Source organism: Alosa pseudoharengus, unplaced genomic scaffold (genome assembly GCF_046254945.1).
Source record: "Alosa pseudoharengus isolate Yale_2024_CS ecotype anadromous, Long Island Sound unplaced genomic scaffold, YU_APseudo_1.1 YU_APseudo_1.1_scf_20, whole genome shotgun sequence".
In the NCBI taxonomy this organism is placed as follows: Eukaryota; Metazoa; Chordata; class Actinopteri; order Clupeiformes; family Clupeidae; genus Alosa; species Alosa pseudoharengus.
The window spans coordinates 17439178-17511266 of record NW_027468664.1 but is presented as its reverse complement, the minus strand read 5'-3'; the positions used below and the strand labels follow the sequence as shown (position 1 = coordinate 17511266).

General features: G+C 40.3%; 4 protein-coding genes across 4 annotated transcripts in view; 1 reads left to right on the top strand and 3 right to left on the bottom strand.

Moving 5' to 3' along the window:
• The window catches only part of cdc123 (cell division cycle 123 homolog (S. cerevisiae)), an 8694-nt gene extending 2324 nt beyond the window's left edge, over positions 1–6370 (bottom strand). Inside the window, exons 1-8 of the mRNA XM_076296734.1 lie at positions 6275–6370; positions 5806–5877; positions 5647–5707; positions 5508–5540; positions 5199–5294; positions 4406–4512; positions 3219–3270; positions 1–39 (exon numbers count right to left, since the gene is read on the bottom strand). The exon at positions 1–39 is cut by the window's left edge and continues 37 nt beyond it. Coding sequence (XP_076152849.1) covers positions 1–39; positions 3219–3270; positions 4406–4512; positions 5199–5294; positions 5508–5540; positions 5647–5707; positions 5806–5877; positions 6275–6348 — 534 coding nt within the window. The 5' untranslated portion in view covers positions 6349–6370. The remainder of the gene's footprint in view (positions 40–3218; positions 3271–4405; positions 4513–5198; positions 5295–5507; positions 5541–5646; positions 5708–5805; positions 5878–6274) is intronic.
• Positions 6371–14958: 8588 nt separating this feature from the next.
• On the bottom strand, positions 14959–15962 carry timm22 (translocase of inner mitochondrial membrane 22 homolog (yeast)). The gene has a single exon (XM_076297366.1). The coding sequence runs from the start codon at positions 15933–15935 to the stop codon at positions 15330–15332; it is 606 nt and encodes a 201-aa protein (XP_076153481.1). The 5' UTR covers positions 15936–15962; the 3' UTR covers positions 14959–15329.
• A 35031-nt stretch (positions 15963–50993) lies between these two features.
• On the bottom strand, positions 50994–66865 carry LOC143136180 (TRPM8 channel-associated factor homolog). Its single transcript, XM_076296732.1, has 9 exons — positions 66783–66865; positions 58539–59247; positions 57124–57732; positions 56035–57032; positions 55509–55603; positions 54942–55155; positions 53502–53741; positions 52993–53324; positions 50994–51825 (listed from the first exon to the last, which is right to left on the bottom strand). Exons 2-9 carry the CDS (start codon positions 59141–59143, stop codon positions 51583–51585), a joined length of 3336 nt encoding a protein of 1111 aa, XP_076152847.1. The 5' UTR covers positions 59144–59247; positions 66783–66865; the 3' UTR covers positions 50994–51582.
• A 5206-nt stretch (positions 66866–72071) lies between these two features.
• The window catches only part of LOC143136645 (tetraspanin-8-like), a 6177-nt gene continuing 6159 nt past the window's right edge, over positions 72072–72089 (top strand). Inside the window, exon 1 of the mRNA XM_076297364.1 lies at positions 72072–72089. This exon is cut by the window's right edge and continues 297 nt beyond it. The gene's annotated coding sequence lies outside the window, so the exon portion shown is untranslated.

Genomic DNA, 72089 nt, shown 5'->3' with positions numbered 1-72089 from the left:
TCCCCCTGGGATCAATTCACTCCATTTCCTCAAGACCAGCTGAGAGAGAAGAGGAAAGGAGGTATAAATATATAATATGTAATATACTACATACAGCGGGGAAAATAAGTATTGAACACGTCAATATTTTTTTCAGTAAGTATACTTCTAGTGAGGCTATTCCAGGGATGGGCAAACTACGGCCCGCGGGCCGGATCCGGCCCGCCAAGCACTTTCATCCGGCCCGCCGAGCATTTCATTTAGGCTAGTTATCAGGCTGCTCGCTATTTTTTTCCTGCGATAGACGTTGGTTAGCTTTACTGCAAACTGCTTTTCACTCTCCTTAGATAACGTTTACAATGTCAATGTCAAAACATCATGTTAAATAGAGATAACATCATGTTAAACTAATTTAACTCTTAGTTATCTCCTTTGCAGCAGATCTAACGTGAACATATGCAATCCATTTAATTGGGAAAGCGTCTGCACTCACGAGAGGGAGAGAGAGCCGCAGGTTCCAGCTGGCTTGTGATTGTTGATAATTGATATCTCCTCCTTATAAGAAAGTTTTAAAAGGAAATCATGAAGGCAACAGTAGTTCCCACTACTGACCATTTAAAAACTGTGAGAGGGCCCAGCCGTAGGTACAGCACTAGCCATAGTGGAGCAGGCAGAAGATCGATCATTGAGAAATAAACGTGAATTAAAGCGACTGTCTTAAAGCGATAGTGTACAATTTATACATTTGTTTAACAGCATAAAATTAGCAGTATTTTTAAAACAAATTAGCACTATTTTAAAACAAATACTTTTCATACTAAATTATAGGCTATAAAAAATGTATTTTTTTAGGCGTGTGTCGTCGGGGGGAGGGGGGGGGTTGTGTGGCCCACCGGCCAATTTTCAAAACCCAATGTGGCCCTTGAGCCAAAAAGTTTGCCCACCCCTGGGCTATTCGCATGAAATCTTCACCGGACATTAGTATTAACTTAGGTAATCCACACATATATAAAAATCCAAACATTAATGTCTAAAAGTAGAGTTATGAGTAAAAAAGTGGAATGGCACAGGGAAAAAGTATTGAACACGCTAAGAAAAAGCAGTACACAAAGGCAAGAAATGGCAAGGAACAAACTGGAATCTATAAGTAGTTAGAGAAATTATCCCTCCTATCTGTGCAAATTGATATAAGCTGGGTTAATACATACTGGTGGGCTATAAAAAGGTTTTTTCTTACCAAGGTGTCAAACAAGAAGCATTTCATAATGGGTAAAAGCAAAGAGCTCTCCCAAGACCTTTGCAACCTTATTGTTGCAAAACATATCAATGGAACTGGTTACAGATGCACATCAAAACTTCCGAAGCATCCAGCAAGCAGTATTGGAGCCATTATCTGCATGTGGAAGGAACATCACTGCATCATCACTGGCCATGCACAGGATCTCCTTGCAAGATTTCTGACCAGGAAGTCAGAAGGATAGTCAGAAGAGTAGCCCAAGAGCCAAAGACCACTCGGAGAAAGCTCCAAAAAGACTTGGTGCAGTTGTTACAGAGAAAATCATAGGTAATGCACTCCACCGCCATGGCCTCTATGCACACTCATCCCACATGACTCTATTGCTGAAGAAAAACATGTCAAAGCTCGTTGAAAGTTTGCTACACAACATTTGGACAATCCTATGAAATACTGAGAGAATGTATTCTGGTCAGGCGAGAGCAAAATTGAACTTTTTGGATGTCATACTACACACCATATTTGGAGGAGAAATGGCACTGTGCATCACTCTAAAAATACCCTACCAACAGTGAGGTTTGGAGGTGGTGGCATCATGGTATGGGCTGTTTTTCATCTCACGGTACTAGCAGACTTCATACAGTTGAAGGAATGATGAATTGAGTCATTTTGTTCCGGGAGAATCTTGACCATCCACCAAGATGATGAGGATGAGACATGGCTAGACCTTCCAGCAGGACAATGATCCAAACCATTCAGCAAAGGAAACTCTCAATTGGTTTCAGAGAAAGGAAATCAAGGCCCTGACTTCAATCCAATTGAACAGTTTTGGAAGTAAACTAAAGATCAGGATTCACAACAGGGACCCCTGGAATCTTCAATATTAAAGGACTATCTGTTGAAAAGAATGGGCCAAAATCACACCAGAATACTGTAACTGGTTAGTTTCGTCATACAGGAAATGCCTTGAAGCTGTCATTACGAATAAAGGCTTTTCCACAAAGTATTTAAGACATTTCAGCAGGCGTGTTCAATACTTTTTTCCTGTGTCATTCCACTTTATTACACATAACTCTACCTATGGACTTTAATGTTTGGATTTTTTTATATGGGTGGATTATCTGAGTTAATACTAGTGTCTGGTGAAAATTTCATGCAAGTAGCCTCATTGGAAGTATACTTACTGAAAAAAATGTTGACGTGTTCAATACTTATTTTCCCCGCTGTATATTATATGTATTTAATGGAAACATGGGTGAGATAAGTGCATGTATGTAGAGAGACGTCTTTGTTACTTAAAGGAGAAATCCGGCGATTTTTCACATAGACTTCCGGTTCTCGAGGTCTCTGAGTAATGTCAGTACGGAAAAAAAACAAAACAACTGGTTTTACCTAGCTTGAGTTGCTGCAGCCAACAGCTAAAGCAGCCAGGCAGTTACAGCGCTACACTGTGGGTAGTACCAAAGTCCTTTTAGGCAAGTCCCTCCACTCGGCGGCCATATTACAACGCTTTTTGGGCTCTCATCGGGCATCCTATTCGTCAAAAATGCGCGTGCGCAAGGCTTCACGACACCAACCTTGCTCCAGCGGCGAGTTCACAAGACATGATTGGCACGATGTCTTCACATCACACCACATGATTGGCTCAATGTATTCACATGTCGATTTGCCGAAGAAGGGGTGGGATATGTGTAGACAACGGCCATATTGGCGTTACAAACTAACCCCATGCACTTCTATGGAGGATTTTTTGAGTGCTGTCTCCTCATTAGAAAGTCTCTGGTAGTACTAGTACTAGTGCAACGCTGTAGCTGCCTGGCTGCTTTAGCTGTTGGAACGATCTAGTTTTTTTTTTTTTTTAACAAACAGCACTCGGTGACCTCGTGAAAATTTGCTGGAGTTCTCCTTTAAATGTCTGGATAATATGTGAATACAGCAAGCATATAGTGTGTCTGTGTAATTATTATACATAATAACATCACTGTACAGAAGGCATGTACTTCACCTCATAGCTGATGGTTGGATCTGGGGAATCTTGATCACTACAGTGGATGAATCTGCGGGGGGCAAAATTAAGTAAATTACAGCAATGTGTTGACACCCACCTACACTGTAACACACACACACACACCTACACTGTAACACACACACACACACACACTCCACAGAGCATAACCTGATTAAAGTGTCATGGGTCTAAAGCTAGTTCAGTCTTCAGGGAGCCTTGAAATTTCCCTGGGGATTTCAATCTCTCCTACATTAATGCGCCAATGTGAGTTTCTGTCCCAAGAGCTCTTGTTTCTGCTGTGCCAGCAAACAAATAGCTGGCTTGATGACAGATCCGTGATGGAGAGAAAGAGTTGGGGGTTGAAATAAAAATGATGACCTACACCATTCTTGGGGTTGTATTCTGGAATGCAACCAGTTTCCATACATGATTATGGATGTTGGTTGCATTCCAAAATATAACATTTCAACTGATATCCTTCCTCCTTGTGGACTCAAGGACAAGCACAGTATTCTGACCAATGACAATACACAGAGAACCCATCACATGCACATTTCCATTAAACATATAATATCTGTGACATAGAAAGCATACAGTAACAGAAGTCACTGACTGGTATTTTGTCTGGTGATTTTCACAATCTGGTATTAATTTTCATGAAGGATCCTGCTCTAGGGTAAAAACAACTTCAAAGGCTGACAGAAGTAACAAAAATAGATCGAGTGTGGTGTGTGTTTATGTGTGTGTCTTTGTGTGTGTTAAAATATGAATCTTAATCAAGCTATTTGAACTAATGCACTTACCAAATCACAAAGGGGACAATTGATTGTGCAGCTAGTGACTATGAGCCAACAGTCAATATTGTCACATATATGGAGGTACTGTGCTCTGCATGCTAATTAATCAGATGTGGCCCATCTAAAAGCTGTATTAGGAAGGATTTTTTGTTTTCATTCCTGGATTAGTAGACAGAGCAGCTCATATCTCGATGTTAACTCAATTGGTAATTGGTAATCAACATGTTTACATGACATTATATAGTGATTTTGAACCGAAGCCTGAATTATATCAGAAATCAAATTACAATTGCAATATCTGTCAGAAAAATTGCAATTAGATATTTTCCCCAAATCCTTTAGCCCCAGTGTGTCCCATCTTTTAAATGCATTTAGTAAATGCCTTACGGTTGTGTGAGGTCGTGCGTGACAAAATCGGAGCTCTTGAACAGAAGGAATATGTCACTGAGGCTCTGGCATTGCAGGGAACTGTTCAGAGCGATCCAGTTAGCATCCTGTAGAGAACAGAGATGAAGAGGATGTTGTCAGTGGTCACCCTGTGCTTGGTTGTTAACCACTGTAATCACTCTGATGAAGGTCTGACTGACCGAGAAGTAAGCAGTATTACACTTTTCTTTCTTTATGTTACTTTGAACCACTGTAGATACTCACTGTAGTTAAAGTAACACAATGCGGGCATTCCCTTTTTTGTCAATTTTTAACAAAGTGGGTACCATTTACCGCTAATGGGTAACCAATTTGATTAAAACTGATGAGTAATGCTCCTTCACACCACAACCACATTACATAGAGCAATACCAGACGCACATCAACAATGTCAGAGACTCCTGTTATTCTAAGATAAAAATAACTATATTGTGTTGCTTTTACCACTGTAGTTGCTGTACATCCAGAATGGATATGCTTTTTAAATCTATATTCTGTAGCTCAACTGAAAGATCCTGGGTTCAAATCAAATTCAATCAAACATGTACCCTACTGTCAAATGCTAGTTGCTTTGCATAAAAAATGCAACGTGAATTAATGTAAATATATTTTCCTTTTCTGATCCTCAGTTTCACACAGTTATGGCTATATCGTAGTATGAATATATTTTGTATACTTTGGTATGAATTCCTTATTGTAATGCCTATATTTGTATATGTGCCGACACGCATGTGTAGCCTTTATCTGAACTTACACGTGGTGCACTCCAGTTGAGTTTAGGGAACACGCACCCACCAAGTGAATTTATTGCTTCAAGCACTTTAGCATTGAAATCTGGGAACTCTGGGGCCTGTGGGATGAAATTAAAACAAAAATCACTAAATGTTGACTTCAAAATAGTGATTAACCAGTACAGTCAATACCCATACCCAATAGGAATGTGTTTCATTCAGAAATAAGATTAACTAAACACCTAAAATGCATCCTACACCTTTTTAACAGCAACATGTCTATAGAGGCACAAGATAAATAAAAACAATGAATAAATAAGAAAGAGCCTTACTTTAACAGTCTCTGTTGTTTCGTCGTCTGACCACTGCAAAAAGACAAACAAAAAAGTTTAGAAGATGGAACCACTGTATGACATTTTTTGGTACATTTTTGAGCATCACAAGACCATGATAATCAAGCCAACATAATACCTGAACATCATCTCCTTCAGAGTCACTAGTGTTGTTATGAGTTTGCGGAGTGTTGCTGGCACTAGAAATAGGGAGGGATGACATTGGTTAGGACAGATGTTCTTACCTTAAACTGTAGAAAACTACAGTTCATTAACTCTGATAGCGCTGTCTGCTTACCTTTCTGGTACTACAAGTGTTCCATCATCTAGCAAATAATCAATTACATTCTGAGGCAGAGGAAGAATCAAACTGCAAGCAAAATAACAAATCCATTGATACGGATGATTAATACTGTGAAAACCATGGCCTTTCAACTACCACTGTACCAACAGCACAGCATTCAAAATAGTATGTTTTCCCTGATAGTAGGGTAAGGTCGCGTGTGCAGTAACGGTGTAACATTTAACTGAAGTTGAAATTGGCTAAATATTACAAGGTTGCAGTAGTAAATGGATACAATGAGACTATCAAGGCCAATGTTATGATAACAAACGAGTGAACTCAACTGACCAACGTTAGCTTGCTGCGTGTTATCCACAGAACCGCATGATCAGTAATATATTTTTTGCCATTAAATTACCATCAAACAGACGAGATTCAATAAAATGTCAGAAAAGGAATAAGAGGACGGTACACACGACCTTACCTCTTTATTGTAAATTTCTTAAATATCGGATACCAGACCGAAAACTGACAGTTGACAACTTGCTCCTTCTTCATAATGTACAACAAACACGCAAGGATGAGCTTCCGGGTCAATATATTTGGTAAACTTTCAAAACAAGAGTCCTCCCAGCAGACACGAAGTCTCAATAATAAAAATGTTATCAATTATAAAACAATAGCGCAATTACTTTAATGATATAAACGGCAAGATACTGCTTAAATAAATGATATGATATATTTAGAAGTTTTTTTTTTGTTGAGATTTTGACCGTAGCCTAATATCTTGGTATTGTATTTGACCTGGCTATATGTTACATCATTCTTGCAATCAAGCTGTCTGGATCAACATGAACCGACATGAACTGATAAAATAGTTTGCTTACCCTAAAGGTTAGCTAAGGGAAGTGCTTCTAATGTAAATTGAAGATGCCAGAGCACATGCCAGGAGTATTTAAAATATTTGATTTAACATTCAAAAGATTTCATTTGACATTTAAGATCCTGTATTATTCAACATTTTGAATGTACTGTTATTCTGGGGGGTATTCCAAGTACGTGGTTTAGTGATAAACCTGGGTAACTTAACTCAGAGTAAGTGGTAAACCTCCAACAACAAGAGCCCTATGGTATTGTTTTGTTAGTCAAGTCAAGTCAAGTTTATTTATATAGCGCATTTCATACACAGAGGTCATTCAATGTGCTTTACATAAACAAAACCAAACAATAATAACAAATAAAGATCATAATAAAAAGAAAACATAAAACAAGGTAAAATCATTTAAAAATAAAGAATAATTAGTAAGCAAAACAAAGGCAAAAGTAGTAAAAAAAAAGTAATAAAAGACAAAGTAGAATAATTATCAAGGCAGATTCAGAATTTGTAACTCGGTTGTTAGGAGAATGAAGCCATACAGCTCTTCTATTAGGAGGTTTACCACCTACTCTGAGTTAACTAACCCAGGTTTGTCACTAAACCTCGTACTTGGAATACCCCCCTGGGCATCTACTTGAGCATGGGCCCTTACAGTGGTACTAAATGGTTTGGGAACCAGTTAGGTCTACAGATTCCTGCAAATATGCATTTATATTACCTAAAATGTAATCAGATCTGAATTGAGAAAGAGAAGGAGATGTAATTTATTCCCCAAAATAGTGTACTAATGTTTATTATTATTATTATTATTATTATTATTTACCAAATGTTCCTAAATGATATTAGCCTAGTGTGAAACCGTATGTGAGTCTTTAATTCCAGTAACTGATGGGAACGTTGTAACAATAATGACTAGGCCTACTAAACATGTCCATGATGATCAGTTATGCACAACAGTTGGGATTAAATCTGGTTTATAACACATTTACATCCATAAATGCTGGTGCTCCAGTAGCCTACTTAAATGTTAGTCTGGAAAAATCCAAAGTCATTCACAAAGTGAATAGAGTCTCTATTGGGAAACGTTTGCAACACTCAGTGGTGGAGGAAGTACTGAAACTCAGTACTTAAGTAAAAGTACAAATACACAGAGAAATATTTACTTTAGTAAAAGTAAAAGTACCACAATGACAACCCTACTTAAGTAAAAGTAAAAAGTACCTGCTTTTAAATGTACTTTAAGTATTAAAAGTAAAAGTATTTGCATAATGATTTATTCTCTTAATATCTATATTCTAAAACGAAAAATCAGTATGGGCTGTGGCATTTTAATTAAGCTAGTTTTAGGTTATACTCGACTAGATAGTTTTAAGCTAATGCAATTGTGCTTACCATCTGTGACCCAGTTTACATTCTGACCTACAATTCTAGAGATGGTAATTCTGGTTATCTAACTAGGGTGATCTGCTGAGTAATATCATTCAGCAAAACACGAGAGCCTGAAGGTTAACGGGGTAGACAAGGGAAACGTCGGGTGGATCGTAATGCAAATTATGCTGATTGAACAGAAAAGTTGCTGAGAAAGGTGTCTTTATGATTAGGTTCAGTTTCACTTGCGCAGACGCATAGACATTGAATGAGCGTTCACATTACTACCCCCCAATTGTAGGCTATGCATCTTTATTTGATCACACACAATTAAGGAATATTTCCTAATCTGGAAAATGTTACGTTTTTTCCGGCCACCGGTTCATTAATAGTCTACCATTCATTTGTGCCGCAAATGATCAGACGTGTGACAGAAGCATGGGCATATCATGTAACTTTGCTGATCCGCGGATAGCAATCTCATCGGAGAGGAGGCCCTAACGCTGCAGATAACAGACAGAGAAAGGCACAGAACACAGTTGCATGTACAGTGTAGCCATGGGTCTGGTGAATATAGCCTGCAGATGGGATGGCTACAAGCTCACGCTTTGACTGGTCTAGACTAGAAGCTTATGTTTCTAAGAATGCACGTAGCGCTCCAGAATCTTTGGTAGCAACCCCGCCCCCTGGTAAAACAAACGTGTTTGTCAGAGAGAAAAAAAAAACTGATCATAAAATGTATCGTAAAAAGGAACGATGGTGTTGTAGAAATGTAGCGGAGTAAAAGTACAGATAATTGCTGTAAAATGTAACGAAGTAAAAGTCAAAAGTATGCACTATAAATTTTACTTAAGTAAAGTACAAATACGTGGAAAATTTACTTAAGTACAGTAACGAAGTATTTGTACTTCGTTACATTCCACCACTGGCAACACTTGCATCGCCACGGGCACTAACTCTGAAATCATTGGTCCAGCCTTACCAATGATCGCCTAAACTTTACAAACTGACAATAAACAGCATCAACAGTCAGGAAACAATGTATATGGCCCAACCTTTGTTGTAAATGCATTTCTGCATTTTTACTGCATTTTCTGACGTTTGCAGGTGTTGCTTGAATGTGTTTTTTGAATGATGGTCCTTTAATGGGGATATGTGTTGTTCTCATTCAAAAATGATCAGGAAATAGTACAGAATGTGAGGAAATAACTGTTTTGATGTAATGTCAAAAATGCCTATGCTCTGTGCTTAGGATATACTGAATATTATGATGTGTAGGATGGGAACCTAGTATAATAATACACATATGATGGTCATACTAAAATAAAATAAGTTTCACTATACACTGTGGCGACAACAACCAGTTTAAATACAGACTGAAGTTATGTAGACTCCTGACATGCAGCCGTCCTACCACATGCTCGCTGGACCCTATACCTACGAGCCTACTTCAGTCCATCAGCCCGACCATCGCACCAGCTATCACACACGTGATCAATGCATCGCTAACCTCCGGCACATTTCCAACAGCGTTCAAAACGGCCCGGGTAACACCGTTACTTAAGAAAGCTTCTCTCAACCCTGCTCAAGTCGAGAACTACCGCCCTGTCTCACTCCTGCCTTTCTTATCCAAAGGCATTGAACGAGCAGTCTCCAAACAGGTCTCTGACTTCCTTTCACAGAACAACCTTCTGGATCCAAATCAGTCTGGGTTCAAAAGCGGCCACTCTACCGAAACGGCTCTGCTGTCTGTAACAGAAGCCTTAAAAGAAGCCAGGGCGACCGCTCGGTCATCAGTACTCATTCTGCTTGACTTATCGGCTGCCTTTGACACGGTTAATCACCGCATCCTTCTCTCTATACTCGCTAACATGGGAATCTCCGGTTCTGCTCTCTCCTGGTTTGAATCCTACCTCACAGGACGCTCGTTTAACGTATCATGGCTTGGTCAGCTATCTGCACCTCACCATCTCACCACAGGGGTCCCCCAGGGCTCAGTACTGGGCCCCCTTCTCTTTGCTATCTACACCACCTCCTTGGGACAGATTATCCGTTCGCATGGCTTCTCATACCACTGCTATGCAGACGACACACAGCTCTATCTGTCCTTTCCACCTGATGACCCCTTGGTTTCAGCACGGATCTCGGATTGCCTCTCAGACATAGCTACATGGATGAAGGCACACCACCTCCAGCTGAACCTCTCAAAGACTGAACTGCTGGTCCTCCCAGCTAAACCTACCATACACCACGACATCAACATCAAATTTGACTCTCTGTCTGTTTCACCTACCAGGACTGCAAGAAATCTAGGAGTTGTTCTCGACAACCAACTAAACTTCTCAGATCATGTTGCCTCAGTCGCCCGGTCATGCCGTTTCGCACTCTACAATATACGGAAAATCAGGACTTACTTAACTCAAGATGCCACCCAACTTCTGGTTCAGGCAATAGTCATCTCACGACTCGACTACTGCAACGCCCTCCTGACAGGTCTCCCAGCCTGCGCAGTGAAACCACTTCAGATGATCCAGAACGCGGCAGCGCGCCTGGTCTACAACCAACCCAAGAGGGCACATGTTACCCCGCTACTCATCCAGCTACATTGGCTACCTATGGCGGCCCGCATCAAATTCAAGGCTCTAACGCTTGCCTACAAAGTAGTCTCCGGTTCTGCTCCCACCTACTTGAATGCCTTCATACAGACATACGCTACCTCCAGACCGCTGCGCTCCTCAGACGAACGACGTCTAGCTCTACCTCCGGTACGCTCAGGCCAATCAAAACTTTTCTCATCTGTTGTTCCTCGCTGGTGGAACACACTGCCAGTTCCTACAAGGGCAGGGACATCCCTCTCCATTTTCAAAAAACTCCTGAAGACCCAGCTCTTTAGAGAACATCTCCTCTCATAGCAACACTTACAACAAGTCTTGCTGATCCTAGCACTCACCAGCCGTCTTAAACTGACACGTAACTGTTAAAAACAGCACTCACTGATGCACTTATTCTTACTGTACTCTAATGTTTTTTTAAATTGTCCTAATATTGTTGAGAATTGCTCTAAACTTAAACTGTTTACCATGTTGTTAGTCGCTTTGGCTAAAAATGCGTCAGCCAAATGTAATGTAATGTAATGTAGTATGGGTAACTGGATGTGAGAATGTCCACATTATCAAGATAGATCATGAACATTCCATTGAATGATGTACAGTATAGTAACAACATGGGTCTGCATAACTAAGCATTCATTAAATCACCCAACATAAAGCAACACAATATGTAGTGATGACAATGGCTTCAAACTCATTTTGATAACAGGCAGAATCGCATGCTCAGAATATCTGATACTGCGTAGTAGCTTTCAAACAATTATCAACAAATTAGGTACCCCATCGGCACTAAATGGGTACCTATGTTGGAAATTGTCAAAACAGGGAACAGACATTGTTACATTAAACCTACATTGTGTAACTTTAAGCATTAAAAGTTGCAAAAGCTGAAAAGGCAACATCATGATGTAATGGAACATGACAAAGTGAAAACTGGAATTGTTCACTCTGTTTTGTTGTTTGAAATTGGTTTATTTCCATTATTTTCTGGTAATTCGATGTGGTTATTTTGGTTTTTGTTACCTCACAGTATGGCAGGACAGCTGAAGCTATTAAGAAGAGGGTTAAGAAAATACAAACTGCATGAATTAAGGGCAGAATTGGGGAACTGAAGCAATCCAAACTGGACAGAACCACCACCAATGCAGAGACGGTTGTGGCGAGAACAGTTACCGTTATTATTATTTATCACCCGGAGAGAAGAAATACTCTTTTCTGATTGGCTGGCGGGTGGCCTTTAATTCTGAATAACAGGACACCGTTCCATATCAATGCTTATGAATGGTAACTATAACAACCGTAGTAGGACGAGGGTTGCAGCGCTCTAGAATCTTTTGGTTGCAGGCTTCCCAACAATGGAATCAACTGTAAACAAGCTAACTGTCCATGCTAAAGTTGTACAACAAGCTGAACTAGTGAGCTTCTTTTTAAACAGAACCGCGTGTTTCCAGTACAGTGGCAACCGGGCGATAAGCGGGATAACGGCCTTCGAGGTGTGTCCAGTTATACGGAATTAATGGACTTGGGCGGAGGCTCCGCTGCGCGTCGGGGAGTTTTTGCCTCTCGCCCTCGTCCATTAATTCCGTATAACAGGACACCTCGGCGGCCTTTATCCCTTACGTAACACTTTCACACATATACTTCCAAGTCAGATTTATTGCGATACTTAACTATTTCTTCCTAATAAATGTATCAAACATAATTCTGTAACCTAACTAACCTCTCCATTAAGTTGCAGTTGGTTCTTCCTAGGGCTGGGCGATTAGAGGTGGATTTTGTCGTTCGTTCTCATGACACAGTTCGCGTCGTTCAGTTCGCCAAGATGATTCGTTCTGAATCGTTCGTTCTTTCGTTCATTCGCATTTCCGGTAGCCTACAACATAGTTCAGCAGTGAATCATGGAATGCAGGTTCTCAGCTCCTCGTTTGTGAAAACGGTCAACACAACACTGTAATTGTAGCGGCAAACTTCATGATTATGTGTACTTTTAGACAAAACAGCAGTAGCTAATGTGTTCATTCACCTTGACATTACATATTATAGGTAAATAGAGTAGACTACGGCTAATTAGACTATCAGCTAATTTCTTTTTTAAAAATGTGTTCATTCATAAAGGAACAAAGACCCAGTAGGCTATGCCGACAAACATGTTTAAAGGCTTGGCAGAAAGATTATATTGATGAAAAGGTTTCAAGTCCCCATTTTGCCTAGGCTACAGAGCCATAATCACTCTGCTTCTTCTGCTTCACTCTGCCAAGAACGAGTGACTGACTTAACGAGAACGACAGACCGAAGTGAAACAGGTGGGGGTCTTGGTGTGAGAACGAACGAACGAGACTGAAGAGACATTTATTAACCTGGCATGACACAGAAAATACAAAGACAGCATGCATTTACCATTAGACAGATATTTAAATGTAAATGCCAATATTGAAATGCAAAATGGAGTTGTTAATGTAAACCATTAGCCTATCGTTATTTTTTATCGTATGCTCTCCCACTAGTCTCACTAGCCCATTTGTTTTTTTTTTCATGGAAACGGTTGCTATGCTTTCATGCCTCTCATTGGCTAATTCGATGAGAACGTTTTAGAAACAATACAGACAACAGCATACGATTGGTTTGGCTCTCGCCTTAGGAACAGCAGCACTAGGTCAGTGTGATTCAGCGACGAACGAAAGAACGAACAAGAACTGGAAAGGCGAACCAGTTCAGGTCGTTCATTTTAAAGACCCGTTCAAAGGAACTAGTTCGTTCGCGACCGACCCACCTCTATGGGCGATAAAACGATAGCGATATGTATCGCAATAGACATGTAATCGATATCAATAAAAAATATGTTCGATAGAACATTCGATAATTAAAAGCAACACACACCTCCCGCCTTACGTTGTCCATAAATAAATAGGCTAAATATATCTTACATTGTAGCTGTGCAACTCAGAGTAGGCGATAGAACAGACTCGAGTCCTTGCCCCTTGCACTCTCTCTCTCTCTCCCTCCCTCTCTCTCAACAGGCACATCCCTCCTCAGCATGCACATCCAAACAAACATTCACAATCGTGCAAGACGACTGGCTAAATTGCTATTAAATCCGGTTAGCATCATTAGCACGCTGCACGAATTTGTTCAAAACTGTTGCATTCAAATTGACTGCTAAGTTCTAATCATCTCAATCAAGATGCAAATGGAAAAGTATTTTCCAAGACTTAAACGGGCCTGTCCCAAGGAGAAAAAGTATTCATTTGAAACTTAAACACAAGTGGTTAAACTGAACAGTCTAACCCGTAGACTATGATAAGCTACTTTGTTTACAATATGTCCAGGCTTTAACCAGTGCTGCATTTCATTCAGACTTATTTATTTGAGTGTTTTTCATGATTGTGTTGCTATTTCTTTTCCCTGTTTGCTTTGATTGATAACTGAGGTGATTCAAATAAGAGGAAGGTTAAGTTTAAAAGTGTTTAAATTGAACTTTTTTTCTTCTGGTCCTTATCTGAAATAGATTTTTTTTTTTTAAATCAATAATTATCGATATCGACTGATATGAAATACTTATATCGTGATACAGTTTTCAGCCATATCGCCCAGCCCTAGTTCTTCCCATGCGTTTGAGTCCTGAGAGAAATTGGTGTTGTCCATTACCTGATCGAACTCCACTGCCACAGCACAAATGACAGGAAATACCTGCATGGTAAACGCTCATACAGACTAAACAACTGCTAATGGGCTTGGGCTTTGGGCTTCATTAGTAGCCTGTGAACCAGTAGCAGTTGGAGCACAAACTGTACTGTTGTTGGTGGCACACCTACTGTCCCCTGCCACTTACCTACTGTACTACGGCACTCGTGGCCATTTGCCAACTTGGGTTAGGGTTAGAGATAGGGTTGACATGGGACAGTGGTGTGTGACAGTAGGCAAGTGGCGCGGGACAGAGTCATGGGACAGTAGGCAAGTGGCGCGGGAAAGTGGGACAATAGGCGGGTGGGGCGTGCCACCACAACAGTACAGTTTTTGCTACTACTGCCTCTACTGTAAACACAAATCTGAGAGAGCGCATCAGTATTCTGAATTTGCTGCAGGAGAGAATTGGAGATGATACCTCTTTGGTGCTGAAGCACCATGTTTTCACATCTCTTCAACAGAGCACAGAATTTGAATTTTGCATTTTCTAACGCACACCCCTGTCCAAACAGTGGCGTGGTTGTTTTGCTATGAAACTGAAGACAATGTTTCAATGCAAACTTCTTATTTCAGCTCTGTGTTCGCTTTGGTTTCGTTCACCCTGTTCACAAAAAACACTTCACTAAAAAGTTGAATTCAACTCAATTGTTAATGTTAACTTTAATTTAATCAGGTGTTACACCACTTTATTTAGTGGGACCACAACTTTCACAAAGGACCTCTTATTATTCACATTGAAGACGACTTTGTAGAGTTCAGAGGAAAGAAAAACTCATTAAATGCACGACTGAATTAGAAGTCCTCAGATATGTTCAAAGTTAGGCTAAATAGAGCAAACAGAAATGGCCCTAACAGAAATAGCCTTCCCTCTCAATTACAATGGGTATTATTTGACGTAACACACGCATATTCCTAATTTTCACACGAATAGATCTGTGGACCAGTCATAAGATTCCAGTTCAATATTGTGTGACTGCAAAAGAGACCGATGCTCGTCAGTTCTACCGCAGGTAGTATTCAATGGCTGCCGAGAACGCAGCAAATCCTCCACACCCCAACACACCTGCCTTCAAACCAGCACGCAATCCAATCGCTCCTCCTGTGACACATCCACTGTACACGGCATTTTTCCAGTCTGATTTGCCTCTGTGTGATTCGATGATGCACTCTGTGCAAGAAAACATTGCTCCCACAATAGCGAAGTTCTTGGCGTAAGACATACCCCTCTGGCCCATATCTTTCAAGACCTCGCGCGCTGTCGGGGTCTTCAGTGGGTCTTTAGGGTCAAATCCAACGTTGGTGTCAATGCCAGCTGTGAAAACACCAAAAGCACCACCTAACACAAAACCTCCAACACATGCGAGCACTGCTTTGAACGTACAGCTCTCCATTCCTCGTTCGATCATCTTCTCCTGGTCCGTTTTCTGTGGACTCGACAGTCCGCCCATAACGCCCGGATTCAAGTCTTTGATCGGCTTTCTGTCTCCAATAAGATGTTCCAATATGAGACTATACTGAAAATGAGAAGTTGGATCACTTGAATTGTCCGAGGACAAGATAGGTATGGACGACTTTGAGCCATCACTGCTGTCTGTGGAGGTCGCCATGTTAGAAGAGCCTGTTTCCCTCGTGCAAATCTTTAAAGTGGATTGAATCCAACTAATGGAACATTACTGACACCATGTGGACTGGAAGATTCTTGGATTTTCAGCTGTTACACAAAAAAGTAGTTATAGCCTGTAGGCTGAATGATAGCATTTTAGTGTAATACATGATCACAATGTATTTGTTAAAATAAAGGCTTGCTGGAGTAGCAGGAAAATAGCATGTTCTATCTGCAGTGTTTGTTACAATGGATTTAGTAAGAATGATGTAGGCTACTGCACCACTGTGCATAGATTGTAGCCTATCCCGTGAGGGAAATTTGGACTCTGCATTTATCCCAATCCGTGAATGAGTGAAACACACTCAGCACACAGTCAGTGGCGATTCTAGACATTTTTAACAAGGGTGGCACTAGTGAGACACTGATAAATTCAAGGGTGGCATGAGGCAAAACATCCAGATAAACAGAAACAGGCTCAAGATGTGAAATTAACATACATTAGGGAAACCAGGCACCAAACACCATACTCAAATTAAAGAACAAAAAAACACAAATACCTTACTCTCACATAACATTTATTTGTATTTGAATAAAATGCAAATACAAATAAACAAACTTATTAAAGTTAATTATCTAAGTTGTTTGTCACTGGGCTATGCTGTACTAAAACAAATTCCATCATGGGGATATTAAAATATATTCCATTCTATTCTATTCTATTAAATGAAGATATACAAATATACTCATCCAAGACATTTTCCCCCACAATAACTTATGCTATCTATGGCCATCTATTTTTGTAGCTGTTAAAAGAATTTGACCTGCTTTTTGTCTATTTGTTTATTATTTTATTAATATTTAATATTATATGACATTATTGTTATTATTACTATTTTGATTAATATTGAGGATCATATTGGCCTATGAGGCTCCAGGGGTGCTGTTAAACATACCATTTTAACGAAGTTTGGTTTGGGAGGGACAGAAATACCTTAACAGAGCAAGCAGGGCTCGCCTTCTGTCTAACTCAGCTAGGTGACTTACAGTAAACATTGGCTACGTGCATATCACTTCACTACTTGACAGTACACTGCATCAGGGCCAGCCCTAGGTAGCACTGCAGCCAACAGAGTGTAGCACTGTAGCTGCCTGGCTCATCTAGCTGTTGGCAGGGATGGGCAAAAATACATCAAAATGCATTTTAAAATAAAATATCAAATATACCCTAATTTTAAATGTATCAAAATAAACTATAAAATACATAGCCACACCATGTATCAAAATCAATTGTATTTTTCTATTTTGAAAGTACCAAAAATACTGTTTAAAAGGAGCATAATATCACTTTGCAAACCTTCCATATTTATCCAATCTATTCCTTCATCAGTATACTGACTCTGTTGATTAAGTGGACAGTGAGTTTTTCAGTTTTTCTCTGCCTAGGAGACATGCCATAACCTGCAAACAGATCAGCTATGCTGACCTGCCTGTTACATCTCATCGCCTAAACACTGTATCAGAGATGCACTCAAAAAGTCACAACTGAACTTGTCAAGCGGTACAAAGTGGAAACAAGTCTCTGACATTGTCAATGTATGCCCAGATTGAGCAGTGTTGCAGAGCAACCACATAACTGGTTCCATGTGTTCCAATTGGATGATTAAACTTCTCAATAAACTGATCATTAAAGTTCTCAAGAAACTTGAGGCTGCATGAGGGAGTGTATTGTGTGTGTGAGCAACCTACAAGTTACTCATCTTGCACTGGATCATCTTCCTGAATCTCAATATGATCACAACAAGTCTGGGCAAATTATTAATTAAATAAAATGTTCAACGTTTTGCTTTAGGCAACAAAAAAAAGTATGCCAGATGGCCAGTCCAGCTCTGCGTTCAGGAATTATTTAAGCAAAAATGGAACGTGCGCAATGTATCATTAATCCCTCCTGATCGGGACGAATAAAACTGGTTGAATGGTCATACATGTCATCAGAATATCACTACCTGTAGCCTAGATGCCACGAGTGTTGAAGTGTATGAGTAAGCTTGATGAACCATAAATTAAACGTTTTCTTAACATTAGATTAGGACATTATTGTCATTAAACGCTTTTACAAAAGTATATACAGTTAACACTTAATGACCTAGCAAATGTCGGCGACTTAGGTGTGTGATTAGATAAATAGGCACTGGCAGGTGTAATAGGTAGATATTTTTGCCTGTTAGAACAAGCAGTAGCCTGTAGGCCAATAAAGGCAAGCGTGTTTGCCACTTACATTTCTAATGTCTGACACTTCAAACCGCTTCAAGTGCATGAAGAAAGGTCCCGCCTTAGATTATGTTAATGGCCAATCGTAGACTAGGATTTGGGGGTGGCACCTGGGGTGGCCAATCGAATCTCAAGGGTGGCCTGTGCCACCCGGAGCCACCTCTCTGGCTCCGCCCCTGCACACAGTGAGGTGCAACAACAGCGGCGCTCGGGGAGCAGTGAGGGGTTAGGTGCCTTGCTCAAGGGCACTTCAGCCGTGCCTACTGGTCGGAGTTCGAACCGGCAACCCTCCGGTTACAAGTCCGAAGCGCTAACCAGTAGGACACGGCTGCCCTAAACTAGGCCTATATGAACACAATGCAGTTCTTTTAGCTTAAAATAACAGCCTCAAACTCATGCTACACAGACTTAATAGGGCCTACAGAGAAGTTTCAGACATTGCCAATGCGCACCTGGAACGGTTGATATTGCACTATGTAACGATGTTGATTGGGTCAGATAGTGACCCTTTTAGTCTGTTTATGACTAACTAGGTGTGGTCTTCTTCCAATGTGTTCCTTTAACAAATATGTATGCAGGGACATTGGCTATAGTGCCTGGACAGATTCTAAGTCTAGTGCTGATAAAACCTTGGGTTATATTCTGTGTAAACATGGGTGCTGTCATCCTATTTACACACAAACCTTTAATTCTTTTATTCTCCCTAACATTCATGGCAAACAAACAATGCTATATTCTAATATCTTCACAGATGAGTTATGTTGGCTTCAGTTCAGAGGTGTTACACAGCAGCACATAACACAAGCACAGGCCTTTAATTAAATGCTATTTATTTGTCCTAAGGACAATCATCACTTTTGATGAAACAATTTAATTGTACTAAAAACAATAATCAATCATTCTGTCCAGTCATGTAAATCGTAGAACCAAAGTCGTAAATCATAAATGTTATAGTCATAGCCGAGTGGTCTTGCAGGAAGAGGAAGGGTAGATTAGCCTGTTCTGGTGTTCGAATCAGCAGAGATTCTTATCTCCTCAGAGGCCTAAAAATAAGATCAGATAAATTGTGAATCTTTATCAATTTCTATAAGCTCCAATTTTGATAACATTGAGGTAGGAAGCATGATAGGTACATTTTTTACCAGTTCATGGAGAATGTCTTTAATTATGGCTGAATTGTTGTCTTGGTGATTAAAAAAAGAAAAGAAAAAAGAGTAAGAGAGCTGTGGCGCTTAGGTAAATATTCCTTGCTTTCTACTAGTTAGGTCGGGTTGTGCATCAATAATATTTAATTAATAATAAATACTATGCTCATTCATTTAAAAGTTGTGGGAAAAGGTTTTGGAGAGGGACTCACATTTCTGACAGCGGGACCTGTGATGATCAACACTAGCTGACCGAGGCAAGGTTTCCAAACGGGATTTCTTAAGAAGCACCAGCAGGTCTGTGATTTCCACCAGTCTGCAGGAAGGAAACAAGGTAGGGCATTGAAATAAACAACACACTGTAGCCAACACAAGCGATATAAGTTGCTAAACGTCGGCCTTGACATCTGATTGGTATCTTGAAATTATCTTAATAAAATGAACATACTAACACACGATTCACTTTATTGAAGTCTTGCTGGTCAATGTACTCTGCCCTGTCATCCACTGTTTGTGTAAGTGTTTACTGTAGGCTATCTCCTGATGCCAAATTAGCTTAAAGGACAATTCCGGCGCAAAATGAACCTAGGGGTTAATAACACATGTGTACCGAGTTCGACCGTTCGCTGGGATTTGTTTTCATGCTAGTCGAATGTGACCAGTTTTATTGCAAACCGCTTATTAGCGTTTAACGTAGTGATGGGGACGAGACAAGCCTATGCCGAGTCCGAGACAAGACCGAGTCTTTGAAGGGTCGAGACCGAGTCGAGACCGAGTCCGTTGGTTTTCAAATACAGTCGAGTCCGAGTCAAGACCAAGTCTTTGAGGAAATAAGTCCGAGTCGAGACCGAGTCCTTTAGGAGTCGAGACCAAGACCATGAAAACATGTCAGTTTTCATATTCATGATTTAATATCACCCCAATTAATAATCAACAGTTAGGCCCAGGCTTGGAATTTCACCATTTTAGGGGCAAGGCCACTTGGCCTTCAGTTGGGCATATTAGGTGGGGGGCACAAAGGCCACATGTCAGGGCACAAGGCCAAAGTTAACTATACAGTAGTAGGCTATAAAAATAATCAAAGTTGTATTTAGCCTATTCACAGCAGCAGACCTGCATCACTGTATGAAACATTACAAAAACATGAAACATGACATATTACATAGAACTGTAAATCATCTGATCATCTAATATTTAAATGTCTAGGCTATATTTAATATTTATATTTATTTTATATTTGGCCTGTTATGGAATCATGTATTGAACAATTTAAGCACAGCTCAGCTTTAAGAAACTCAAATAGCCTAGATGCATGCTTAGCATTTTTTGATCATTAAGACTCCTTTCACAAACTCTTACTCAGCTGTATATCCTCTTATTTTAATATTTACCTATATCTAGGCAATATTTGTAACATTTATTTTGCATTTGGCCTGTTATGAAATCATGAAGAACGATTTAAACACATTTTGAAACCTAAAGACCAAAGTTGGAGACATGAATGTAGACCTTGCTGCAGATTACATTTTTAATTTAACCGGAATACTCTGGAACGGCTTACTGTACAGGGGACTGCTTTATTTCTGGTAAGGTCTGCTGTTTATTCTGATATATGGTTTGTCATGTGTTGAACTAAGGGTTCGTGAAGTATTCCACCGAGATGAATGGGTAGGGGAGATGGGTATAGCACCTTATGTAGACGTTATGATTAAATTTAATTATATTATTTACTTTTCTCGCGAACCGTTCACCACAGCAATTAGCGGCTAACATCGTTTAAAAGCTGAGAAAAAGCTCTTTCATGTGATGTGATACATGTGTCTGTGTGATGAGTAGGCTTAACGATTGCGAGTATTTCAACTGAGAAGAATGGGTGAGTTTGGACGCACTTTCATTCTTGCCATGCGCTGTCATTTTCTCGTAAGACTGAATTAGTTTGCGCTGTGATGCTAAGATTATTTTGACAGGCTATAGGCTAAATAAAAACCACGGTAATGTGTTTCTTTTTAATAAACTGCCTGTACACTTACAAAGTTCTCAATGCTTCGGTTTACATGTAGAGACCCTCATTATGCTACTGTGTAAGTGTGGGGCTATTTTGAGCCTTGTTAGTGGTATAGAAATAGCGATTTCTTTCTCTGTACGTGTGCCCCGAAGGCTAGCGTTAAACGCTAATAAGCGGTTTGCAATAAAACTGGTCACATTCGACTAGCATGAAAACAAATCCCAGCGAACGGTCGAACTCGGTACACATGTGTTATTAACCCCTAGGTTCATTTTGCGCCGGAATTGTCCTTTAAATCGATGGTTCGGAGTAATTTCACCCCCTTTGCACCATGACCCCGCCGAGCCAAACACCCTCCCAGAACCTGTTTTCCCTTGGTCGAACCCTGGTCGAGTAGCGCTGTCAGAAACGAATGACTTTCTGAAGGCGTAATGGAACCAACTTAGTATCTCGTAAATTACCCCACTAATAATGCCCTGAATGGTACGAAACTTCTACAGTAGTACAACTATGTTCTTTACTCATAAAACGAGGCATTGAAAAGTTTGTAAGTACACCACGAGTTTATTTAAATAACCCTTGCCTGATGGATACTACTATCTGCTACTATCTACCGCTGCGTCGACGTTACTTCCGTGATTTGGGAAAAACCCATAAAAGTCCTGGCAGGAAGCGATTACATCAAAGTTTTTTGGTATATCCAGTTTTTTATATTTTTTTGAAGTGTTTACAACTTATGGCGGCCTTACATTGTACGATTTTGGTCTGTTTTCACAGTCGGCGACTACATTTCCAAAGTCGGACAGAAATCATGGGAGTTGTACTGGAATCGCGGCGCGCTCCCGTCAACTAGATTGTTAAGTGTAAGGTGCCAATCTAGCGGTTTTAAGTCAGTCGGAGTCAGTCCTTTTCCAGTTTTGCCGTTACGACAATATCAAACATGTTTGATATTATCGCAAGTCTTTCTAGTCGTGGCTCATGCAAATAGTGACGTGAACTATAAAAACCAATAGTGACCTCTCTCCAAAGGTCACACCAAACAGGAAGGGGCAAAGTAGGCAACAGCTGTAGCCTATGATTAATTGTTATTTTTATAATATTTGTAATTTCTTATACATATTTAGTCAGCTCTTCCACGTGACAGAACAACTCTATATCGGTTAGGGATGTCACGCATGAAACAATGCTGCAGAAACACGAAAATACGACTTTGTGTTTAGTAGGCTATCATTTCAGTTCCTGTTTATCTATTGCACGATGGGTAATAATTTAAAGGAATCTAGTTGCAGTCTTGTAAATAGTGACCCTGCAAGATCCCTAGTCATTGCAAAATCATAGTCTGTGACTTAAAACTCTACTACTTGTCTTTAGATGTGAGAGGGTCTGAGACTGTAGTCTTTCAAAAATCTTTTCCAAATCTTTGCAAATCTTTCCAAAGTCTGTCAGTGTAAGGAGGGCTTTAGTGTTAACTAATAATTGTTGCAAACTGGTACTACGAACAAAATATTAGTGCATTCCTGGATCTACATCCTTATGCATGCTTCCTGCCAGGACTTTTACGCCTTTTCCCAAATCACGGAAGTAACGTTGACGCAGCAGTAGATAGTAGCAGATAGTAGCATCCATCAGGCAAGTGTTATTTAAATAAACTCGTTAACGTTACTGGACTCGTTAACGTTACTGGACGTTAAATGCGTTGCGTTACTATGCCTTGATTGAATAAACTGTGTAGGCCTAATCCGAACGCACCCCTGGCTCACAGCTAGTGAGGAGGTGGGTTAATAACGACGTAAGCGATTATGATTGGCTAAGGCAGAGTCATGTTTCATGATAGCCAATCAGAGCCAGTGTTTTTACACACTTGCCAGCACACGCGCCACACACACACACGCACCAGCTAAAATAGAGATTCGACAAAACAGCAGGAGCAATCCGATGAAAAGTTGCCATTTTCAAGGTGGAGATATAAGCACTACTTCAAATTCATTGTGGTCAAAGGCAAGAACGTGCATGTAATGTGTACATTATGTCCAGGAGCGAAGACTTTGTAGACATCCGTTGTAAGCAACTAATTTAATGAAGCATCTCACACACGCATCTATAGCTAGTGGCCAAAACACCGATACCTCCACCACAGATGATAGCTCGCCATCCACTAGCAAAGAAGGACTCGGAGCAAAGTCCTCCAAGCAGCAAAAGCTAGATCTTTCTGCCTGACAACAAAAACCTATGACACAGGCTGAAGTCAACCGTAGGTCTGTCGATGTGCAATATCTTGAATTTCCCCTTGGGGATCAATAAAGTATATATCTATCTATGTAATAAATATCGAAAGTTATGTAGCCTACAAACACCTGTCTATTCTACTCATTTCAACTGGCTGCTCAAAACTGCTCAAAAAAATCCAAATTCTTTGACATATATAGCAACTTTTTTTTTAACAGTAAGCAAATAGTTACTTTCCCTTGTAACGAGTTACTATTATCATAGAGTAATTCAGTTACTAACTCAGTTACTTTTCGGAACAAGTAGTGAGTAACTATAACCATCGCTTTAACCAATGTAGTAAACTATATGAAGACAAATGAAGAAGAATGATGCATGAATGATGTTAACCTCTGACGCAGACGAACGATGTCTGCCCTCTCTGCCTCCAGAACTCTCTCTAACGTACATATTTTCATCTGTGGTGTGGTAAAGAGGCAAGAAAGATAAGGATTAGGAAAAGGAACAAATCAGTCTAAACTATAATTATTATGGTTGTTAAGGCAAAGTGCTTTCTTACCGTCTTCTGCAGTAACTCTTTTTCCAGCAATGCCATCTGCTACAAATTAACAAAAAATGAGAGAGAGAGAGAGAGAAGGAGCAAGGTACAATTATGAACAGGTGAACAGACAGAGCTAATCTGTGGGTTCAGCAGGATGTGAAAAATTAGGAAACACAAAAAAATAAAATAGAATAAAATCTGACACACAAAATGTAACTTTCAAATATTACCACGCTATTCCGTTCAGTGTTTTTTTGTTCCTCTTCTGAAAGGCGCTTTTTGAGTATTTTGACCTTGTCCCTCATATTTTCATTTTCCTCTCCAAACAGCTTGATGGTCACCTTGGAAACATTCAAGGGATTGAGTCATGTTGAATCATGTTTGTTCACAGATTTGTGTACAGACCATAGGCTACTTGTCAACATTCCCGTTTTTTCCCGGGTTTCTCCCGTATTTCAACGTCATCTCCCGGCACCCTCCCGTTTTGTTATTTCTCCCGGAAAACTCCCGTAATTCGCATGGCCATCAAACTTCATTTTAAAATCATTGATTTCTGTTAGTCTGACATCTCCCAGGTTGCCAGATTGTGTATGAAATACACCCTACAAATACACAATCACTTTCAATTTCAACCGTTTTGTCAGGCTAAAACCTGGCAATCCAAAACCCAAATAAGGAAGCGGGTGCCGACTGCGCAAGCAAGCAAGCGGGCTAGTTGAATAGCCTACCTACTCTATAGCCTAACTAACTGTTGTCAAATCGTTGGATATTTAATTGATTAACACATCACATAAACTGTTATTGAGTGTTGTTGATACACAATAGGCAACGTGTGTCCTCGGAACCAAATCTGACAAGCAGCTTTGGAGTTTTGGAAGTAGGCTGCAGGCAGGCAGCTGATGGATACATCTGGCATGCGTAGGCTTTCGGTAAGGTAAAAGCAACGACTCCGAAATGCAGTGTTGAAACACGAAACATGTTAAATATGCAAACACTGATCCGGTACAAACACTGCCCCCCCCCCCCTTTTTTTTTTGTTGAAAAAATCAAAAGCTAAATGTTGACAGGTATATGCGGCCTTGATAGACAGGCTATTGTTTGATGATCCAAAACACAGTTTACCTTCATCTCATCATTCTCCTGTTGTAAGCAGTGTTTAGAATGCATGCACATATTCAGCTGACCCTGAAGTCGCATCTGAAAGAAAAAGAAAAAACTGTAAAGCAAAGGTCATTCTTTTGCTTTCACAGAAAACATACGGAATGGTGTGGGCTTACTGTTACGTTCTGCTCGGTTATCTTTGCCAATGAATCATACTTCTCCTCAAACAGACTGGCAACTCTTTCAGCCAGTTGAGATTGTCTCGCTGTGTGAGGAAAAAGGCTTTGTTTTTTTTACATAAGAAACAGGCAAAGTAGGCTTATTGCCTACCTCCAGTCGTGTTATAAAACTTACAGTTGTATAAAACTTACAGTTGTACAGTCTTCTTAGAGCCTAGAGATAATCAGCGGACAGAAGTGACAGAGAATTAGGCTACACACAGAGCATTTCGATCAATAAACATGGAGGCATAGAAGCTAGTAGCCTAGGCTAAAGAAAATAACTCACACAAACTGAAGATCTCCATACGAATGTCAAGGGGAAAAGAAGTAACAGGCCGATGATCACCATCTTCAGAAACAGAAGCGCGCGCACACGCGCATACAATATTATCTACACTGCTCAGTCTGGCATTTTTTGTCTTATTGTCTTTTGTTTTGTGTCAATGTCTTACTGTATATGTGGAGCACTTTGGGTTGCACTCTGTGCATGTTAAATGCGCTATAGCCTACTAAATAAAACTGACTTGACTTGACTTGACTAGGCTACACTATGTCAAACCAACTAGGCTAGCCTATCATAATGCCAGGTGAGTTAGTTCGCAAGTTAGACGACACTTTTTACTTACATTTTGAGGAAATATCATCAGTTGGCTTAAATCAACGATGCCGTCGGTACCAAATATCTCCATCTTGATCGATTGGAGACCTGGCTAAACTTTGTGTATTTTTATCGCGTTATTTGACGATTTACGACACTAAACATCTATGGATGAGAAAAACACAGTTCTAAATAATAGCAAGGACTACAGTTTCCTAGCAACGGGGACGCACTAAACCAAAAATTCTAGAATGGAGCGCTCTGGACTGATTCGCTGGACGCCCACCAGCCTCAGCCCAGTCCTGTGACTGTGCATTAAACTCCATGCCAGATTGCCAGTACACTGACCCATACAACCTCATGTGCTATGTATTATTGTGCCTTACTGATGATGAACTGTTCGATCTCCACTGAATTGCTGTGATTTTTGATATTGTAGTGACATTGTAGTCATACCCAGTGTGTAGTGTTTTAACCCTTTAGGCGCCAGGGTTTAAAAAAACATTGGATTTTACATCAAAATGTCAAAAGGCCATGGCTTGAAAGTGGTCAGAGATAAAGTATGAGTATGATTATGAACAAAAGTTTATGAAGGGGGTAAATGTACTTACCTAATTTGCATATTATGACATCACTGGATGGCAAACACCTCGAATTATACATATTTTAGTAAATACTGGATGTTGAACACATTTGAGCAGTTTTATTTTCTTTTTATGTCATTTCACCCACATAACAAATGAACAAGTATGGTATGATGTCTTTGTAAGTGACATTTAATTAAAAAGTGTTTAATTCGTCATGGTTCTCCCTAACAAAAAACACTGTTGCTAAAGCCCTCCTTACACTGACAGACTTTTGAAAGATTTTCAAAGATTTGGAAAAGATTTTTGAAAGACTACAGTCTCAGACCCTCTCACATCTGAAGACAAGTAGTAGAGGTTTAATACTATGATGTGTTTTATCTAGGGCTGTCAGCGTTAACGCTGACAGACACTTCCTAGTAGGCTTCGGCATAGTCCTCCTCCTGTAGTCATGGATATATATAATAGAGATATAATGTGTACATTTTGTGCATGCACTTCTGCTGTAGCATTTATTTCAGTTTATTCATCTATATTTCTGAAAAAGACATTGTGTTGCCTCATGCCTGCTACACATCTTTTAAAATTTGATTTGAAATAATCAAATACGTCATAAGGTATCTTTGCATTAATTTGATTCCCAGTCAAGATTCACTGCAAAGTTCTGAAATGCAAAATAATACAATTTTAATCATGTGATAAAATATGCAATTAATCACAATTAACTGTAAAAATTCAGTGATTAATCGCAATTAAAAAAAAAAAAAAAGAATCGTTTGACAGCCCTAGTTTCTACTGTAAAAGAATTAGAAGACCAAGGTCAGAAAAATAGGCCTAAAAGGTGATGAAAGGTGATGCCAATGTACAGTGATGCACACAATTTAAACCGTGCCATGATCATTTGGCTAATTAACAGATTAACAGGCAGTTGGTCCTCCTTCTCATCTCATTCCATTTGGTGTCCTGAGGACGTCAAAGCACAGCAGGATGTTCAACTCTCCGGGCGCTCCCCCTGGAAAGCTGGCGGCGAGTTTGAGCTGGGGGACAGTGCTGGTGTGCACCTCCCCCTCCCACATCTGGCTCTTCTGGTTGATGCGCAGCTCTGTGTGGTCCTGTCCTATGACGTTCACTTTTATCGCCCTGGGGATTTTAACGCAGAAACGCACCTTGGACATGGGCTCCAAATGACCCGTACGTGGCTCGAAGAGAACACAGCCATCATTCCAGATCGAGTAGCTCTGGGGGAATGGAGGCCAGGCACCGTCCCAGTCGTTCCACAACACATAGTCGCATATGTGGGATAAAGAGGCAGAGGTCGCAGGTCCACCAAACAGGCTGAGTCGGTAGACCCCTGCACCTGGCAGGGCCACGCTGATCGTGACGTCTTTCTCATCACAGGAGAGGAGCACGTAGCGAGAAAGGGGGTCAGGTTGCTGACGCTCCTGTCTGGTCAGATCAGCTTGAAGTTTCAAACTGTGCTGATTGCGAAATGTGATGCTGCATTGCCCCTGCTGAGTGTTTATTATGGCCCTGGTGTGGCTGAAATCAGCAAGACCTGCTTTGAGCGTGCCATTGCCAGGCCCACAATTACTGCTCAGACCAGGTGGAAAGAGTTTATTGATGTTAATGACGACACTGCTTGTGCAATGCAGGAGGAACGTACCAACAGGACTGTATGAGTTACCAGTGCTGTCGCAGTCCTTCACACACACTTTCAGCCGATAATAGCCCACATAAGGGCAGAGAACGTGACAGCTGAGCTGGTCAGGTTCACTTTGCGTGGCCACGCATCTCTCGGCCAGCACCTTATCCAGGTCTTTGTGGAAAAGTTTGCACAGCATCATCAGAGGGCGACTGGTTTGGAGCACCATCTCAAAAGTGGCAGACTCCAGCATGATCTCAGCCTGATATTGGCATGGTTTGAGCCCCATGCTCGTTGCGTTCTGATTCAGGCCCCAGGACTTGGATGGGTTCTCGGGGAAGCTATCTAAAGGAGAAGGCTTGGAACATTCCAGTAGGAAGTTGCAGACACATTGGAGCTTGCCAGACGTGTTGGCTGTTCGAGCAAACACAATGACGTCGAACGTTCCCTGGGTCGGGGGCCGAAGCCGCAGCTTCATGTGAGTGGTGGTTACGGTGAGGAGAGCAGCAGAGGTGCTCAGCTCTCTCTGTATGGAGCCACTGCGCTGACAGATCTGGTAGGAGAACTCCAGAGGCTCTGGGAAAGTCATGGAAACAGTGGCTTCACCATTCTCTGAAATGGGAAAAGAGGAAGGTAAAGATGTTTATTGACCTAATAACAAATAATGGAAACAGCTGACAGGAAACAATAGTATTGTGATGCATTATGATACCCCTCTCTCTCGCTCTAAGCGATGCCACGCGTTTTTTAGGCTAAAACATTTTATGTCACTTACTGCAAACATCACCTAACCATCCGTTAGCTGTCTGTGTCCTGAATACACTGTAAAAAAACGCAATCTCTGTGGACTGCCCAGACTCCAAAAACGGCAACAAAAACAACCTGGGCAAACCTAGCCCATAAAAACATAACAAACTGTTCCAGCAAATCACAGATGAGATGCGCGTTTAGGAGAGTTTCAATTCCAAGGGACCAGCCCGGGAGGGAGGGGGAGGAAGTAGCGAGCTAGCTCTCTGTTTTGTTTGAAAGACAACAGAAGTGACGTTACCCAGCATCGCTTAGAGCACCTTTAACATCAGACAATTGTTGACCAGTTGACAAGGTGTTTAAAGTGATGCCTCCTCAAATCACAAACAAACCAATCACAGTATGTATTATGACAAATCCTCCTAACAATCCAGTTCACTGAGATGGTAATGCCAACCTGTGATCAGCAGGAAGTGTGTGGGATGGTGAAGTGTCAGCCCCAGCTGGAAAAATTGTGAGTATTTTTGGACCCTCATCTGGAACTCCTCCAATGAGAGAGGCTCCTTGAGGAGTTGCCACTCCACCTCGTCTGGGAAGTGGTCACTTATGAACATATCTGGGTCTGTCAGGAAGTAGAACTCATTGTAGCTGGAAAAGAGAAAAAAAATTTTTTTACTGGAGATTAATTTTTAGTTATTCCGGCATGGCATTTACTTATTTTCCACAACCTTTTTAAAACTTGTATTACTTTTTTACACATTTCAATTACATTTTCCATTAAAGCATTGAATTACACTATCTCCCCTATAAGACAAACAGCAAGCTAGCCTGTCTCACCATTTATTGAAGACTCTTTTGGTCAAGTCCACGGTCCCTGCCCCCCAGCATGAGTCCAGCAGGTACCAGTTCCCCTGGAGACGCACTGCATTCCAAGCGTGGTCGGACTTGGTGGGTTCGGCATGAAGACCGGGCCGGTAGCTGGCTCCTTTGCTGTGACCACTCACCTTCCGGCACTCGATTCCAACCTCACTGCAGAAGCACACAAGAGAGGCTGGTGAGAAAAACATGTCACCAGAATGTAATAACACTGCATATGGATCGTCCTTTGACTGAGGTCAAAGGTGAGAGGTTGAGAGATCAGGGTACCTGCACATCTGCTCACACAACCTGGCGTATCCAGAGCAGACACCTCGGCGAGTCTCGATGACCCGCTCAATTGAGGTTATCATCTCAGTCATCCCCAAGTATCCGTTTACGTCATACTCTACACAGAGACATCCAAGCACACTCTTGTGTCATCTAAATAATACAGCTACAGAGATGTTCTCTCAATGGCAATGACTACGGCTACACAACAACAGTGACATATTAATACAAATGTTATGCATGGTATGACAACTCAGAACCTGATGCATCTCAATTTTAATTAACTATTCCGTCCACATAAATAAACACTTTAATATTCATTAACAGAATGTATCTCTCATTGTCTAGCACTGTACATAAATATAAACTCATATTGAATGTGTTGAAGGACGAGTGACACATAATTCAGGATTCCGTATTGTAGCTTTTACTCAGAAACATGTCGGGTCAGGCTCGTCATTCACTATAAATCATTCTGACTATGCACATGCACAGTGCCCATTTAAAGTGTTCAAACTGATCTCATTAGCCTACTTACGAACATTTGGTGAATAACATAACATACACAAATGTTCTACACGATGTTTAAAGACACTCATAATCTCTTTCGCAATATTGCAATGTCCAGTGTGAGGGGAAATGACAAAGATGGACTTTAACTGGATTTTGTTTTTTTAGATTAGATTAGATTTAACTTTATTGTCATTGTGCAGAGTAAAAATGCAAAGACAACGAAATGCAATTTTTGTCTCTGATACTCGTGTTTCTGTAAAATCTTACTCTTGAATGGATTCTTCTGTTAAAGTTTAATCCAATTCTTAATGTTCTTCATAACTGATACTTCTATTACCTTTTGAATTAGTTATTCTGTGGGAACCTAACCTAGTTATTTATGTTTTTACTATTTGATACTTCTGTTCCTGTAACTGGTGTGCAGGTGGCAAATCATGTGTTGTGTGATAGAAATGTTCTTAACCCAGTTTTAATAACTAGGTCATTGTATTGACAAAAGCATGTGTGTGCACAGGGAGCTGTAATGATACAATGATAATATGATACGATACAAGGTATAAATGTGTGTGAGAAACAACTGATTATCTCTTGGGTTCCCAGACTTTGTCTCTGTATCCTGATTCCCTGATCCATTTGAGACCTCAGCAAGCAGCACGGCCAGATCTGCCTCGAGCGCGCCGAGTGGAGAAAATTTGCACAGCTCGGACTAGGCCTACTGTCATTCTCATTGTGACTCCCCACCCTGCTTCTACGTTGCCCCTAACTGTCCTATGAACACTTCGACCTCGTCTAACATAACCAGTGGCATTAAGGCTCCCCCATGTTACTTTTGTCGCGATTGCGGAGAGGCACACGGTCAGAAGACAAAGCAGCTAGCGCTACATGGACATTACCTCCAGCCTCGTTCGCCACACCACTAACACGCCTCCTAACTTCCTGATGAACACTCTGATCCCGTGAAACATTGTTCCCACCACTGACATTGGGCAAAGGACCATCTACATTGGGCAAAGGATTCAACGTTTGTGCTTGGTGTAGGGCTAAACTCTCACTTTGTCCGGCTGCATCATTGCAAGGCAGGGACGCATCTGAAGCCTGGTCACTAAACGAATCACCGTAATTTTCTGAAGGCAGATATTCCCCTTCAGAATCAGGGTCCGCGAATAGAAGACCCAACACTTCATTTTGGGTAAACTTTTTTGATGCCATTAGACGATAATCTAATGCAAATACTCGCTGACGTTGACTATTGCTCTGATAAAATGGCTCACACGTACATTAGCTCCGCTATTGCTCGTACTGAATCAATGCGCTCTAGTTCAAAGATTTTGTTTAGAAGCATGACGATTTTCTGATTCGGGGATGACGAACAAAATATAACACCCTATTCAGTGCCGCATCTTGTCGAGTAAACTCGACCGTAGCGCCTAGAGGATTAATTCTAAAACCTACCCCCACAAATAGAATTCAGTTCTGTGGGAAACACTGCAAAACCTTATCTCAGACTCAGTATTTATAGATCTTTCAGCAAAATTTCTTCCACACCAGCCTTTGGGCAGCCGTGGCCTACTGGTTAGCACTCTGGACTTGTAACCGGAGGGTTGCCGGTTCGAGCCCCGATCAGTGGGCCACGGCTGAAGTGCTCTTGAGCAAGACACCTAACCCCTCACTGCTCCCCGAGCGCCGCTGTTGTTGCAGGCAGCTCACTGCGCTGGGATTAGTGTGTGCTTCACCTCACTGTGTGCTGTGTTTCACTAATTCACGGATTGGGTTAAATGCAGAGACCAAATTTCCCTCACGGGATCAAAAGAGTATATATACTTATACTTTGGCAAACAGCATATTCTTCTCCTTGACACCAAGCTCTTATCTAATCAGCAATCTTGAGCACATATTGGTCTTTAATGATTTCATCCCCACAAAGCCTAATAAACATGCTTGCCAAGTTTGTAGGCTCACAATGTCAATGAAGCTATGGAGTATTTATTTGGCCTTATTTAACTAGCTTAGTGAACGCTTCATGAATAGAGTCTGCTCACTCATGATTGGGATTCCTTTCCAACACTTGCATTGCGACGGGCGCTAACTTTGAAATCATTGGCCCAGCCTAACCAATAATATTATTCAGGGATTCATAACGTTACTTCCTACTTTGCCTAAAATTTACAAACAGCAAATACCGTTGCTGTAAATTAATTTACACATTCTTCCGATTTTTGACGTTTGCAGGCGTTGTTACTATCATTACCAAAACCACTTTTGATTTCCAAACTATAGCGTCATCCCCACTTGTCGCTGATTAGGCAGGTAATCTGCCGACCAATGGAAACGTTAGTGAACTATGGTTCCAGACTAGTATCTCTCTGAAAGGAGATCTAGGTAGGCGTGGCCAGGCTATTATTTAAGCATGGCTACATTGCAATCCTGCTAATTCATGTTGGTAAGCCTTTGCAATATTAACTATTAATATTATTAGAAATGGCTATGAAGCAACAGACTTGTGAGTCAGGGTATGAATATTGCAATGCCAGGAGTATGGAATAGAATGATGATTAGAGCTATGGAACTGACCAATGTTGTGGCACAGCCAGATCCAGATAGCCCTTAACTTCTGCAGGTCAGTCACTGCACCCACAGTGATAGCTTCAATAATGGTCTTCACAGAGAAGATCCTCTTCCTTCTCAGCTGCAATAGACAACAATAGGATATAATGTCTGACACATACGCACAGACACAAAAACATACACACACACACACCAGGGTCATTTAAATTAGTGATATCTGTCAGCCAAAAAGCTTGCTACAGCTGGCCTGGCTTCAAGAGGCTTAGGAAGGTGTGTGCACTTTGGACCTCTGGGCATCAGTTTAATGTGTTTTCTTATCAGTTACCAAGATAAGAATTGCATTATCATTGAGTATGATAATGCAATTATCTCACCTCCTCTCCGGCCTTGATGGCATGGGCATCAATCTGGCTGAAGACTGCTGGGCTTGGAAACAGGTGCTTTTTCAGCTTCCTGCTGCTCTTCCGTCTCCTAAGGCTCCCCTTGGCACTTCTCTTTGAGTCTCGGAGTTTGCTGCCACGTCGCTGAATGTTGTTATCACCAATTTTACCGCCGTCTGTCGCGTCTTCCCCTCGTTTCGGGAAAATATCGTTGAGTGGTCTTCTCTCCACAGTAGGCCCTTTTTGGCTACGCTTTGTACCATTGCTCTTCCTTCTGTTGGTGCTCCTTTGTTTGCTTCTCTGGGTATCATTAGCTTGGGTGCCTCCCAAATTTGCTGGTTGCCCATTGTCATCTATTACCATATATACATGTGATGTTTTATCAGTGTCAGTATTTGTTGAGGCCTCAGTCAGAAGTTTTCTCTGTCGGTTTTGACTGCGTTGAGCTCCATTGCTCCTTCTGGGCCTTATGCTTCCCCTCACACTCCTCGATGAGGAAGGTGTTATGCTTCCTCTCTTCACCACTACAACTTTTCCCTTCTTCTTTTTGTTTTTGGGGTTCTGTTCTTTTTTACGCCCCCTCCTCAACCTTGTGATGACAGCACCCATCTTCTCATGTCTTGTGTGTTTCAATAGTGTCTGTAAAAAGATGGAAAGCCTTGCTTAAATGTAGCCTGGGTTTTCCCATGCTGCCTTACGCACACGATTTTATTCACGCTGCTTGGCAGCCTGGATTCTATGGACTTCGTTTTCACCTCAACGAAGGAACCAATCACAGAACGGAGGGAGGGCAGCAAGACGATGACGACACACCGAAGCCGTTATGAGCTACGTACAGACGCATTTGATAGACATTTGTATTGCCCAATAAAAGGCTCTGGGCATTCGTAAACCACGTTTCAAATATGAGAAAATGAATGTCTAGTTCAAAGACCCCATCTCAATGAGATGAGGTCTGACGTTAGCCAGACTAGCTTAAATGTGCATTTGTGAAATAATGTACTGTATTGAATGTACTGTATCTTCTTTCATCATCTTTCTCATGGACACAATATAGTTTACTTTGCCATCAAAGTGTCTTCTTATTTTGCATGTAATAAAAAGAGCATAATATAAATTCATATACAAAAATTAACTTGTACACTGTATATTTCATTATGCATTCTTCAACACAGCTTGTCAGTATAGAGCTCCTCTTTCTTAAATATGCCTTGAATATACCTCTGACATATCCTATCCCTAAACCTCTGCTTTGCTCTGCTCTCACTGTGCAGATGTTTTAAGGACCCCGTTTTGGGCTTATTTTGCTCCCTTTTTGTTCCCTCAAATTCCCTCTGGGAACTCTCCTAGAGTGAAGGAGTCACACTAATTCATCTGATCACTGATGAACTATTGAAAAGCAGCATAATTTAAAAACTTGATGGACCACATAGCGGTACAAAATACAGGGTTTCCGCAGGGTCATAAAAAGTCTTAGATTTAATAATAAGAATTTTAGGCCTTAAAGTCATAGAAATGTCCTGATTTTCCATACAAGGTCATAAATTACATTTAGTCACGTCTAAAATGTATACACTTGTTCATTCATTCATTCTACCATCACCTTTTTCCCCTGAAAAATGTGCTGGCGGCGGCATTCATTCGTTCTGCTTGTTGTACCCCTTACGGAAATTAACCATGGTTTTACTATGACAGAATAACCATGTTTTTTTAGGTAACCATGACCATGTTTTTTTGTTTTCATGGGTAACCATGATAACCAGTTTATCACTATAGTTGATGACTAAGCACCATGCCATGCAGGGGCGGTGCTAGACAATTTGGTCCCTCTGGGGGCTCCCTGTCAGTGTTGGGTCCTTAGACCCTACACTTAAAGTTCCAGTGGGTGGGTTCCGTGTCACCCTTATGGGGCTACATGCCTACCAAGTTTCGTGCAGTTCGGTCTTTCAGTGTCCCGGGAATAGTTGACGGAAATTCACTGAAGAATAAAATAAATAATAATAAAAAATAATAATAATAACGGTAATAATAATAATAATAGCTGAACGCTAAACAATAAAACGTGTCTGTCTTTTCATGCATTCTGTAAATGAATCATACCATATTAAGCATTATCTTTTGTCCAAGATGACATTACAGTCAGTCATCAGTCATGGACATTTCAACCACTGGAGTTTAAATCAAGCAATTCACCATCGTCTTCACAGCTCTCTTTTTAAATGTTGGCGCGAGACTTAGTGTTAGTGTGTCAGTCTGTACAGAGTCTTACCTTTATTCCTTGTTTGACAGCAGTGCACCTTGTTCTGGTAAGTGGTGTGTCTAGAATTTCATCTACCTCTCTCTGCTACCACGATCATATTCAATTGATCTCCTCTCCTGAACACCTTGCGAATATTATACCTTGCCTTGGGTATGGGCTGAAGTCCACATTATAGGATTTACCAGAAGATAAGAAGACAGATAAAGGGTATTGTTGTCAGGGGTGGAGTATCTGCTGTACCAGTACCTTCCAGTAATCTCCTCGTTGATGCTGATACAATGTTTGCTCAAGTACATTTTACACTACAGTTTTACATTCATATTTACTCACATTTGCATGCTGTCATTTGTTGTATAGCACCACGATTTTATCTTCTACAACAAATTACCGGTAGTCATTTTCTAATGTTATATTTCCACATGCATACAGCCTCCTTCAAAGGTTTACAAGTTAAAATGTGTATTGAGGGGGAAACTGAAAGCTAAAACCTGCAGGAGAAAACCATAAAATGACATTTTGTGCTCCCTATCAACAGAATGACTTGGCTCAGTGCATTGGTGTGTTAGTCATATGGGGGTAGTGGCATGGGATATCCAAGGTGGAATCACACCCTTTATTATATAGTGAGCTGTAAAACAGCAGAAGTGAGTGTGTGCCTGAGAAAGGTTTTTCCTGCTGCTTTATCTTGTGGGATTGGCTGGTACTGACGGTTTTAGAGATACCAGGTTTACTGGTATACTTCCTTATCTGTGAACTTTATGTCTTTATCTTTATATCATTTACAACAGGTTATAATGACCATTAGAACGCTGTAGTGATGGTGGCACTCACATAGCTCCTACAAACTAGATACACCGCAGAGCGATACAAAATATGACCACCGCACATTCTCTCCGCAAAAATAAATTAGCCTGTCAATTTGTCTCCATCTCCTACTCTTGCAACTTTTGTGTATGTAAATGAGTTTGTGCATGTGTGGTTTTGCTTCTGTGTGTGTGTGTGTGTGTGCATGCCTGTGTGGCATGTGTGTCTTTGTGTGTGTGTGCCATCAGTGTCTTTGTACTTTGTGCTGTAATCACAGGTATCTTTGGCTGACGTGCTCAGAACTGCATGAAGACCTGTAGGATCACTATGATACCCTCTGAATGCATGCTGAGTTTCGTGGAATTCCATTCATGGGGGGCCATACAATAAATTAATTTATTATGTGTACATTTAGTGACTGTACACAAATCGGCCTGTGGATGGTGGTGTTGAGCGAAGGGTTGCCGGATGAAGTTGAAAGGCTCTCTCTTGGCGATCTAAAATGCATGGTCAATAGCGAAAAGCATGTGTGATACATACAGCGGGGAAAATAAGTATTGAACACGTCAACATTTTTTTCAGTAAGTATACTTCCAATGAGGCTATTTGCATGAAATTTTCACCAGACATTAGTATTAACTCAGATAATCCACCCATATAAAAAAATCCAAACATTAAAGTCCATAGGTAGAGTTATGTGCAATAAAGTGGAATGACACAGGAAAAAAGTATTGAACACGCCTGCTGAAATTTCTTAAATACTTTGTGGAAAAGCCTTTATTCATAATGACAGCTTTAAGGCATTTCCTGTATGATGAAACTAATCAGTGACAGTATTCTGGTGTGAGTTTGGCCCATTCTTTTAAACAGATAGTCCTTTAATATTGAAGATTTCAGGGGTCCCTGTTGTGAATCCTGATCTTTAGTTAACTTCCAAAACTGTTCAATTGAATTAAAGTCAGGGCCTTGATTTCCTTTCTCTGAAACCAATTGAGAGTTTCCCTTGCTGAATGGTTTGGATCATTGTCCTGCTGGAAGGTCTAGCCATGTGTCATCCTCATCATCCTGGTGGATGTAAAGATTCTTCCGGAACAAAATGACTCCATTCATCATTCCTTCAACTGTATGAAGTCTGCTAGTACCATGAGATGAAAAACAGCCCACACCATGATGCCACCACCTCCAAACCTCACTGTTGGTAGGGTATTTTTAGGGTGATGCACAGTGCCATTTCTCCTCCAAATATGGTGTGTAGTATGACATCCGAAAAGTTACATTTTTAACCAGAATACATTCTCTCAGTATTTCATAGGATTGTTCAAATGTTGTGTAGCAAACTTTCAACGAGGTTTGACACGTTTTCCTTCAGCAATAGAGTCATGCAGGATGAGCGTGCATAGAGGCCATGGCGGTGGAGTGCATTACCTATGATTTTCTCTGTAACAATTGTACCTGCTGCCTCCAAATCTTTCTGGAGCTTTCTCAGAGTGGTCCTTGGCTCTTAGGCTACTCTTCTGACTATCCTTCTGACTTCCTGGTCAGAAATCTTGCAAGGAGATCCTGTGCATGGCCAGTTGATGATGTAGTGATGTTCCTTCCACTTGCAAATAATGGCTCCAATACTGCTTGCTGGATGATTCTGAAGTTTTGAAGTGCATCTGTAACCAGTTCTATTAATATGTTTTGCAACAATAAGGTTGCAAAGATCTTGGGAGAGCTCTTTGCTTTTACCCATCATGAAATGTTTCTTGTGTGACACCTTGCTAACAAAAACCTTTTTATAGCCCACCAGTATGTACTAACCCAGCTTATATCAATTTGTACAGATAGGAGGGATAATTTCTCTAACTAGTTATGGATTCCAGTTTGTTCTTTGCCATTCTTTGCGTTTGTGTACTGCTTTTTCTTAGCGTGTTCAATACTTTTTCCCTGTGCCATTCCACTTTTTTACTCATAACACTACTTTTAGACATTAATGTTTGGATTTTTATATATGTGTGGATTACCTAAGTTAATACTAATGTCCGGTGAAAATTTAATGCGAATAGCCTCACTGGAAGAATACTTACTGAAAAAAATGTTGACGTGTTCAATACTTATTTTCCCCGCTGTACATGTGTGATGCATGTGTGTCCAGTCCACATTCGGGGTGGTTTTGTTATCAAACGTCAGGCGCTTGGCGCAAAAAGGTCGGTCTTTTGTTTCTTAATCAGTCATGGGTGTGTTTTGGACATATGTCATTTCCTTTAACAGCAAGCAGTGCAACTTCAAACAGCGCATTGCCATTTTGATGGTCACTGGCGCATTCGAAGGAATCTGCTTGCACACAAGACCGTTTGGAACAGGTATTCCACTAAACCATGCTTAACTAAAACCTGTTTGTGACTAGCAGAATATAGGCTACACACATCTGCACTTAGTCTATTATTTGAACTCATAGGCAAAATTAAACTAACTTCACCGTGGTGTCATAATTAACGACAAAACAGTTACACAATTAATTATTTCCACTATTGACTGACAAGGGGTTACCATCAAGATCTTTGGTAATATGGCCCCGCTGTAAGTGTTTGGGTTTTAACATTTTAGATAATAAAATCAGATAATGCATTGGGTTTTGGGTAGAAATAGAGAAAGCACTTTACAAGAATATGACAATTATGTATGTGCTGGGGCAGCCGTGCTCCCCGAGTGCTGCCGTTGAAGCAGGCAGCTCACTGCGCCGGGATTAGTGTGTGCTTCACCTCACTGTGTGTTCACTGTGTGCTGTTTGTGTTTCACTAATTCACCGATTGGGTTAAATGCAGAGACCAAATTTCCCTCACGGGATCAAAAAAGTATATAATACTTATACTTATACTTAGAATGGACCCTTTCAAGAGAGTTCCATTATCAGCATCATAATTGGCCCCACAAGACTTCCTTTTTAACATTCCATATGTTATCTAGTTAATGCAGAGGAAGTAGATTGGGGCCCAAATAGAATGTTCAAGCATTGTTTTTGTTTACCTTGTTGAAAGGGTCCATACTATTATGTGTCAGGTGCCATCTGATGCTGCTTGGTTCTCTGTGGTGGATTTGGCATTACGTTCCATTCGGTGCCTATCCATCCAGACAGCCAGTTCCGGTTTACTTTTATGTTCAACGGCAAAACATACACCTTCACCAGAAGGTGTGAAGGACATTGTGAATCACCCACAATATTTAATGATGCATTGAAGCATAGTCTGGAGCAGTGCCGCTGCTGGCCATTTCGGTGCCCTAAGCGAGTTGCTTTGTGATGCCCCCCCCCCCAAAAAAAAAAAAAAACATTATAAATGATAACTCAAACACCCAAAGTAAAATAAAAGGCCTATAATATACAGACAATTAGTGTGTTTTTAAACATACATTTCTGAAGAAATGCTGTTTGACTTATAAATGGTGCATTGTCACTTTAAGAGCATTGAGTCTTTGGGCCCTATCATGACATTCTAAAGTGCATCGTCACTCGTCAAAAGTCTATTCAAATTTAGTAGGATTTCCAGTTCACATTGGGAGGGGTTTCGTTCTCAAAAGTGGAGCGCATGGCGTAACAAGGTGTTCCTAGGTCTTTTAATCAGTCATATGGGTGTGTTTGGGGCGTAACATCATTTTAAACCAATGAGAATGACATCTGTCATTCCCTTTAACGGCGCAACGCGCGATATGTCAAATAAATGCATCGGTATTTTGGCATTCAACGGCGCATTTGAAGGAGGCTGCTTGCGAGACCGTATGGAATAGTCATTCTTAAACCATGCTTTACTAAAACCTAGCATAGCCTTCACGCATTTGCACTCGTCTATTATTTGAACTCATTGGCAAAGTGAAACTAACTTCACCAAGGAGTCAGTCAACGACAAGACAATTATATGCAGTTAGGGACCGTTCGTTATTTATAAACGGGGTCACCGTGGGGATTTTGAGTGCTTCAATCAAAAGTTGCATGACCCTCCACTGCCTGCAAGAAAATTTTCAACGACCCTCCAGCAGTCTTTTCAAAAAAGACATGACCCTCCCCGGCCAATTGTCGATACCTTCCACCCACGCTATAGAGCGCTATGAAAGCACATAGACTTAAGCAATCGTTCTAAAGTCACCCTCTGCTTTCTGATCTTACACATCTCACTTCACCAAGATGGTGGCCATTTCAGTAGATTTACTCACTAACATTGTTGTGGAAACACAATAAGCATGGAAACTAAATGCACACTTCCTGCAACTGCATTAGCCTACTTGAAATAATTTACTCCTCTAGTAAGTATTCACATGAAATAAAACAATAAAACATTGAGACCATTCAACAAAACACACTGGGTAATAACAAATTCAACTAATGAACTTGTTGCGTACTCGTCTCTAGGCTTCCTCAGTCATTGTAAAGCTGCCGAAGCTGAACATTATCCAAAACTCAATTTCTCAGATGAGCGTCAATTTGCGAGCTTGCTACACTCCTTCCTTCTCAAATGACTTGAAAAGGCCGTTTGCACAATTTCACAAATAATCACAGGGACCGAAAAATACCTAACATGCCAACTTTTACCGGGTTTAGGCCTATCATTTTAACTTTTCCCCGCTGTCTTGCCGTTTTAATATTTTCCCGTAGAATATCCCATATTACTGTAATACTCTCATAACATTAGTCCTGCATTCTGGCCTGTCTCTGTGTTGTCCTATTGTTACCCCTTGCCCTTCCAGAGAAACAGATGTATTCAAATCATCGTTTTGCTTGCTTGAATGCGAACTCAGAGTGATGTTAACCTACAGTAGGCCTATTTAAGTTAACGACGTGGTTGTCGTGAGGGCACGATTCATTGGCGCTTGCAGTGTTCGGCCATAGGCTATGTCTACGTGCGCACCTGCCAGACTAAGAGCCAAAGACAGGGGCGTTTCTAGACTTTAAGGACAACCTGGGCTTAGCCCGGCTGGACCGGATGTAAATGTAAAGATTAGCTGAGGATTTTTTTGATATATATACCATACATAAAAGGTGTTATTATAGTAGACAACAGACTACATTAAACTGCCCAAATGATTTATTATTGAATTACTAGGTACATACACGTTTAAGTGTGAGGTTGCATGTAATGTATCATTAAGCAAATGTTCTGCACCTCCTTCTGTTGATCTCCCTTCTCTCTCCATCACATGACTGCTCTTTTGTTGTTCGATCTATGCCAGAGATCTACCAAAAAGACAGTAAAATGTTTGATGTTGAAGTTCTGTCTCAGTCTGTTTCTCTGTCTGTTCTTATCACTTACTCTCTTCTTTCATCACTTACTGCTGTCCTTCTCATCATTTGCTGTTGTCCTTCATCACTTACACTTCTCTCTTCTCCTTCTCTGAATAATGGTTACCAATGTCCATGCCTGATCCTGACATAGGCCTATCTGCTCCTGCTGCTGGCTCCTCCTCTTTTGTTTGTAGCCCATCTTTGCTGCTACCCTCTACAAAATCATGGAATCAGATCAGTGTGTGGCAAACCAACAAAAACATACTACATTGCCGGATACAAAGAACTTTTGAGATTGCAATTTTCAGCTCTAATTACAAATGCTTTGCTTATGCATAGGGTATTTGCATACATTTCAGTGGCATTTACAAACATTCCCATGAAACATGTTCATCCCCATGAAACTTGGGTTTTTTAATGCTGTTTTATGTTTATGTCATCAGCTTTGTAATCACTTTGATGGTTAAATGGCTTTACAGGGTGAATGAAAGCTGTCTCAGCCCCCTCTAGATATTTAATGGTTTATAGTTTGTCACTGTTAAAACATCTCCCTTACGAAGGCCAACTGTGTATCAAAACTGCAATTTTTTTGCTATAGTGTTAGAGAGTGTAACATCCTCGTCTGCTCCTCAGAACATCAGTACAAATGTTCAACAACAGGGGAAAGCATTTAGCCCTTCTGGCTAAATTTAGTTATTTAGAGCTGAGTGTAATAAATCTCTCTCAAAACGAGCACTGAAAAGTGTAGTGCCAATTAACCTGACCAGATGCCTTGCAGTTGCCTAATGCTTGCTTAGCCTAAAATTGCACCAGATTAATGCTGGTAAATATTGAAGTTGGCTAGTAGATTTCAGACAGAAAATACGGATTGCCTTTGAATGGCGGGTGAATTTCGCCACTTCATTTGTCAGTGACTGGTAGATATTCACATTTCAAAAAGTTAATTTTGACTCCTGCTTAGTGTTTACTAATGATAGCTTGCTAGCTAGCCAGCTAGCGATAGGATAGGTAAACAACACTAATAGCTGGCCTTTATGGAGTCGGTCGGACAGAACAAAGCTTATATTTCAGTTTGCAAACATGAATTCTTACCCTTTGCCTTTCGTTTGAAAAAGCCAAATAGTTTCAATTGTTTTTTGCTGGCCATGTCACGTCTGCTTTCTCAACATACTGCAACCTATGACGCTGAACCACCCAGTGAGTTGACAGCAGTAACGTTAGTTGGGAGCACAGATCTGATCTCAGACCAGACCGCGAAGCAACCCTCTGCCGCTCTCCACCCACCCCCCAGCCCAGCCCCGCCCGGCTCGTTCTGCTTCTCCTTGTCAGAGTTTAGTGTTCGGGATTCCTTGTTTTAAACAGGCTACGAGGGATAGAACGCACAACGAAATAAAAAAGTTAAATAACAATTTTGGCTACCCGGGCTGAGCTCAATTTACCCTGGGCTGAAGCCCCGGTAAAATCGGCTGGCGACGCCCCTGGCCAAAGAAATCCCCCTGTATATTCACTCCAAGTTGGCCTACCATAACTTACCAACTCTAGCCTACACTGTGTAGACCATAAACTGGCTATTTATATGACCAATGTATTTGTATTCTGTATTCTGTATTCTGCTTTATGCAGGGTTGCCAACTTTGGGTGATTGGCTGGAGTGAGATTTTGTGAAGTCATAGTGCGTGTGCGTTACATTTTTCCCTAAACCTAATTTTAAAAATGTCTGTCCCCTGACTTTTTTGATATGTACAGTATAATCCCTGATTTAAGTTTCATCAAAATGTACAATTAAATTATTGATTGCACTTGAAAACAAGACCAGTGTTTTAACCCCGTGGCATGGAAGGATTTTGAGCCACTGGGCCCCTGGGCACAGACATGAAAAGGGCCCCCCTGCCCACCTGAAAAAGGTAGTAGCTCAGTAGAAAAAAATGAAAAATAACCCCTTAAATGATTACTTCTGGCGAGTTTTGGGGAAAGAAATGGACAGATTGAGACTTATGAATGTGTGTATGAGTGTACGTATGTATCAGGGATGGAAATAGCCTAAAATATTTTTTTCCACCTACCATTGTGGCTGGTGGATTCCAAAGTCTACCAGCCACTAGAGATACAGTATGAACATTTGATGAAAAATCATGACCAAAATGATTACGGTTATTGGTATTGCAATATGATTAAAATGTGCTGACTTTTCTTCTAAACCTACCATCAATGTTGGACAGAACTCATAATTGGCCTGCCCTTCATGCCCAGTAGCAACAAATCTAAAGGTCAACAGAACAGCTATAGTGTCATAAAAGTGGTGTGGCTCCTTTAAGACCCAATCCACTGGTGTGAGTTCTGGAGCCATCCAACTTCTAACTCTATACTATCCTACATCATCTGATTTTAATATTATGTCTAGGCTACAGTATATTTAACATTTAACATTTATTTTCTATTTGGCCTGTTATGAAATTATGCATTGACCAATATAAGCACACTTTTTTAAGACACTTAAATGCATGCTTAGCATTTTGTGAAAACAAATCATTATGGCTACATCGACAAACTCTTAGCCATGAGCTATATCCTCTGATTTTAATATTTACACATATGTAGGTATTTAAGCACAGCTCAGTTTTAAGACACTTAAAGCCCAAAATTGGAGACCATATAGAAATTTGCTACCATTTCAAAACCGGATTACTCTGGAACGGCTTATTGTACAGGGGATTGCATTACACCTTTGTGTTCGGTAAGGTCTGCTGTTTATTCTGGTTTACGGTTTGTCATGTGTGGAACGAAAAGTTTGTGAGATATTCCTCCTATAGGAATTGAAATGAGCGCAGAGCTATAGTAGCCTAATATGATTATTTCTTGAAAGTTAATTTATTTTTCTCGCGAACCGTTTATCGCAGCAAATAGCGGCTATAGCACCTTATAAAAGATGAGAAAAAGTTATTTAATGTGATGTCTGTGAGGCTACTTCGCGAGTTCCGTAAAAGGTTCCGTGAAGGTGTCGCGGACCGGATTAAAATACCCTAGTCAGCGAATCAACAATCAGAGAAAACTGCGCTGAGAACGTTGTAGGCGGATATTAGACCTACCTGCTGTTGGTCTAGACATATGTACCGGTATACCTTAAACTCGTATCCTGTAATTTAGAAACAATGCTGTGGGCTAGTCTAGTCATCAACAAAAAATGAACGGATTGCAAAAAAAAAAGAATGGATCTTGAGTGTGCGTGAGAGCGTGAGATTGGTGCTGAAAGCGTGAGTGTCACGCCAGATGCGTGAGAGTTGGCAACCCTGCTTTATGAAGCAGAATTATAGCCTAGAAATCTAGACGCACCCTAGCGGCGGCAAATTAATTTGCTCAGCTTGTACGTCTAGTATCGAACCATAGGAATTTCTATTGGCTTAACACCGTGGATGACGGCCAATAACAGCGCTCTATTTCGTTAGAGAGTCTTAAAGCGGGCTTAACAGGATAACGACATCCTGCGACGGTGAACAACAAGGAAGGTGGCTATGGCCAACGAAGAGCGGTTGTTTGAATCGGCGTTGGCATCAACTTTGGAGGAGTTGGACTTGTGCTTTTCTTTGAAAGTAGATCAACACAATGCACTTAAGTCATTCCTTTCGAAGAAGGATGTATTTGCCGTTTTGGCGACCGGATACGGATATGGTCGTAGCGCTGGCCTATTGCATGCCTAGGCAGTTTGAAAGACAATTCTCTGCCCGCCCCTTGGATTAAGCGAGGTGAATGATTCGATGCCAGACTATACATGTCAATGATATAGGATGGCCCGCCAGGCTAGCAGAATTACGCACTGCTACTTGGAACGTAACACATTTTTGTTGGCAGGAGAGAGAATGACAGCATTAACAAATTGCACTTGTTGCTGGTTACCAATAAATAGGGCCTACTATATATTTTTTTGCAAACAACAAAAACAGAAAGGATGGAGACAGCAAAGCTAGAGATGGGCAGGAACAAGGTCAATTGGTAGAAATGCTTGTCAAAACGTTAGGAGCTGGATGTGTGAATGAATGAAGCACAAGTATGCTTTATAAGCATGCACACTGTTTAAAGTTAGGCTAGGCTACACGGTAAACTACAAGTAAACCAAAGTTAGCTTTTTTAGGGCTGGATAAAGTTGACCAAATTGATATAGGCTGTTAGGCGTGAATAAAGTAGGCTACTTTGTTGCTCCAACCCTTCCAACATTAATGGGGACGGATGTTGACATTTTCCGTATTTTGCGTGAGAAACCCGGGAAATCTCCCTTATTTTCATTGTTCAATGTTGACAGAGCTATGGAACGAAAGAGAACGTTATATGGCGACAGAAATCAACAATCAAACAAGCCACTTTGATTTTTTGCTGTTTTCATTAATACAAAAGATGGGTGACCCCCCCTCCTTGACAAAAAAAAAGTTAGGTGACCCTCCCCTCAACAAAGAAATTTTCCTCCGGTGACCCCGTTTATAAATAACGAACGGTCCCTTACTTTCACTATTGACTGACAATGGGTTACCGTCGAAAACATAGGCTGAAAAAAGCAACACTTACCCTAATGTTGCTCAAATGACTGAATAAAACAACATTTATCCTGCAGAGGAGTTGCTTATATCTCGTGACAGTGCGTCTTCAGCTGTGCTCCATACGTGTCTCTCGCCTCTCCCCTAATCACTTTTAACCGTCATTACCAATTTGCAAATGATGGTGAATAACTACTCATCATGAGATGTACAGTATTTCGTAATATCTTTATTTTAATTATGTTTCCCCATTGTAATCATGCAATTTGTAATGCTTTGCATGGACGTGCGCTGGTGTGCGTTCATGAATGATAGAAGGATGGTGCATGCACCTGCCAATATGACTGTTGACATGCGCTCTTAAAATAGCATATGAACAACTTGCCATTGACTTCTGACCAGGTTTAGGTGGTGTATGATAGCGATTTTTAGACAATGCGCGAGTCCCCTCCAGGTTGTTAGGTAATTGCCACACCCCTGGGCGCAATGCTTAAAAAATAAACGTGCAAAATACCGAATTCAACTTTCCGCGGGTGAATAACGAGTATTACGCCATGCGCTGGTGACCCAAAATACAGCCCTTTATGTTCTCATAATGCCCTTTTGCCAGCTCTTGTTTACAAGCCTTGTTTGTTTGAGCCACATTGATAGCACGATATTAAAAATAATATGCACAATATTAAGTTGTTATAAGCAGCTTCCATTGCTTTGGAAATGGAAGTATATAATGACATGTTGCTTCACATTCATGTTTGCAATTAAAAGTGAATTATGAGACTGGTAGCCACCTAGCTAACAGTGATAATTTTGGTCAAGTGTGAGGTTAAATTTTCATACCGTTACATCCCTATGCTGATGTAGACGAGACAATTCTGATATGGCAGAGAAACAGCAACAGCCTATTGTGGAGACACTCGTGTTCATTTCAGTCAGGTTCAAGGTTCAGATATACTGTTCTGTAGTCTTTTCTGTTCTGTGCTTTGTATTAATATTGTGTAGAGCCACTGATCCATAATACAGTCTAAACCCTGCATAGAGAGGCTCTGTGAATGTAGAGTTGAATGTGTGCAAATGTGTTAGTATGTGTGAGTCAGATGAGACACTGTAGAAGGACAGAGTACCAGCTGACCTGTCTAGATACACTCCAACTCTGTTGGAACAAGGTGAAGGGGCCTGCACATCAATGGACCTCCCGTCATGCCAGACAGAGAATCTGCTATCACCACAGTACAATCTCCAGGAATTCTTATTGTGACCAAATGTAGCGGTGGGACCACCTCCTTTCCTGCTGATTTCTTTATAAGCCACAGCTACACCTGCCACTCTATCCCATTCAGCCTCCGAATAACAGCGGCCAGACAGACCCTCTCTACACAAAACCTGTAGATAGAAATCAAATCTGTCTGGATGGTCATGGTAGGCTGCACCTCTTCCAACACCGTCACCTTGGTCCAGTGAGAATACACTCATACAGTCAAATTAAGTATTGTAAGTGCAGAAGTACACCATCTGAGACACAGCCATAGTTTTTACAAAGTAATTTAGCAGGTTACAAATTGCAGTTTTGGGGCTATCCCATTCATCGGCTTGCTGTTGCCATTATTTTCTTTTGAAAATGGCTTATTAAACACTGAAATTTACTAGTAATTTACAGTACAGCAATAGTAGCCAGGTTCAAAAATAAATACAATTAAAAAATAAAAATTAAAAATAATAAAATTGCAAGTCAGACTTAATAATTGCACAGAATATGGATATTGTTTTGGGCAAAGGTCTACATGGTTAAGAATCACTCAAATCCAACTTGAGAGGCTTAACCCATGACAGGCAAATAGTTTATTTGTGGGAAAAAACAACAAAACTCTTTTTTTTGGCTACACCTTATACTCCATGTTCAGAGTTCCAGGTTTAATTTACCTTATGCATTCTACACCGTGTGCACAATTATTAGGCAAGGGAGTATTTTTACCTTATCATCATTTTTATGCATATTTCCAACTCCAAGCTATATAAACCTGAATGCTAATTGGATTTATGCATCATCAGATGATGTGTATTTGTGTAATGAGGGAGGGTGCGGCCTAAAGTGATCAACACCCTATATCAAGGTGTGCATAATTATTAGGCAGCTTCTCTACCTCAGACAAAATGGGCCAAAAAAGAGATTTAACGGACTCTGAAAAGTCAAAATTTTTAAAAAACCTTTCACAGGGATGCAGCACTCTTGAAGAAGCAAAGGTATTGAGGCGTGATCACCAAATAATCAAACGTTTTGTTGCAAATAGTCAAAAGTACGGAAGCTTATTGCTGCCACACTAAAAGAAATAAAAAGGTTCAGTATTATGTAATTACGTGAAAAGTTTCTTGTTATAACAATATCTTTTTCATGTTTTAACAAGATATGTATCACGTTATTACATGAAATTATCACGTTATTTCATGATAATGATATTTTCACGTTATAACATGAAAATATCATGTTATTTCAAGATAGGATTTTTTCACGTTTTTACAAGATATTTATCACGTTTTTACATGAAATTATCACGTTATTTCAAAATAACAAAACTAAACGAAACAAGGCCACGAGAGCTCATGGCTGGCATAAATGATAACTAGTCGTGTCTATGAACTTGCACCCTGACTGCTATTACAGTGCTGCTTGATGAGTGTTTGTTTTTGTGCATGTGTGTATGAGTGTGTAGGCTGTGTGTGTGGTCAATTCCCAGCTGACTGAGGAGCAGCGAAGAGGGATGTGTGTGTATCGGCAGAGAGCTGCTGAAAAGGAGGCCGATAGAGAGGTTCTGTGCAGGATAGCCTGCTCACACCATAGACTGTATGGCTCACACAGCCTCATAGTTCTGCTTTATCTTCTTATCAACACAATAAATAAAACTTTCGCTAACTTGACGCAAGAGGGAGAAAGGGCTTTGATAAATATGCAAATCTTCACGCAATGTGGGTAAATGTATAGACCGCTCTGGCTCGGTAGCCTGCATGTCAGGTCATCGCTGTCATTTCTAAGGCTGTGGGGAAGGGTGAAAATATCAGTAGGCCTATCATATCAGTATCATGAAATAACGTGATAATTTCATGTAATAACGTGATAAATATCTTGTTAAAACGTAAAAATATCATATCTTGAAATAACATGATATTTTCATGTTATAACGTGAAAATATCAGTATCATGAAATAACATGATAATTTCATGTAATAACGTGATAAATATCTTGTTAAAACATGAAAAAGATATTGTTATAACAAGAAACTTTTCACGTAATTACATAATACTGAGACTTTTTATTTCTTTTAGTGTGGCAGCAATAAGCTTCCGTACAAAAGGGTTGCAAGAAACGTGTGGAGAAAGAAAGATGCAGAATAACTGCTAGAGACTTGAGAATAATTAAACATGAAGTTACCAGGAACCCATTGACCTCCAGTGCTACCTTATTCCAGAAATGCAAACTACCTGCAGTGTCCAGAAGTGCAAGGTGTTCAGTGTTCAGAGACATGGCCCAGGTAAGAAAGGCTGAAACACGACCACCACTTAAGACTCATACGTTTAATGTCAAGACTGGGCCAAGAAATATCTGAAGACAGATTTTTCAACGGTTTTATGGACAGATGAAATGAGAGTGACTCTTGACGGACCAGACAGATGGGCCCGTGGCTGGATCACTAATGGGCACAGAGCTCCACTTAGTCAGACGCCAGCAAGGTGGAGGTGGGGTACTGGTATGGGCTGCTATTGTTAAGGATGAGCTAGTTGGACATTTGCGGGTTGAAGATGGACTTAAAATCAACTCCCAAAACTACTGACAGTTTTCAGAAGATACTTTCTTCAAGCAGTGGTACAGAAAAAACTACATCCTTCAAGAAGGCCATGTTTTTTATGCAGGACAATGCTCCATCACATGCATCCAAGTACTCCATTGAGTGGCTAGCCAGCAAAGACTTTAAAGATGTCAGAATAATGACATGGCCCCCTTCTTCACCTGACCTAAACCCATTGAGAACTTGTGGACCCTTCTTAAATGTGAGATTTACAGTGAGGGAAGACAGTACACCCCTTTGAACAGCATTTGGGAAGCTGTGGTTGCTGCTGTACAAAATGTTCATCATCAACAGATCAAAAAATTAACAGACTTCATGGATGGAAGGATCATGACAGTTATTGAAAAGAAGGGTGGCTATATTGGTCGCTGAATATTTCATGAAATGTTAGAAGTGTTTATTTGTACATTTTGAGTTGTTTATTTTGTTTATTCTTACTCTTAGAAATGAAAATAAACAAGTGGGGTGGGAACATTTTGTTTCTTATTTAGTTGCATAATAATTCTGCACACCAATAGTTGCCTAATAATTCTGCACACATAGATTTTCTCCTGAGAAAGCCAAAACTCACTTTCCCTTTGTTAAATATTCAGGTTTGAGGTTCATTAACATTTTTGATTGACTGACATCATTGTATTTGTTCAACTATACAATTAATCTTCAGAAATACAACTTGCCTAATAATTTTGCACACAGTGTATTAATATCCATTTGTTTTATTATTGATTTGGAGTTTCTTGGAGTAAGAAAACCCCATCAGGAAAAAAAATACCAACCAACCACAAGAGACAAAAAGATTACAAAGAAATAAGATCACTTAAATTAGTAGATCAAAGACTGCATGTCAGAATATCAGCAATGATGTTTACATCATTAACATATTACAATTCTTGCTTTATCTCATTAAACATTTCCTTGTATTCCTGTATCATTGTAGGCTTACACTATTTTAACTGTATAATGACTTCAAAATATTGCAACGAAACAACTTCAGCACTGATATGATGGATATATTGTAAAGTAATGATATAATATTAAAAGTAGAACATATTGGAAAATAACAGCTTTATAAAGGTACAAAGTCAACATAATGCCAATCCATAGGTTTTATAGGGTTATGGAAGTCATTACTATGTAGAAGAGGGAGGGACAAAAGGCAAGAGACAAGACAAGAGGCAGGTTATAGCAACCTTTGCTCCTGGTCAGTACAATACAATTATGCTAAATAGATATATGGTGATGATACCCCACTAGGTCCTGAACCTAATATAAAACTGCAGTTTACTCTCTTAGATATATGCAGCCATTGGATGATCCGTCCAATCAGGCAGACTTGAGAGCTTCCGCTCAGTTGCAGGTTCTACTGGCCAGCCCCAGGCTTTGAAGAATGATGTCAGGTTCATGTCCACCACTTTGGAGAAGGTCTCCACAAATGTGTTCATCTTCTTCGTTTTATCTTGTGGCACTGCAGGCATGTTATGGTAGGCACCAAAGAACTTCTTAAAGGCGTCCCAGCCAAACTTCTCCTGGAGCTGGCAAAAAAGATTTTAAGGCTGTAAATTATCACACCGCTCAGTGATATGTAGTTTGAAATGTTCATATCAATATGCAATCCAGTCCCATATAGTACATAACACTGGACAATTAAAGTGTTTTGTGTCTAAACACAACAACCTTGTAATTGATAAATGTTTGCCAATCTACATTTTGATGACTGTTAGGCCCCATGTCCAGTGTTTTTATTTTTGCTGTGAGCGCCAGTGACTTTTTGAAGTTACAGATTAAAAGACACTGTATAATCTAAAAATGCTATTGTAACCAAAAAGTATGTCTGTGGTGCTCTATATACCCTCAAGACAAGCAAGCGAATTGTCTTGCAATCTTGTTAAGTTTGTGTTTTTGCTAGCTGGTCATTAGATAGGCCTATAAGTTATGCTAACTTTAACGATACTCACATGAAAGTTTAAAGCAACAATATAGTTTTTCAACCTTCATAATATATTTCCAAGACCCTTGTGTTGGTACATCGACTTACAATAGGTTGAATGACACGTATGCCATAGCCTGTCGGGGTCTGTATCGCTTTTACTGGCACTATGGAACTTCTGGGTGCGGGTAGTAACCCGAGCACAAAAAGAACTTTCTAGCTGTTCGACTAGTAAGTGTAGGCCTATTGCTTGCATACTATCTCTAGTTTTTCGAATTTGTTGTCTGCCTAGCTACAGTATGTTACGGAAGCAATCTGGTTCTCCATTTATCTTCATGAATCTAATGCTATTAGAGGAGCGAATTATCAATCTGGTAGATAGCATTCTCATTCTGATTTGAGCACTGCACTCGATGACATGCAAATCGCAAATGTTTGATCTAAAATGTTGTACAACTTAATGTTGGAGTAGTGTTTTATGACGAAGCCCCTTTTTTTAGGACAAAGCCTAATGACTGCAAGCTGATAGTCATATGTTTGTTTATTTATTTTTCTGGTGAAAGTGTCTTGGACCCCGAGAGCAAAACTTCCATAGTGTTGCTTTAAACTTTAGTAGTCAGACTGTTAAAGGAATTTACTGCCTGACTGGAATGTGGTTGAACTGGTCCCAGGATCTGTCTGGATTTGCAACCTTGCAGGCCCACTCTCTGCAGTCAAGATTCTGACTCTGATTTGTCACACACACAGACACAGCTACACACACATACAATACCTGCAAGTAGGTCTCAAGTGCCGTCCAGACTTTCCAGTCTTCCAGTCTACGGCCTCCCTTAATATACTCCTGGACCCGACGTTGTCGTTGGACAGGTTTCAGACTCGGATGGGCATCACCCCATTTAAGTCCATACACCGTCTCACAGATGAACACTGACCACAGGTTATTGGTGGCCTCACCAGTGTGAGGGGCAAATTCCCAGACAGGGAGCTGCTGGTTGTGGCCTAGTTCATGAATTGGTCCCCAGGGATCTTTTTTGCCAGTTAGCTTCAGTAGGTCAGGGGCTGATGAAGAGTGCACCATGATTGGGTAGCCAGCGTGCATAAATCCTTTTTAAGGCAAAAAAACAAAGGTTGAATCAGACTATGGTTTCAATAGCACAATTTCATTTCTGTAAAACAGGAAAACAAGCCTTAATTACATTCATTTGTTTCAATTAATTTAGTGAATCAAGAATATTCTATAGGTATGAGCACGTAATGATATCACAAAAGCATCCCACACACCAGCTGAGATCTGCACATCGGCCACAAATCGCTCCTTGCGTGGGAACTTGCCGGGTTTGGCTGCCAGCTCAGCAACACCCCTCATGACGGCATCCCACTGTTCAGCTAGCAAATCCGGCCGTTCCAGATCTCGGATGAAGTCAGACTTCAGAGTGATAACTAGGTTCTGAAACTCCAGCTCAGCCCAGGGGGCAGGGTAGTTCCTTATACCATGGAGCCATTGGTACACAGTAGTCTCCCCTGTGAATGATGTGATGAAGGATACAACATCTTTCATTTCAATTTGCATCCTCATCACAGTACATATTCATTGATGAAAAGCTTACATGAAACCAGTATCCCCTAAATATATAATAATGGTCTTTCATGACTGTAATTTATATAGGTCAGTCATTTCTGTTCTGGTAGAAGCATACATTCTTGTGACCTTAAAGTTATCAATCATACATCGATATGTATTTCACATGATACTGTAAGCAATTTGAAGTGATTTCAAACACTGTCACGAATATCAGTGAATATTTCCTCGCCATCAGCTAGCTACTCTATCGGAACTCCCCCTATTACCGTCGGTCCCGTATTTCCACCGTCTTGCGTGTATGTGTCACTTAATATCCATTTCTATACAAACCAAGACAGCGGACTCCTAAAGAAATGCAACCACCCACACCATAGGTGTATCTAAATTAGCTATGTACCAAAAATGACATTTTACCTTGACTCGAAGAGCTGTAAACAGTGTTGTAAGACCGCTTGGAGCTCCAGTGGAATTTTTATTTCACGACGAGAATTCTCGGTCTAACCGTTCATGTGCCGTTGAAACGGTGTAAATAGGCGACCCATCAGGCCAGCACTATAACTCCGAGCGTGGTAAACAAAATCGGATATTTCAGGCAGTAAATGCTCCCGTTAAGAACCAAACCAGATTTTGTTCAAATCTACACATCTATGGCTACTGAAAACTGTAAGGTTCATTTAGTAAATGTTATTTTGAAGTGTTAAAAAACATAATTGTTTTAGAATTTCTGAACAAAAGTGGTGATAATTGGGGGTGTTACGATATGAGTACACAGTAAAAACAACCCTAACATTTGCCTGCACAGCTTTTAAAAATAAAATTGTCAGCTGTTGCTAATTACATTTCAGCTGATCATAACTAGATCGAATTTTGGACGTTAATGAATGCAACGTGAAGGATACATCAACACTGCCTTTAAAATGCGTAAAAGCACAGATATTTTAGAAGGCAGCATTTGATTCGGACATGCCTTATATCTCACTTTGATTAAGAAACTTCATAATTTTGTGTGCCATGTAATGCTTTCAGTTACCAGGAGAAACAATATACTAAAGTCAACGTTGTCAACATTTGAAGATGAATAAAATCCTGTTCCAGTTACAGGTCCTAAAAATTTGATGTTATATGCACTCCATCCCTACCAGATTTATAGTATGGTGCTCGAACAGCCTTTTCCACCAATATCTCCACACCATCCACTTGACATTTTGGTGGGGCAACCAAGTAGATAAGACCTCCCCAGAGATTCCACACCTGCACTGTGTTACTGTCCACAGGGAAACATTCAAACACCACTGGTGCTCGTTTCCACTCATCTAAGAGCTGAATATTGTCAGTCTGGCAGCCAATCTGCACCTGGGGGGACGGATGTAGAACAGATTATATTTTTAGTGGGTATCATAGTGGTTAAGGAGTTGATGTCGTAGCATGCAGTAGTCTGAAAAGTTGTGGGTTCAATTCCCGGCTTCCACCGTTGTGCCCTTGAGCAAGGCACTTAACCCCAAGTTGCTCCTGGGACAATGGCCCTTGTAATATAACTGTCACATTATGTAAGTCGCTTTGGATAGAAGCATCTGCTAAATTAATACATGTATAAAGGATATATATGAAATAATAAGTATTAAATAAATAGTAATATGACACAGTATCTTAAATCATTACAGTAAGTTTTAGTAGGGGTAGAAAAGACAGGATTTGTTTTGTCTCACCTTCCAACCTTTACCCACAATATTTGAGGGAAACTTGATATTTGTCCTCATACCAGGGGACAGGTACAGACCAGTGCTGATCCATTCTTTGACATCTGCCATAGGGTCACCAAATAGAGAGGCAAGCATACATTATTACCACTTGGCATTTCTACTGTTCATTTGGCTACAGTTGTTTCAAATTATGTCATACTCAATGCTAAATCAAACAAAAAAACTCCACAAACATCTATACTTTGTCTATCATTTTGCATGTGCAACATTCTTCTACAGGAGGAGCAAGTCTTCATGAGTAACGCTGCTTTCAGCCCTTTCATTGAAAAGTTGCTTTTAAGTGCTCATGAATAGTTCTTCCGTCGCTTGCTTATTTGCTATTTCATGTAATTGTAAGCTTTCAGCGAAAATGAGCTCTCACCACTAATGTCCTATAATTTGTAATTTGTGTTAAAAAAACAATAAGAAATATATCTCCTTCAATACATCATAGAACATAGAACTACAAACTATGAGCTGTGATTAGACTAACCTCCTGTTTTAGCACTGATGGCCACTGTGCTGTTACTGACAGTTACAAGAGCCGGGATATCCTTGATGATGTAGGGCAAGAGAGCTTCCGGATCTCGACACTCTTTACACACCTGCTGGGCAACTCCAAGAAGCAGACGGTCTTCAACATTTCTCACTGGGCAGCTTTCACATACCTGTGGGACTTTACCTGTCTTCACTAAGTCTGTTAGCATCTCCAGCACTGAAGAGTAGGAGGCGCAGTCATGAGCAGACATAGAGAGGTAATTAACACAGTCTCTTTCCATCTTTTTCAGACATTCTTGCTGATCATCACTGAAACTTTGGTTCTGAGCTAAATTATTGGAAAAAAGTTGCAGAAATTGACGGAACTGGTACGCTTCTAAGAATTCACGTCCTGATTGAGCTTCATACAATCCTCTCTTTACCATCCTCGGCAGAATGGAAAGACCCATCTGGTTGAGAATGTGGTTGCCAGGGTATCTAATCAGTGTTTTTTCGGCAATATTGGTTGTGGACCAGTACCAGGCTTGGCCACCAATTAGGAGTCCTCCTCCTTCAGCAACAAACCTCTGGATTTCATTGCAATGGTCATCACTGTATGAGGTGCAAACATAGACACTTAGATCATCACTGCGGTCACTGAAGTCAGTCACCTGGCACTGCAGACCCGACCTGCTTAGAAGATTTGTTGCTCCTCTTAGCTTAGGTGAAACACCAACAAGACCCTTTCGTCCCTTGTCCAGCCAGAGCACAGCATTTATTAAGAAGCGGGACAAAGGTTTGTGACTCAGATATGTTTCGTGGGTGGCAATGATGACATGACCCTGCCCATAGTGAGATCCGGCCAAGAAGGCCCTGCCGTCAGGTGTGGTGGCAATAGGGAATGCTAGTGGGCCATGAACGAGGACCTCTGAAGGTACTGCATCATCACGAATATCAAATTCCGAGACTCCATCCAGCAGCACGTCAAGGTCCTCTTTTAAATATCCCTTCACCCTGGATTGGGAGAAAATACAACAAGGCTATCTCATGTTCAAAAAGTAAATTACACATACTAGGCCAAGAAAAAAAAGAAAAAGATACTTACGACTTAAAGGACCATCGGAGGGGAATTTGTGGTGGGACAGTTGTCTGTCCATGTGACCCATAGTGCTCGGTGAAATAAATACCAGCCACACTGCACACCTTGTTTCCAGTGAAGTTCAGCAGAACATTTTCTTGAGGATGCACCTGGTGCCAGTGCCAGGCCTGTCCAGCAATAAGGACCCCTCCCCCCTCCTTGAGGAAATTTACCAGTTCCTTACTAAATGGACCCACGTGATAGGCATCTGTAACATAGACTCCAAGATCACTTCTGAATTGGCAGACCTCTGCATCAATTGAGGAGGAGAGGTTTCCAACAACAGCCTGGCAGGTCGGATAGACACCTACTTTAGCCCTCCCAGATGAGGGTTGAAGCCAACCCAGGGCATTCTTAACTAGGTCTGGGATATCTTGAAGGTACACCTCATGTCCCATCACAACTATGCGGCCAAGGCCATAGCATGAGGCAGCTATGATGACCTGATCCTGGGCGTTCACAGCCAGTGGAAACGCATGATGACCATTCAGCAGCAGCTCACTGGGTACTGGTGGCCCTTTGAAGGTGATCTCCTGTATTCCATGCATCAGGGTGGAATAGGATCCTTCTAAAGCCCTGTGCAAATAGGGTAAAACCATTATGTACATTAAAGAAGTCAAATTGTTTTATTTGCCATATTCTTAAAGGGACACCAGGCAACGTTTTTGTGTTAATTAATCATCTTCGTAAGTCGGTATATGGTTAAATGACTCATTACGGGGCGAAAGAAGGCCCTCTCGCCCGCCCCTACTGCCTGTAGGAAGAATATCCCACTTGCAAGTTCGGTGTATCCTACCCGCCGACCTTCAGTCTCACAAAGTCTCAGACATCGCGAGAAGCAGGATCAGTTTACATCCTGCATCCCCAGCACAGAGGCAGGCTAACGAAACGCTAGTGAATGTTGCAAACGCGTGTATAATGGCAGAGCCGGTGAATAAGCAGCGAAAACCCTTGACGGAAGATGCAAAGAAAAGGAAAATAGCTTCAGACCGATCAAGGGCTCGCTCACGTATCGAAACGTACAGACGGTAGGGGGAGCTTCATAGAGAAAAAGCATCAGGCTTGCCTGGTATCCCTTTAAATTTGCAATAAAATTGCAACAAACATGAAATTATCAGAATATGGTCATTTCCATCATAGTCACATTATACCTTAAGGAAGTCTAGAATTAACTTGTCCACCTCTATTGCAATAGAAAATGTTATGCATATTCCAAGTTTCCAGACACAATTTCCTATTCAAATGGTCAAAATGTGCATGAAAAAGTTGGATGGAAACCCAGCTAGTGTGTAAAAAATCGAACATGTAGCATTTGAGACATAATTGTATGATCAAATCAACTTCCAACTATATAGCAATACTGCACAAAAACCCATACTTACATTGCAGACCAACTGGAAGGCATCTGCGATAGCACAGTCATAGATCCATGTGGCCCATAGTGCTCAGTGAAGAAAATACCAGCCACACCAGACACTTTGTTACCCGGAAAATGGTGCTGTACATTTTCATGGGGATGTATCTGGTTCCAGTGCCAGGCCTGGCCAGCAATAAGAACCCCTCCTCCTTCCTTGAGGAAACTCACCATCTTTTCAGCAAATGGATCTATATTATAAGCATCTGAGATATAGACTCCAAGATCACTTCTGAATTGGCAGACCTCCGCATCAACAGAAGAGAGATTTCCCACAATGGCCTGGCAGCTGGAATTGACACCTACTTTAGGCCTCCCAGATGAGGGTTGAAGCCAACCCAGGGCATTGTTAACTAGGTCTGGGAAGTCTTGAAGGTACACCTCATGCCCCATCACCACAATACGGCCAAGGCCATAGCATGAGGCAGCTATAATGACCTGATCCTGGGCATTCACAGCTAAAGGAAACGCATGATGACCATTAAGCAGCAGCTTACTGGGTACTGGCGGCCCTTTAAATGTGAGCTCTTTTATACCATGCATGAGAGTGGAGTAAGCTTCGTCTTGGGCCATTGTAAACTGATTTAACTTTTATGATAGTAGGAATAACCTCCTATTGTTATTAAGTAGCCTAGTATTCCTGTTCAGCTTGGTCTGGGGTTTTGCAGCAACATAAACTGTAACAAAGACAGAAAGACATGTAAGAAAGAGCAGCATGCAATAACTATTCAAAAACTACAAAATAGAATACTGTATTGTTGATGGTCATCAAACTTAAACAGTGATAGTGACAGTTTTGCAATTGTATGTTATTTTGGTTTTGTCTTATAACGATCATCTGACTATTACTGCTAACTTTGCTCATATACAGATACTATGTTCTAGTAGGTTAGGGTTGTGTAGGGTTGACAGACATCACGATGGGAAGGGAAGCAACCATCGTGATGCCACGCCCCCACATGCCAGGCACTATTCCTGCTGTAGGCTAAAACATAAAAAAACGGTAACACTTTATAATAACTACACACAATTCATCATTTATTAAGCCTTTGTTACTTATTAGTGAATGGTTTGTTAATCATTAGTAATTTCTAATGTATCATTAGTAAAGCATTTGTTCACACAGTTATAAATAGTTTGTTCATAGTAAATAAGCCTATATCTTATACATTATTGTTAATACTTAATAAATGATGCAATAATGTTTTTGATTAAGTAATATTTCCATTATTTAACAGTTGTTACATACACATGCACTAATGATTAGTTAGAGTGAGGATACATATTGTATAAACCACTTCCTAATACTATAATTAATAATTAACTCAGGAGTTACAAGTGGTTAGTTAATGATGTTTTGTGAGCTCATCTAAAGTGAGGACGTTTTATGCCTTGCAACACATTTACAAATGAGTTATAAAGTTTACACTTGCATTTATTCATTTAGCCGACACTTTCACCCAAAGCGACTTACACATGTCAATGAAATTAAAGGGCAAGGCCACATTGGTGGACGCCGGGGTTTGAACCCCCAACTTTATGGGTTACTGCATGTTAACCTGGCTCCCTATCCACTACACTACCTCTTCCCAGTGGTATTACAACAGTCAATTTAAAAATATAGTATAGATATGCGTGTTTACTATGAACAAACCATTTTTAACTGTGTGTAAACATGATTTACAGATGAGAATTAATGTAGGAATAATGCTTTACAAATGAAGAATACAGCATTTCATAAAAGTTTACAGATGTTTAATAACAGTGTGTAGTAGAAGAAAACAGAAACTCTTGCATAGTTGTAGGGGTTTCTATCTGGGCCAAGTTAGTGTAGTGGATAAGGAGCTGGACTAGCATGCAGTAGCTTGAAAAGTTGGGAATTCGATTCCTGGCTTTCACTGTTATGACAATGGCCTTCAATTTAATTTAATCGCTTGTCTGCTTAATTAATGAATGTGAATGTAATCTTTACAACTCATTTGAAAATGTGTTGCAAGGCATAGAAAGTCCTCACTTTAGATAAGCTCACAAAATATCATTAACTAACCACTTGTAACCCCTGAGTTAATCATGAATTATAGTATTAGGAAGTGGTTTATAAAATATGTATCCTCACCCTAACTAATCATTAGTGCATGTGTATATTGCATAATTTATTAAGTATTAACAATAATTCATAAACATATTTTAGATATAGGCTTATTTACTATGAACAAACCATTTATAACTGTGTGTACAAATACTTTATTTATGCGAATTAACATAGGAACAATGCTTTACAAATGATGAACAAAGCATTTTGTAATAGTTTGCAACTGGTTTATAATAAGAAAATGATTTCATTATAAGTGGTTGTTTCATTACTTATTAAGTATAAATCATGTACTTACAAACATATTTTTTGGATAGGCTTATTTACTATGAACAAACCATTTATAATTGTGTGAACAAATGCTTTACTGATGATAAATTATGTATGAACAAGAAATTACTAATGATGAACAAACCATTAACTAAGTAACAAAGGCTTAATAAATGATGAATTGTGTGTAGGCTAGTTATTATAAAGTCTTTCCCTGGAAATGAAAATGAGCCTAGAACTGATGCATATGTAGGGTACTTTAGAGGCTGTCAGCCAAACAGTGTAAAAATAAAAGACTTTATAAAATATAAAAAATAAAAGACTTCTCTATGTGAGACTACCATCTTCTTCAAATAATTCCTGATGGCAACGTGAATGTGTTATTGTCTATTTTTACATGTCTCGCAGTATAGCCTACATTTGAACGTAAAATATGTAGCCTAATGTTTTAGCAGAAAATAGTCCTAATTATTACGACTAGGAAATTCTAGCTCTAATATTTTTGCAAGGCTACAGCATTAAAGCGCCAAATGCGTAGGCCTACTTCTCCACCGAGGTAAAATAAACAATTTATTTCGTTATCGTTATAGGATCAGAAGATATACGTCTTTCACTGTAAGGCTTATATTTAATGATTTGCATTTATAAGCCCCAGACAGTAGCGGAGTGGTAATCGTGATTCGTTATTTGTAAAAGTTGTTTACTATACCTCGTCCTCCTCGCAGCCTTTTACTTTCACTTTCCACCGCCCTCAGTCGGCATGCCGGTAGTCTAATAACGTGGGATGCGTAGCGTATGAGGTTACAGACTGAGCTATTTAAGATTTTAGATGAGTGACCGCGATATAAGCTTTTTTGATAGGCCCAGCGAAGGCTGGCAATGTGGAATATTCCACTGGTTGGTGCACAAGCAAGTGTTCAGATTGGCTGTCCGTCTTTTACAAGGATTTTCTTGGAGCAGATGTTCCACACAACTTCGATAGCCTAGTCAGTATGTCTCTTAGCTGTCCACTTTCATCAGACCATATAGCCTACATAATGTTTTATATGTTTTATGTAGAAAATTAAACATTTATATTTTTTGTACAGACACATGGTAATTAATTAGTTTACCACCACCGACGATATCATCGTCCATCTCGATGTTTTGTACCCATCGTCAAATGCCAATTAAGGGGACATCGCCCAAACCTAGTAGCTACTGGTAGGCCTACTACACAAACAGGACAGAATGGAGACACACTCAGGGGCAGTTTCTCATATGGTCAGTATGGACCGCTGGCTGCCAGGATGGCATCTTGCCGAAGGCGGCACGACGCTAAAAAAAAATAGAAAATAAATTAGCGCTAATGAAATTCATAGTATTTTTAACTTTAATTTGCGCTAATCACTTTTCTAGCGCTTATTTGTACGTCAAGGGCAAGGGGGGTGATTGCCCAGGGCGTCATACAAGCTAGGACCGCCACTGGACACACTCAAGGCACAGACAGGCACAAGCAGCTTATGGACAGCAGTGAGCAGTCCACTCACTACATGATAGATTTAGGGCTACAGTTAAAATATTTTCACTCTCTACTATAAATTCACTATGAAAAATATATTGCATTTGGAACTATATATTTTATGTTACTCTTATCTTATATTTTTGTCTGTGTGTGGCATTAAGGAAAAGGTGGCATAGGTAGAGATGCTGGACAGGTAATCCTGGTATGCATGAGGATGTAGACCTATATATAATTGGTTATACTCGCTACACAAACAGGAGAGAAAAGAGACACACTCAAGGCACAGACAGGCACAAGTGGACATATAGTGACTTCAGCAGCTTATGGCGAGCGGTGAGCAGTCCACTCAGTACATGACATATTTAGACCTATGTAACACACCGCTACTTAAGACACCCTCTCTCAACCCTGCTCTGGTTGAGAATTATCATATTGTCTCACTTCTTTCCATCCTATCCAAAGCTATCGAATGGGCGGTCTCCAAACAGGTCTCAGAATTCCTCTCACAGAATAACCTTGTTGATCCAATTCAATCTGGTTTTAACCACTCAACCGAAAATAAATCAGATATAAATAGGGGTCTAAATAATCCTTTTTTGTTCAAGTGTTCATCTAGAAGGGGTGTGTATGAGAGGCAGAAAGATGTTAGGCTACCTCTGTCCCTCAGCTTTTTGATTTTATTTATTTTCTCCTCTCATTAGGTTATTAAACTTCCTGTATGATTCTTATGTTGTTGTGCCTATATGGAATGCTACTGTCGATAACAGGGATGGACAGGGACAAAAAAATGGCCCAGGCATATTTGGCCCAAGCAGCCCTCAAAACGGTCGGGCACACCTAATTAAATACAAAATCCTTGCATTACCCTTAAATATTCATATATTTACAACTAAGTGTCGTAGAGCACTGAAAAGAGTGCAGTAAGAGCAGTTGTGCTTCATCCTTTATCCTTCAAGGGGTTGAAAGTGCCTCCTATTTCTTATTTGCAACAATCCAAACAGAATTTGGTGTTCACCTTCTCAGTAGATGACTGACATCAAGGGGATATGACATCAATCCACCTTACAAAGCATTTTTGGGTGTTGCGGAAACTTTTCTCCTCAGATAATCTTTTGCCCTCTTACTTTGTTTAATTTTCTTGTTAACCAAATATATACATGAAGCTATGGTCACACCCCAATAACTGTCCGCAACTGCCATATTCTTCAGCTGGCAGACTGCAATCAGCAAAATAAAGAGCTGACTGACAGACTGAGGTTAGTAAAAACCTGAGTTATGAAGAATAAATAGCTGATGGACAGGCTAACGTTTCTCTGACCGCAAACACTTGCTGTGTTCAGATGGCCCTTCTCTACAGAGAGTAGCCTAGGCTACAATCTTGACCTTTTGTCCTCTGTGTAGCCTACACTATCACTCTGACTGATCAGAGGTAGCCATGGAGCACATGATCTCCATATTCAAGTAGGCTATACAAGCAATTATGAAAGAAGAATTTCTGCTTGAATTCAAAGTATCATTCAAATTATTCAATAGGCTACATTTAAACTATACAATGCTCAATTGATAGCAATACCAAAACATTACTGAAGCATATGTGTAAAGAACTAAATTACCTAAATTGTGGTAGACCTTGTAATACCAGTTATCACTATAGGACAACTGAAACAACATAAAACTAGATGTACCGCAGAGCGGTACAAAATATGACATTACCACATTTTTTCCACAAAAATAAATCACGCTGAAAGGCATATATGATTCTAACTGTCTCACTAAATTGCACTATGCACACTCAATTCTCACTGGTATCTGCTAGACAACAAGTACCAAAACATGATTAGTTCATAGATTTCACATGTAAAATTCCTTTTATACAACCCCACCCCCATCTTGCCTGTTCATAATTCTTAGAAATTCTTGAATTGTGTGCATGTGGGCGTGTACATGTTTATGTTTATGTGTGTGGGTGTGTGTGTGTGTGTGTGTGTGTGTGTGCGTGCTTGTGTGTGTGCCTGCGTATGTGCCTGTGTGTGCATGTGTATGTGTATGTGTCATACGTATGATTACTATGAATGTATGTGTGTGCGTGTGTATCTGTTTATGCACATGTGTGCATATGGAATGGGTTAACATGACCCCTGGAGGCAAACATACGCAAAAAATTGGTCATCCTAGGCCCTACAGTTCTCAAGATATTCACAGAAAACTGTTGGTGTACGGTCACTAAATGTACACATAAATTATTTTATTGTAAGGCCCCCCATGAATGAAAGTTCACGAAACTTGGCATGCATTCGGAGGGTGTCATAATGATTCTACACTTTCAATTTCGTGCAGTTTTGACCATGTCAGCCAGAGATATTGTGATTAAAACACCTAATTTTTTGCTTTTTAATTTTTAATTAGGTGGCGCTATACATGAAATAAGTGGTAATGGGATGGGTCGACATGGCCCCTTAAGACCAACATACAAAAACAAATTGGTCATCCTAGGCCCTACGGTTCTCAAGATATTCACAGAAAACTCTGTTTGTGTACGGTCACTAAATGTACACATAAATTATTTTATTGTGTGGTCCCCCATCAACGGAATTCCACGAAACTTGGTGTGCATTCAGAGGGGGTCATAATGATCCTACACTTCCAATTTCGTGCAGTTTTGACTATGTTAGGTCACAGATACCTGCGATTACAACACCTCATTTTTACTTTTTTGTGTTTAACTAGGTGGTGCTATACATGAAATGAGTGGTTATGGAATGGGTTGACATGGCCCCTTAAGATCAACATACAAAAAAAAGGTGGTCCTCCTAAACCCTACGGTTCTCGAGATATTCACAGAAAACTGTGTCTGCCCTACCCTCCTTTCGGGGGGTCCAGTCCAGCGGGGGGGCTACAAATACGATGGTTCCATGCTATCCATGTGGGGTTACATGCCCACCAAGTTTCGTGTACCCCGGTCTTTCAGTGTCCCGTGAATCCTTGATGGAAATTTGGCCATGCGAAAAAAAAAAAAAAAAAAAAAAAAAAAAAAAAAATCTTCGCTGCGCGGCGGTCATAATTATTACTAACGTCGATTTGACACTCTTTTGCAGGGTTTGCAAATCATTCATTTAGAAAACTTAAGTTGCGCTATTTTTGTTATTATGATCACAGTACCGCCTTACTATGTTGTCATTACCATGTCATAACATTATCGCAATTAATAAGTCATCATAATCATCATCATCAGCATGGCATGTCACACATTTTGATGCGCTCACAGAATCCTGGCTCTGAGCCAAAATGGGAGGGGTGGGGCCTGACAAGAGCTGTTATTGGATCAGTCCAGTGTCAGTATGAAAAATTAACCTATGGGCTGCTGACTGTCCTTCGTTTGAGCGGATCGTTGGCCAAACAAATCAAAATTATATAGCCTATTTTATCGGCCTAAAAGGTACGTTGGCCCACCGGGGAAATGCCTGGTATGCCAGATGGCCAGTCCGCCCCTGGTCGATAACTTTCTGCAGTCTCAACTTTTTTGAGACATGTTGCTGGCATTAACTTCAAAATGTTCTTATAAGATATAAGATATGCAGATGATCACATTCTGTTTTTATTTGCATTTTACACAACGTCCCAACTTTTTCTGATTTGGGTCTGTAATTTAAAACCCAAATGTTCCTCCATAGTCATAACAGTGGTGTAATGATAGGGCTTAAGTCACATGGCCCCTTTCTCTCTGTCTTTTCATGTCAGTGCAAGCCTGTACGGCTGAATGACTTTTCATCTCACACAGGTTTGCAATTCTCTTTGTGCTGTGGGTTTATATGCCTCTCAACCTCTTTTTGTTTATCACTAGATGTCACATAATGTATATAGTACAACTAATTGCAAATAAGTTCTGTGATTAAAAAAAAGTAAATACTTTTCATCCACATTGTGATGTTTTCTCTTGGGTGCAATCAAATTAAAACCCAAACCTTCCTCCATATTCGTAAAATTATGTAATGATGTGGGCTTAAATTAAATAATCCTCAACCTTCATTTGCCTGCTTTCTGTTTAACTGTCACAGACCTTACATTGCATTTGTTTATATTATTCTTACCTAAACACTTGCATCTTTAAATGACATTAACAAATGCTCAGTGATAGCCCATATTGAATGTGGCCATTAAAACACCATTTATGGATGGTCTTAATTTATTAAAGATATTATGGCACATCATTACAAAAAGGTGTCTAATGGAAGAAGTAACCATAATTATTTTGTTATATAGAATGGATACAAGTATATAGACAGCAAATACAGAATATTTGATCATAAACAGCCGTCATATAATTACAGAATTGAAGTGTAGCTTACCCAAAGGTCTTCAGCTCCTTAGTGCCTCAGTCATTCTCACTTCCGTTTTTATACTTTTCATGCTCACAAGATGGTCTTCTGTGCAACCTCCTTAGCCATTGGGCGGTAAACTTGCCAAGACTTGCCATGTAGCATTTTTCTTGTGAAATCAGCCACTCAATCAGTTTACCCCAGCCTATCCTTTACTAGCCTGAGACCTCCAGCTGTTATCTCAACTTTTACAGCACCCAAAAAGCAAAGGGCACCTCCATTCCCTCCCCATTCAAAAGTATCTTGTAAACAGCAACAATCTTTGCTGACACATAACACAGAATTTGCAGTGAAAAATACTGATAAAAGCAGAAGAGAACAAATCCATTTATTCGTTTTATGAAGTTTAGTCATGCAAATTGTTGAAAAACATATTTCAAAGAATTCACAGAGAAGATAATCCAGGCTGCATAGTTCAGTTATAAAATATTTACAAACAGCAAACGGAATTCAATAAGATATGGCATTTGTTTACCACCAGACAACGTTGTGACATGAGTATGCATTTTGGAGAGAACCTCACCTCAACACCTTGGTAACTGTGGTTCTGCTGAGCTGCCGAATTCAATGGTTGTGACATATTCAGCAGCTTTTATAGATACATCTGCAATTCAGTGTGTATTTCATTTTCCATTTATTTCAGGGCCAAATGGAGAGAGGCATATCAAACATTTCCTTTTGGGGTGCCAAGCGGCACACATTGGGGCTCTTCTGCTTACTTGCATCATTGCTACTTAAGCATTGTTTGCTGTGGAGCAGTTGTTTAGGCAGACAAAAGCCCAAAAAGGAGGACACTACCTTGGTCCAGACAGAGGGCTTGAAAGCTGGACTATCCGGATAAAATCCGGACGAATGGTCCTCCTATTTATCTAAGTAAATAACAATTTAGTTGGGATAGGGATTTGTAGCCTAATTAAGATTGTGGGTAACTAAATTGTGGTAATGCTAGACGCAACTGTCTTATTTTTACATAGGGTCAGATAAAACAATGAAAAGAAAGGGTGATATGTTAAAAGTCTTTTTAAAGAAGATATAACACCCCCCCCCCCCCCCAATGTCTATGGTGACTACGGCCCTCCAATGTGGACTGTCTGCTCGACCTAACTGCATTTTTTAATATGCTACATCTACTGTATACACCAAACCTACAATATGCCTATAGGCTAGAACAGAACATTTCAGAAGTGAAAGAATGGCTTTTGTTGTGGATTTGCTTTTCACCCTGACTCGAGGAGAGACTTCACTCGCTCTACAGATCCTCTCATGACGACGTAGCCGGCTGATTCGCGCGGCTGACTGACTGGAGGTCTCAAGAGCCCATGAGTCCCATGGTCTACGAGCTTGCAATGTTTCTGGCTCTGCAGGAAGTTCCTATAACCTGTCATCTCGGACTGTCTGCTCACAGTCACTTGAGTTGACTTGTGGAGTTAATGGTTGCCTACGAATTTGTAAGTTATAAAGCTTTTGGCAGCTAAGATGGCTAGGACTAGAGCTAACGTTGCAAGAGGTTTGTGTGTGCCGCCGTTTATCATTTTGGATTGAATTGTAGTAGGACTCAACTGATCCGAGTTAATGATACTAGGGACTCATGACTCAACAGTTAATTTAAAGACACGGGTGAAAGATCTGAGTGAATCACGAGTTACCACAGGTTAGAGTTACCACAGGTTACTCTATACAACCAAAGGTGGCACTGTGGTAACTCTATATAAAACATATTGATCTCAATGGTGCATTTTGCCCATGTCCAGGGTGGAAAATAAAAAAGAAAGATTTGCATAAGACAAGTCAAATTTGTGTCTTTAAAAAGAAGGGATCATGGAGAATAAAGAAACAAATAAAAAAAAAAATCTTTGTATATTCCCACAAGGTGTTAGGGTGCTCTGAAAATGAGAACCAAAATGATTTTTCAGACTTGTGAGGTCTGCTGTTCAGACCCTGAAAGAATTTATTTTCTGTTCATTGCTTTTTGTGAGAGTGTATCTACTTATCTCAATAAGGAAAACAAATCAAGAGCCCATGTTGAGTACAAATATGTCTTCTGAAGGCCTAAACAGAGCCCAGCCAAAAACTCCAAAAACATTTTGATCAACTTTGAGGGACAGCTATGACCATGCAGGATCATCCAGACCAAACGTGACGATGCTACATACTATTCCTATTTATGTACCAGCATGCAAAATTTGAGCCTCCTACATGGTTTAGTTCTTGCGCTATGGGCTTGTGAACTTTGACCAAAAAAAAGAGGCTGAACAAAATCGACACCCCCCTCCCCTGTAAAACTGGCTGTATCTTGGAAAGTATTGATCTTACATAAAAGTAATTTCACATTGTGTCTCCTGGGTAACATTTTTTTGAGACCTAAGTGCGTGGGCCCTGGTTGAATTGACGTGGAATGACCCAATACTGTATTACAAAACTGCAAACAGAAAGTGCAAGTCTTTTTTATCTCTTCTTAGACACCTGTGCTAGAAACCTTAGCTTATAAATAAAATAATGATAAAATAATTATTAATACAAATTATAAAAACAAACAAAAAAACATAAAAACAGGTATATTTGTGTGTTTCACACCAAATAAAAATATTTTCCTCTCATAACTTATTTAAACCTGGCAAACTTTAGGCGCCAGGGTTAAAAAAAAAAAAACAGCATTGGATTTTTACATCAAAATTTCAAAAGGTCATGGCTTGAAAGTGGTCAGAGATAAGGTGCTACTGTAAATGTGAAAATCTTTGAGTATGAACAAAAGTTTATGAAGGGGGTATATTTACCCATCTAATTTGCATATTATGATGTCACTGGATGGCAACCACAGTAAATACTGGTTGTTGAACATATTTGAGCAGTTTTAAGCCCTACTTTATTTTTGTTATTTCACCCCCATAACAAATTAAATGAATAGGAAAACAGTAAAATGTAAAATTGCAAACCCTATGCTACTATACAATAAAGTAGCCTGGTCAAATCAGTTTCTATCGCGGGTGACTTTGTAGTTCTTCAGAGCCCTATTTTTACCCCTGCTGTCTGTACCACGTCCATTACGGACACTATCATCATGATTACCACTGGCACCTCCAGCTATGTTAGGCAGAGGATCAAAATAATCATGGTAGTGGACACTGTGGTATACACGCAAAGACGCACCTCCATTCACAGACGCATTGTGACTATCACTGTCAATAGATGATCGATCATAATCTCCAAAAGGCAGATATTATCCTGCAGAATCAGGATAGGTGAATAACAGACCCACGACTTCATCACACGTGGACTTTTTTTTCAACATTTGGTGTATTTCTGCTTCAATTTGTGCAAAACTATGGCCTGCATCGCTCAGCGTCACTAAAAACCAGGGATTCGATTACTGCACGGGCCTAACGAGCCCAGGGGGCCCTGAAGCCCAAGTCTTTCCATGAAATCATTGCCTCAATATCAACAAATCAGGATGTAGGCTATGAATCTGATTGAATTAAAGTATTGGCCATCCCCAAATTGCACCAGAATAGAGGAAATCACATAAAACAAATTAAAAATGTTATGGGGGAGGACCCCCAGACCCCCTCTCCTACATATGCGACAATTAGTGTGGGGCCCTTAATACATCTGGGCCCAGGGGCCCGAAAGTTCATAATCCGTCCATGATAAAAACAAATCAGTAATGCACGTCTTCATCGTGTTTCTCGCGTGTAATACAAATACTTCCTCTACTGTGAGCATTGAGAATAGCCGGACGGCTGAAGCGTCTGCTCTTGCTCCCAAAATTAAATGGAAAAACTCCTTTCTGTAGACTTTGTTTAAGTCATTTCTTTCAGTGTGCGAACTACTCCTCTCTCTCTCTTCAACTCTTGGTTTAAACGCACCTGGCTAAACTCTAGATCATCTGAGCGCAACAATACTCCCCTGCATCCAGTCACTAAATGTACACATACATTAATTTATTGTATGGTTCTTCATGAACGGAATTCCACAAAACTTGACATGCATTCAGAGGGCGTCATAATGATCCTACATTTCAAATTCTGTGCAGTTTTGAAGCTGTCAGCCAAAGATACCTGCGACTACAATGCCTCATTTTTGCTTTTTCATTTTTAACTAGGTGGCGCTATACATCAAATGAGTGGAGATGGGATGGGTTGACATGGCCCCTGGAGGCAAACATACAAAGAAAAATTGGTCATCCTAGGCCCTATGGTTCTCGAGATTTTCACAGAAAACTGTGTCCGCCCTAGCCGAAAAAAAGTATACGAAAAAAAAAAAATTCCAGATGAGTTTTAGGCTAAACCCCGAATGTTTTTCAACTTTTGGTGACGCCCTTGATGTCCCTGCCACCCCCCCCTCAAATATTGAACACACACTAACGCCCCTGACTACTAGCATATGAATGCATTATTAGGTTTAGTCAGAGTCTTATTGACGGTTAGTGTAGACTAGACTGCTTACATTTTGTGGCAGGGCACCTTGTGCTTTCACTTTAGACCAGGTTTTTCTTGGTCACTGTTATCATTTTTAGACGCATTAAAATAGCAATTTTTTAATCATGCGCCTGACCACACCTATTTTTTTTCCATTGACATGCCTGTGGCCGCAATGTTCAATTAACAACTTGATCGTTTGGCGAAAAATAGTGTGTTGTGTATGAGCACCAGTCTCAGAATCCACAAAGTTGTGCCTTGAGTCGTCCCAGACAACATTATGTTCCTCTGAAAGGACCATCGGTTTTCATCATATACCAATTGAAGGCCCATGAAATGGCACTAAACACCCCAATCCATCCCAATCAGACTGTAAATGCCAGTGTTTTGGAGCTTTATATGAATGTACATCATTTGTGTTGTGTTTACTGTGTGTTTTGGTACTGTGTTAAGCCAGTATAAGATAATAAAATTGAAATGTTAAAATGAACACACATTTTGGTAGTTAAATATAGTGTGGTGTTTATTTTATTTAGAGTCTAATTGGGATGGAGAGTGTTTTGTGCCATTTCATTGGCCTTCAATTGGTGTATTCGAGTACATTCCATCATTTTTCAGTGAAATCTCTGAGCCTTGTGAGTGTGTGTCCAGCTGCTGGTTTGGGCGGAGGCAGGATGAATGAACAATTCTCTGTATTGTAGCCCTTTTTCGCCAAGACAGCTGCCTTTGTTCCCTGTGGTAGCTTACTCATTGTAAATGCCTTCCCACATGTGAAAATTCACTTTTTTTTCTCCCTAACACATGCACACACGCATACGCTTCCACACTCATAGGGACACACACAAACAGATGTTCCTGGAAG

Coding starts and splice junctions, on each gene's coding strand:
- LOC143136180 (XM_076296732.1), bottom strand. CDS start 59,143: ATGGCCCAAGACGAAGCTTACTCCACTCTCATGCATGGTATAAAAGAG. Junction 55,156..55,508: donor TTGTGGGTAAAGGTTGGAAG/GTGAGACAAAAC, acceptor CCGTCCCCCCAG/GTGCAGATTGGCTGCCAGAC. Junction 51,826..52,992: donor CACTTGAGACCTACTTGCAG/GTATTGTATGTG, acceptor CTTTTTTGCCAG/CTCCAGGAGAAGTTTGGCTG.
- timm22 (XM_076297366.1), bottom strand. CDS start 15,935: ATGGCGACCTCCACAGACAGCAGTGATGGCTCAAAGTCGTCCATACCT.